Genomic DNA, 70,762 nt, shown 5'->3' on the forward strand with positions numbered 1-70,762 from the left:
TTCATCATCATCACAGTGCTGTCAGCACTCGCAGCCTGCTATGCTGCTTCTGTTGTCCCGAGCGAGGAGGAGATGGTTATCGTCGTGTACGATGAAAACTTCCCCAATGGAACTATTGTAACTAAAGCAGAGCTTGATTCCAGATTCAATTCTGGAATTGTAATAGCTTCGTAAGTATATGAGTATTTTTGTGTAACAAATTTTGTATTTTTTATGGTATAAGCCGGTAAACGAGGAGACGGATCACCTGATGGTAAGCAATTGCCGTCGCTCATGGAAAGAACAAATACGTTACAAGTGCGTTGCTGGCCTTTTGGGGGTTACGAATTTAGGGGTTATTGAGGAGGGGGGTAATTAGGCCTTCGATATCTCATTCACACAGCGAAACACAACGCTTTGTTTGACGTCAGTTTTCTGTAAAGCGGTGGTGTAACTCCGGTCGAGCCGGCCCTTTCATGCCGAAGCATGGCTCTTCCACACTTAAACTGGTGGTGGTGGTGGTATCACTCCGGTTAAGTCAACTTATTCGTGCTAAAGCATGACTCTTGGGGTGCGGTGCCAGAAGACCTCCCCGTGGTGCACCCTGGGTACAGGTAATAGTCCCCCTAACGGGGGTGATAGGGTTGGAGAGGCTATTGCCTGTAGCGAACTTTTGGACGAGGCGGAAGAACCCGAGATGGGTCCTGGGGGCGGCAGGTTTTGTGCTGACACATGGCCTGCGCCTCCGAGGGGGCGTCACTCCGCACGTCTCTCTGAACCTAGCAGAGAGCGTGGCGGAGAGGCAAGGACGGTGCTCGTTGTGCACTCACCCTGCCAACGAGCAGCATCGGGGCACAAGTTGTCCTCGATTGCAACCGTTGACATCGTAATCCGGGAAGAGGTCATAGTCATGTTTTATGACTCTGAACGGGACGAGGGTCTTGGCTTGATCGCCCGGACCGCGAGGAAGTTAACCTCTATAAAAAATTCCTCCAATACCAAGTTCTGGTGCGCGGCGAGGGTATGCGTGGCTGAGGAGTAGTGTCAGTCTCGAGCGCACCCCCAGCTAGGGGACCGGTGGACCCTCTAGTTGGGTTACAAATATACACTTACCCAGGTACAGGGGGCACTGCCTGGGTGGACTGAATATTTCCCCCACACTCGTGGGAACTATATGCAATCAGAAAATAATTTAACCAAAAAACCACCAGAGGAGGAGAAGGTAGGCGAGTTTAGCTCGTCTGCAGTTGTTTTAGCGGAGGGCCCGAGTGGCTCTGGTGCCCGTGGGGAGGCGCTGGACTCGTCCGGCAAGTCCCACACACGGGTCCCAAGTCGGAAGGGATCGGACTCGGAGTCCGACTCCTCATCCGTGTCTGGCGTGAGCGTGATTTTAAAGCGCCAGACGAGGTCAACGTTTAAACGCCCCAGGATGGAAGAAGGTCTGGGTCTGTCCTCGTCCTCCAACGCGCTGGAGGGCCCGGCCCCCCCTAAAATCCCTACGGCTGTGCGGGGTGGAGGCAGGGGAAGGCCAAGAGGCGGGCAGCCACTGCCCGGTCCAAGCCGGCTGAGTGTCCGGCTGCGGCGGATAGCACCCTGAAAAGTGCAGCTCAGTCAGACTCCTCCGTGATGGAGGTTTTGGACGTGGAGGGGTCAAAAGGTGCGCGCCTTTCTGAGACGCTTCGCCAAGCCGTCAGGGAGGGGCTCCGGCTGGTAGCGGGGAAGAAAACCCAGTCCGCGAGAGCCGCTCAGTTAAAGTTGGTGGAGGCCGAAATTATGGCGGCGGCCTTCGATGTATGCAGAATTCCCTCAGCGGGAAAAGTCCATCAGGAGTTGGCCGAAATGCGGCGAGAGCTGGCTCGCCTGTCGGTCTCGAATGCCGCTCTGGAGGCCGAGCTTCGGTCCACCAAGGCTGAGCTTGCCGCTTGCCGTAGAAGCCAACTCCAACCTCCAGCGCAACCTCAGGCGGAGCCCGATGTGCTCGGGCTGTTGCGCAGGGAGATGACTGCTTTCCAGCAGCGCTATGACGTGCTGGAAAGCAGGCTCCTCCGTCCCCCTCTAGCGGCCTCGAGTACGTACGCGGCGGTTGCAGCTAGGCCTTCGTCCTCTTCAGGGCAGACTGGCCGCGGCGCTCAACCGCCGGCTAGAACAAGAGCGGCTCTTCCAGCGAGGGCCCCAGCGCCCCCTCCGACGCAGGGCACAGCTGTACAGACGACGGATGCATCAGCGGGACGCAAAAAAGGAGAAGGGCGCAGCGGCTCAGCAGATAGCCCCAGCCACAGGCGTGCCTACCCCAACAGCAAGGGGTAGTGAGTGGCAAGTAGTAGGCGAGGCGAGGAGGGTCGCCAAAGAAGCAAGGAAGCGCCGCAAGAAAGAGCAGCGGCAGCGGCGGCAGCAGCAGCGCAGAGAAAAGCGCGCTGCGGCCTTGCTTCTCGCCCCTAAGACCGCGGCTGTAGTTATAACGCTACAGCCCGATGCGGTCCAGAGAGGCGTGACGTATGGCGACGTCCTCGCCAAATTAAAGGGGGCGGTGACTCCCGCGGAGTTCGGGGCCCCTGACGGGTTCGCGATGAAGGTGACGGCAACAGGAGCCCGTCTACTTGAGGTCCCCGGCGCGACCAGCGGTCCAACCGCTGACGCTCTAGCCGAAAGGATTAGGGCGTGTCTCGGTGCGGACGAGGCTCGCGTGTCCAGGCCCACCAAGTGCCTAGACCTGCGAATATTGGGCCTGGACGACTCCGTGACGGAGCATGAAGTGGTGGCCGCTGTCGCCAGGACGGGAGGGTGCCCTGTTGACCAAGTCAAAACAGGCACCATCCGTCCGGACAACTCGGGGCTGCGCACGGTGGTGGTAAGCTGCCCCGTGACAGCGGCCAAAAAGATTAAGGAGGGCAGAAGGCTCCTGGTGGGGTGGGTCTCGGCGCAGGTCAAGCTGCTCGAGGTCCGGCCTCTGAGGTGCTACCGCTGCCACGTGGGCCACCACGTGAGCGTTAAATGCACCTCGGAGGTTGACCGCAGCGACCGCTGCTTCCGCTGCGGTCAGCCCGGTCACAAGGCCGGTACGTGCACCGCCCCGCTGCACTGCGACGCATGTGCAGCGGCCGGCAAGCCGGCCAATCACCGGGTCGGGAGCAAGGCCTGCTCCCCCAGGGGTAAAGGTAGGCCCTCCGCCGCCCCCGTCGTTTCCGCCACCGCCGCCGCCGCAGTCGCCACTGCTACCGCCGCCGCGGCCACCGTCGGCCGTAATGCCGCCAGGGAGGAGGTTGTGATGGATTGTCAGTAATGACTCCATTCCGCCTCCTCCAGGCGAATATCAACCACTGCGCCGCCGCTCAGGACCTTCTACTCCAGAGCATGGCGCAGTGGTCAATAAATGTCGCTGTGGTCTCCGAGCCGTATTTCGTCCCGCCCAGGGATCACTGGGTTGCGGACTTGGACGGCTCGGTGACCATCATCTCGTCGGCCGCCGCCGGTACCCCGACTCTCGAGAGCGCTCAGAGAGGCCGGGGTTGTGTCGCAGCACGGTTCGGAGAGATCGCTGTGGTGGGCGTGTATTTCTCTCCGAACCGAACTCTCGCCGAGTTCCACAACTCCCTGAGGGAGTTGGTCGCCGTCGTCGTCGGGTTCCGTTCCCTCCCCGTACTTGTCCTCGGGGACTTCAATGCCAAAAACTTGGCTTGGGGTTCCCGGCTCACTGACGTTCGGGGTAGGATGGTGGAAGACTGGGCCCTGGAGACAGGCCTAGTCGTCCTGAACCGGGGTTCTGTCCCCACGTGCGTGCGGATGCAGGGCGAATCGGTGGTGGACATATCGTTCGCCAGCCCCGCTCTGTCACCTCGTGTCGTTGACTGGCGCGTTATGGAGGAGGTGGAGACGTTCTCGGACCACCGGTACATCCGGTTTGACGTCTCCGCCGAGTCCGCGGACCCGCCAGTCAGACAGGCCCCATGTGGCCCGCGTTGGGCGCTGAGACAGCTGGACCGGGAGCTTTTCCTGGAAGCCGCAATCGTGCAGGCCTGGGTGATACCACCGGACAGGCCTGCCGACATCGACGAGGAAGCAAGATGGCTCCAGGACGCCATGTCCAGAATATGTGACGTGGCGATGCCCCGGGTCCGTCCAGGTCAGCGCAAGCGCCAGGTGTACTGGTGGTCGCAGGAGTTGGCTGCTATGCGCAGTGCTTGCGTTGCTGCGCGACGCCGGTACACCAGGCACCGCAGGCTCCGTATCCGTCCTTCAGATGCGGAGGTCAGAGAGGCGGAGTTGTACGAGGGGTACAAGGCGGCAAAGGCCGCCCTTAAAGCGGAAATTTGGCGGGCTAAGGAGGAAGCCCGCCGAGAGATGCTGGAGACTCTGAACAGAGATCCATGGGGGCGCCCCTACCGGATGGTGCGCGATAAGCTCCGCACCTGGGCTCCCCCGCTCACTCAGAGTCTCCGGCCAGAAGTTGTGGAGGAGGTAATTGGCGCCTTGTTCCCCCGACTTCGGAGGGGTTTCACCCCTCCATTCATGACTCCGCCCCCTGCGGTGCCCAATGCGGGCCACAGCGACGATGACGACGACACCGTTCCGGAGGTGACCGAGGCAGAACTGAGAGCGGCGGTGCGCCGGATGGGCGCCAAGAACACCGCCCCAGGACCCGATGGCCTACATGGCAAGGCGTGGGTCCTGGCCTCGGAGGCTCTCGGGCCTCGATTAATAGGTCTCTACAGCGCATGCTTGGAGAGGGGCCAGTTCCCGCTTCAGTGGAAGACGGGAAAACTGGTCCTCGTGAAGAAGCCGGGGCGCCCTGCGGACTCCCCGTCCGCGTACCGGCCCATTGTGCTGCTCGACGAGGTGGGAAAAGTCTTCGAAAGGATAATTTCGAACCGCCTCGTCGCGCACCTGTCTGGATTTGGGCCGGACCTCGCGGATGGCCAGTTCGGCTTCCGTAGAGGGCGCTCCACGGTGGACGCCATCATGCGCGTAAGAGACCTCACGACGGGGAATGCAGTTTCCAGGGGTAAGGTCGTTGTGGCGGTGTCTCTGGACATCGCCAACGCTTTCAACTCACTACCTTGGAGCTGCATACTGGAGGCACTCCGGTACCACCGGGTGCCTACCTATCTCCGTCGTGTTATCGAGGCCTACCTGATGGATAGGTTTGTCACCTACCCCGGTCACCAAGGTGAGTGGAACCGGCGAGAGATGTCGCGCGGTGTTCCACAGGGTTCGGTTTTGGGGCCGCTCCTGTGGAACATTGGTTACGACTGGGTGCTGCGCACCGACCTCCCGAACGGCGTCAGCGTAGTCTGTTACGCCGACGACACGCTGGTGCTAGCGCACGGGAGGTCGCACCAGGCGGCGGCCAATTTAATGGCGAGAGCGGTTGCGACAGTTGTTGCAAGGATCCGGCAATTGGGACTCGAGGTGGCGCTCCACAAGTCCGAGGCCATGTGTTTTCATGGCCGCGGGAACGCGCCACCTCCGGATGGGTCCCAAATAACGGCAGGAGGGGTTACCATCGGCGTCGAGACGACGATGAAGTACCTAGGACTCGTCCTCGACAGTCGATGGAACTTCGTGGAGCATTTTCGACGTTTGGCTCCTAAGTTGGAACGGACGGGGGCTGCACTTAAGCGGCTCCTGCCCAACCTCGGGGGGCTAAATGCCTCCTGCCGGAGGTTGTACGCGGGGATCGTGCGGTCCATGGCCCTCTACGGAGCCCCTGTGTGGGCGCCGAACCTGATGCGGCGGCCAGCTCGGGCGCTGCTCACGTCCCAGAGGGTCATGGCCATTCGAGTGATCCGCGGATATCGCACGATCTCCGGAGAGGCGGCTAACCTCCTTGCCGGACTCCCGCCGTGGGATTTGGAGGCGAAGGTGCTCGCGCGCGTCTTTAGTTTGCGCGCCGACGCGCGTCGCCGGGGCGAAACTCCACTGCCGCGCCAGATTAGTGCGTGGCGGGACGAGCTCCGGCGCGATCTCATGGCGGAATGGCAACAGCGACTGTCGCAACCGAGGGCTGGGCTCGCTGTCATTGCAGCGGTAAGTCCCCTCTTTGAGGAGTGGCTAGAGAGGCGCCACGGCGTCCTCACCTACCGCCTGACGCAGGTGCTTACCGGACATGGAAGCTTCGGTAGGTTCCTGTTTCTGATTGGGCGGGAGGAAACGCCCGGGTGTCATCACTGCGAAGACCGCCCGGAGGACACGGTGGAACATACGCTTGCGGTCTGCCCTGCGTGGGCTGAGCACCGCCGTGTCCTCAGGGATGTGGTCGGCGACGGCGCCCTCTCGCGTCCGGCACTGATACAAGCCATGGTGCGGAGCGAGGGGGACTGGGATGCCGTCTCCTCCTTCTGCGAAGCAGTCATGCTAGCTAAGGAGGAGGCGGGGCGCGTGAGAGAAAGAACCTCTTCACGCCCCAGCCGTCGCGAGAGACACTCCGGGCGTCGGGGATCGCGCGACGATCTCCGGCCACCGTAAGTGCGGGTCTGCGGACGACGAGCAAGGGTAGCTCGCCGCCCGACCAGAACCAGACCCGTGCGTGCGGCGCGTCGCGTTCTGCGCGCGCCTCAAAGAGCCATCAGACCACCACAGATGGGGCCCAGTAGGGCTGATGCCTAATCCGGAGCTGCGGACAACCTAGCGGGTTTACCGGGGCTCCGGCTCGACGGGCAGGAGTAGGAACGGGGTGGTTTTTAGTCAGTAAGAGTCTGACACTCCCTCTCGCCTCGCCCAAGGCGGGAGAAGTCATTGGATGATTTTCCACCCTAAAAAAAAAAAAAAAAAAAAAAAAAAGCATGACTCTTTCATATGAATTGGTTAATTAATATAGTAATATTATGTTTAGATGGATGGCTAATGCACCAGCGATCGCAAGACAGTCACAAGTTACTACTCTGCAATATTTTGGCGATGAAGTGGTAAGAAGGATCGTTTATTATAATTGGGGAAATCCTTCGATGACCTATACTCCACTGCTTTCAAATAACATGCAAATAACAATTACAACACGTATTGGTGTAGAGCTTCGCTCAACAGTTGAGCTACAATTATAATATAAAGGTATTTGTGTGAGCTTTATATATTTATTCAAAATTCTCTAAAACTACATTTTTAAATACTACTTATAAAATAATATTTAAAAATATAAAAATAGGAGCCGACCAGTAGCGAGAGCATGGTCCAAGCTACCGGTGGTTAGAGCTTTCATTATTATAAATAAAAATTGCAAAGATTGGCGAAAAGATATACAATAACTATCTTCGATTTCCTTAACAGCCAGTATTTATAATAGTGAATAAATATATATCACATCAACAGCCTATATATGGCCATTGGTGACGCTTTATTTTTCCTGTTTTTTATAAAAGAATAATTTATGAATAATGTTTTAATTTTCGATTTGTTTTTTGGTGCATCGTGCCTGGTGCAAAATAAATATTTTTTCTTTCTTCTTTCTTTCTTGACCAAAGGCCTCTTCTCATACGGAGAAGGTTTGAACCGTAATCACAACGCTTGCTCAATGCGAGTTGGCGATTTTAGATTTATAATTAGAAATTATAAGCTCAGGTTTCTTCATGATGTTTTCCTTCACCGTTTGTTAGTGGTGTCTAAATAATCTTAGAAAGTACATGTAACTCGGTAAAAGTCAAAATAAATGTATTAGCTGTTCATAATCTTTATATTTTACCTGCATTATACTCAATATTGTTATAGAGAGATAACACCAAATAAATTATATTTATAAAAATCTATCTTTTGTTTCATTCTTTATGTTTTAAGACTGTACCTGTGTTATGAGCCCTATGGCTAATTTATTCTCGACTCTATATAATTCTCCATAATATAGAAACCTCAATTCCTTATCTCCCCCATCGCCCTGGTCCACTCACGGCACATAAATTATAATGTGCCCATAACACATTAATTTTTAAGAATCGCACCTCTTATCTGAAATATACTGTATTCTCACCTATATTAACGAAACCCTCTGTAAATGAGACAGATATTTATTTATCCCTGATTATCTGAGACACTGGGTTAGTGAAATATCTCTATAAGTGGTACCAAATTGCAGGTCCCTTGATGTCTCGTTTAACAATGTTTCGCTCTATAAACTAAATTAAAGGCATTTTTTTATTAAAATAAATAAGTTTATTTAATTAATTATTATGTTATCGGCTTACTCACGTAACTGTTTGACGAGGAACTCGACTAGTTTCAAGCCATGCTAGAGGCTCGTATTCATGAGCAGCATTCCGCGACAAACGACGCGGCGATTGTCACGCTGCTACTATGTTTATTTAATGTTATTTGCTAATAACAATATTATACTAAGGGGGATACAAATTGCGGAGGTGGAAGGCTAAGCTTATGAACAAGTTTCTATCTATCACGCTCTCCGGAGTATCGTAACAGTTGCGTTAACTTGCTGGCCAGCATGGGATCTGATCATCACATTCATCACATTGGTTGATAGGGGACTACGGTCTACTGCTGCGGGAGTCTCCGTGTATGTTACCGTCAGTCTGTTTATCGTAACATTGGCTGCGCCCTCATACATCACGCCAACACGCTGTACCTGCCCTGCGACTGCTGGTGCGGACAATTGCCATCTAAAAATAATATTTATTCTTATTATGCTTAGTTCTATTTCTTTTCAACTGTTTCCCAATTAAAAGTGTGGGAGAGCCATGCTTCGGCACGAATGGGCCGGCTCGACCGGAGTGATACTATGGCCTCACAGAAAACTGATGTGAAACAACGCTTGCGTTGTGTAAGTGAGGTTACCGGAGGCCCAATTCCCCCCTTCCCAATCTTCCCAATACCCGATTCCCCAACAACCCTTAAATTCCTAACCCCAAAAGTAACGGCAACGCACTTGTAACGCCTCTGGTGTTTCAAGTGTCCATGGGTGGCGGCGATTGCTTACCATCAGGTGATACGTCTACTCGTTTACTGGCGTGTACCATAAAATAAATTATGATCTGGTCCAATCTCCCTTGTTGCTCACCAGATTTAGAGGACGTAATTGACTTACACCGTGGCCCTATTAGGTGGCACTTAACAACAGTTTGAATTTCACCAACTTATAAGTGGCACTTAATATTTTAAGTGAGGAGTTGGTTTAGGAACTTCCTCACGCTAAGTAACCCTGAATGAAGAAATGGATTAGCAGTGGCTGGTGAAACCGGCCATAAGAGTCTGACACTCTGAATGCGAGTAAGAGTCAAATAGTCAATTGATGATGTTCCAAGGAAGGCCAATGTTTGTGACCATCCACTAGTTACCGCGCTGTCGTTCTTAATTGACCACCCGGGACATTCTTATGTCCGAATACTCAAACGCTACTCAATTTTAAGACGCTCTCAAAACTAGTTCTGTCCTTATCAATTCTTTATAAAATGACAGAGATAGCACGATATTTAAGTACAAGTTAAAATTGAGTAGCATTTCAGTATTCGGGCTTTAGTTGGTTGAAATATTACCCTTTGATAGTTTGATCCTCAACATTAATTTCCTTTTCTATCCCTTTAACTAAATATTAGTGTTACATTGTTCTGACACACTTGAAGCAATCGAATCAATGTAACCAAGAATGGTATTGTGAATCTAATTGAAAAAGAGTAACCTATAGAGCTTTTTGCTCGTTCTTCTCCATAGGGATCTACACTTTGAAACGAGCAAGTAGCTTCACTAAAGGACTGACCGACAGACAGACATTGTTAATATTATTATATTTGATTTGACGTTCAAAAGTGCCTTTCTGGTCTATTTGAAATTTATAATTTTGACTTTGTGGTTTGGCTCAAAGTCGAAAGCTTTTACGAAGTCATAAACGTATTGGTTTAAATACTCACTCAGATATAACTACCCAAGTTGTGTTTCTGGAATCCACGTCCGCACTGGACAGGAGCCTTCCATTCATTGATGTATCCTCCTCATCATATACTAAGGACATTTCCTCCAAACTTTCGGTTATAGCATCGCCATAGCAGGCTACCAAAGCAGTGAGAACCGCAATGATGATGATGAAGTTCCTCATCTAAAACAACCACGTGGCATAATCTCATACTGTTCTTATAAACACACACACACACACAACGTCACGCCATTTATCCCCGAAGGGGTAGGCAGAGGTGCAAATTACGGCACGTAATGCCGTTATACAATGTACACCCACTTTTCACCATTTGTGTTATAAGTCCCATGTAACAGAGGGTGAGCCTATTGCCATATACTGGACGCAATTCCAGACTCCGTGCTACTACCGAGAAATTTTTGAAAATCCGAAAAAAGCCCAGTAATACTTTGCCCGACCCGGGAATCGAATCCGAGACCCCTTGTTCGGCAGTCGCACTTGCGACCACTCGATCAACGAGGCAGTCTTTTAAACTATGTTCTTATAAACTAAGGTCTAAATTTGACTGCACGGTTGTTGCGGTGGCTGGTCAACTGGCTGCCGTGCAACGTGTAGCGAATAGTTTCCCGCATGGATCAACTCTTTGTGTGATTCACAAATTGTTGTTTCGAGTCTGGGTGTCATGTGCATGTGAACTAGGGTTCCGTAGCCAAATGGCAAAAAACGGAACCCTTATAGATTCGTCATGTCTGTCTGTCCGTCCGTCCGTCCGTATGTCACAGCCGTTTATTTCCGATACTGTTGGGCCTACCTAGTTGAAACTTTGTAGGATGGTGTACATATTTCGATAACCGCTATTTGAATTTTGAATAAAAATGAATAAAATTAAAAATTTAAGGGGGGCACTCCATACATGGAATTGATTCAAAAAAATTTTTTTCAGCTAACATATCCGTGATGGGTGTCTATGGATAGGTCTTTAAGGTTCCTAAAACCACTTTTCGTCAAAATCAATCGTTTGAAAGTTAGACGCTTCCAAAGTGGAAAAATTAGAGTGGGCCCCCCCCTAACTTTTAAAATAAGAAAGTGAGAAAACTGAAAAAAATATATGCTGTAAATTTCAATAGAAACTAACATCGAAAATTGGTTTGAACGAGATATCATTATTAGTTTTTAAGAAATAAAACATTTTCAAAAACCGCAAATATAACTTTGTCGTTCATACAAACACTATGTAAAACCAAGTTATTTTACAACTTTTATATTATGTCATCTACTTGCTGCTACGGAACCCTTCATGGGCGAGTCCGACTCGCACTTGGCCGGTTTTTTAAACAAAGGGTGCTTATCCTCCACATATGTGCTATGCTACGTTGCTGTGGATGCGTATGGTTTCCACCAAACTCAGTTGAGCTATGTTTTTTATATGGAAAGATCCGTGCTATGGATGGTTTCCCTACTATCGATGCATCGCATACTCGAGCTGCGCATCTTCCTCGCACAGCTACATAGTTTAGTATCAGTGGAAACGGTCACATAGTTTCACAGCTTGAGATGTGCTATGCTACGTTGCTGTGGATGCGTTTGGCTTTCACCAATCATATTCATTGGTACACATGGCTTAGCACTGGTGGAAACGGGTTCAAAAAAGATATGATTTTTATATAGAAAGATGCATACTATGGATGTGCACTATAGTTTTTATATAGATTCAGAAAAGGCCCAAAAACTTATGGCCCAAAAATTATTCTCCTTTGAACATATAATATTTCTAGTGTATTTAAAGTGGAAACTTTAAATTGACTCACTTTGATAACTCTCGTACGTTCTTCCAAAACTTGAAGCTCGTTCTCACTTGAGTTTAACTAGAGCAAGACAATAATAATCGCTTTAAGAATGTACTGCTTATATATGTCTTAAAAATGAAACGATAAGATTGCAGAGTTGGTATGTTAATATCTACACCACGATTGATAGGAAGCTTAATTTTTTGGCATTTATCAAAATCAGAATAAATCCAATTGCGGATGTAGGAAAACTAGATAATGCAAGATTATAAGATGATAAACCAGCAGTAGTTAATAATAATAAACTTTGGCTGAGGCTGGCCGGCCAACAAGTCGAAGCTGCGGTGGTGAGGAAAAGCCTAGATTAGGACGCGTGGGGCCGCCAGAGACCCCCAGCGCCGGAGCCATGAGAGAAACCCTGCTTGCTACATGCTGCATGTTTGCTGCTCGTTTTATTACATTGTTCAAAGCTTCGAAGATATTGTATAAAATTGCATGTTATATATAATGGCTTTTTTTAGGGTGGAAAATCATCCAATGACTTCTCCCGCCTTGGGCGAGGCAAGAGGGAGTGTCAGACTCTTACTGACTAAAAACCACCCCGATCCTACTCCTGCCCGTCGAGCCGGAGCCCCGGTAAACCCGCTAGGTTGTCCGCAGCTCCGGATTAGGCATCAGCCCTACTGGGCCCCATCTGTGGTGGTCTGATGGCTCTTTGAGGCGCGCGCAGAACGCGACGCGCCGCACGCACGGGTCTGGTTCTGGTCGGGCGGCGAGCTACCCTTGCTCGTCGTCCGCAGACCCGCACTTACGGTGGCCGGAGATCGTCGCGCGATCCCCGACGCCCGGAGTGTCTCTCGCGACGGCTGGGGCGTGAAGAGGTTCGTTCTCTCACGCGCCCCGCCTCCTCCTTAGCTAGCATGACTGCTTCGCAGAAGGAGAAGACGGCATCCCAGTCCCCCTTGCTGCGCACCATGGCTTGTACCAGTGCCGGACGCGAGAGGGCGCCGTCGCCGACCACATCCCTGAGGAAACCCTGCGGCGCTGCTCAGCCCACGCAGGGCAGACCGCAACCGTATGTTCCACCGTGTCCTCCGGGCGGTCTTCGCAGTGATGACACCCGGGCGTTTCCTCCCGCCCAATCAGAAACAGGAACCTACCGAAACTTCCATGTCCGGTAAGCACCCACGTCAGGCGGTAGGTGAGGACGCCGTGGCGTCTCTCAAGCCACTCCTCAAAGAGGGGACTTATCGCTGCAATGACAGCGAGCCCAGCCCTCGGTTGCGACAGTCGTTGCTGCCATTCCGCCATGAGATCGCGCCGGAAATATATAATGGCTAGACAGTATATATAATACAGAGACTTATTACTTTGCTGTAACATATAAATAGCTTAGGGTTGGTGGAAATTGGCTCAGCTAAGCTATATTTTTTATATTGAAAGATACGTGTTATGGATACGTGCCATGATGCTATGGATGGCTTCCCTACTATCGATACATCGCATACTCGAGCTGCACATCTTACTCGCACAGCTTCATAGCTTAGTATCGGTGGAGACGGTCACATAATTTCACAGCTATTTAGCTATTATATCTTCGTAACATAGCTACATATCACATCTCTGGTGGAAAAACATCTTAAAAGCTTTTTTGCTTTTAGATATTGTATCATCTCAGTAAGTACTTTGTGGAAAGTTGAATACAAAAATTGCTGTCTATCTATATTATCACATATGAAACTGCGCAAACAACATAATCTTATCTTTCCCAATTATAATATGTCTGTGTTTATTATCATTTCATTTGGACTTAGTTTTAGGATAACAGCGGGCGTCGATTGGTTCCAAATTTTGGATTATGTAAAATAGTATAATATTTAACCACAGTGTTGTGTTTCAACTACACTCAACATAGTATCATGGTAAGTACCGCAACATTTTTTAAGACTACACCGTCATTGTCCATAGTTTATTCTTTGTTTCATGTCTAAAAGATAAATCTGTAATTTACTAACGAACGAGCATGGGACAAGCCCGCCACAACCTCCCATACCGCTGCAACTCCTGTAAGCCAGGATCTACAGTAGATACAAACATGAAAACACCGGAACACTGAAGTCCGACGCGTCCCAGGGAAATGAATGACTGTCTTGGATCCCGCAACGAAACAAATCAGAAGATGTTATTAGAGGAGAAGAAAAAGAAAACGATAGTTTCCACTTCCCTCGGTGAATTTAATGCAGAAGACAGAATGACTTAAGCCTAAAGGCACAAAAGAGACTGTACAACTGGGAGAATCCCAGTCGCCAAACATAGTTTCGTGATTTCCCAATTTGCTTAAAAAACTGATAATAGATTAGTCGACGTCGATCGATAGTTTATACCTACACCAATCGATCGATAATCGATGCCATCGATTGATGGTAGAATAGATTATTCGATGTCGAGATCGATAGTTTCCGGTCGGAATATAATCAATCTACGTCGACCGATGCCATCGACCGGCAATCGATCGACTGGTTAGTCGACCGGTATCCGTCGATCAATTAAAGCTGCCACAAATCGATTAATGTCGACCGATGTCGATCGATACCGATAGGTGTGGTAACACCCTTAGTCAGGAAAGTAAAGTAAGTAAATCAAACAGCGTGAGAATACTCGAATAACCCGTGGTTGTTGCAGATGAGGAGCTTCATCATCATCACAGTGCTGTCAGCACTCGCAGCCTGCTGTAGTGCTGCTGTTCTTGAGGACGAGGAGAAGATGATTCATATTGTATACGATGAACAGTTTCCTAATGGAACGATTGTGTCCGACGCAGAGTTTGATGCCAGATTTAAAAGTGTAACACCATTAGCCGAGTGAGTATCCCCTAATTTTTAGATTATAAAGATAATTTTATTTTGTCATAATTATAAGATAACAATACTTAGATAAAACGAATCAAAGTTTAGGAGTGGGAGCTAACTACGTCACTTTTCAGTATAAAACGTAGTTTAAAGTGACGTCACGCGATATTTGAAAACGATATATCTTCGAAAGTGCCTCGTTGGTCGAGTGGTCGCAATTGTGACTGCCGAACAAGAGGTCTCGGGTTCGATTCCCGGGTCGGGCAAAGTATTACTGGGGTGTTTTCGGTTTTTCGAAAATTTCTCAGTAGTAACACGGAGTATGGAACTGTGTCCAGTATATGGCAATAGGCTCACCCCCTATTACATGGGACTTTTAACACGAATTGTGAAAAGTGGGTGTAGAGCGGCATTATGTGTCGTAATGAGCACCTCTGCCTACCCCTTCGGGGATAAAAGGCGTGACGTTGCTTTTTTATATCTTCGAAAGTATTTGTTTCCATAAGAAAATAAAAAATACGTATCTAATAATTTAGTATGTTAAACGAGGATGTGGACAAGGTTTAAGTCATACTAGACGCTTATATTCATGAGCAGCATTCTGCGACACATGACGCGGCGACTGTCGCGCTGATACTGGTACAGTGAATGCTGCGGAATGCTGCTTATGAATTCCTATTCATAATTGTTAATAATTTATTGTAATTTTATGTTCAGATGGCGAGCTCTATCGCCGGCAATCTCTCGACAAGAGCAGACAATGGGTTTGACGTACACCGGTGATCCCGGAGATTTAATATCAAGAATTACTTTTACTCAATACGGAAAACCTCGAGTTCATTATACTCAATTAATGAGAAGTACCATTTCAATTGTAATTACATCTCGATCTGGTGTAGGACTTAACTCACTAGTGCAGATATTTACATGATCTTTGTGCTCCGTATTTGGCACAAATATTGTTAAAATTAACACTAAATAAATGATAATACATTATGAAAAAATAGGTTTTAATTATTCTATCTAGCTTTTAAACTATAGGTACACCAAGACTGGAGAACCCCTGACTAACTAAAATCTTTCTAAACATAATTTTGCGCGCGCGTGCTTTCACATGATCAGCTGTTAGCAGCGAGGCGCCCGCGCCCGCGTTATTGGAAGACTAGTAGGTATAATTTTTCAAAACTGACATGGTCACTAACACTAACATTAGACCTTAAAACGGAATATTTACCATGTTTATTTATGTCTATGACTAGTAGGTATTTTGGAACTTTACACGCGCGTGCTAGAGAAATTTGGTTGTTTTGTTATCGTGATAAAAATAAAACTAATGAGTATACAAAAAGTTTCTTTGGAAAAGTTGTTTGTAATCATGAGTACAATCACGTGTTTAAATATCTCTATGCATGCTCTAATATAGTTTAATATGTATCATAAATGCAAAAGTGATTTCGTTTTTTGCCATTTGGCTATGGAACCCTAAAAATGGTGCCTTATCTAATCTTTTTTAATAAAAGTAACATTGATTCCATTTGCGCATGGTCAATTAATGGTCATATTTGACTGAGTATAGGTGTCACAAATTAAACGAATAAAAGAATATAAATAAAACAGTGTTTAAAAAACCGATTTTAAAAATCTTAATCTGAAAACAAACCAAAGGTAATATAATAAAACGAAATAACTATTATACGTGCATGTGAACATATTACATATTATTTTGTTTTCCCACCGCTTTCAACATAGCACGGTAAGTACGGATATATTTTTTAAGATATTAAGATCACAGATCACATTTTTTGCACTGCCAACTCAAACTCAAAATCTTTATTTGCATGTAAAGGTATTATACAGGTCTTAATTTAATAAAGAATTACTCTGAACAGACTTGTAATAATTCTATATATTTTTCTGCGTAATATTACATAGAAAATATTACTAATAGTATATAATTATAGTATAATGTGGGGGACCCATACTTCGGCACGAATGGGCCAGCTCGACCGGAGTGATACTACGGCCTCACAGAAAAGCGACGTGAAACAACGATCCCTTGTTTTTCGATATGTAGTGATATCTTCCCAATCCGCGATTCCCCAACAACGCTTAAATTCCCAAAAGGCCGGCAACCCATTTGCATAACTGGAGTAAGTTCTCATACCTCATCTCATGTGCCTCCTATCTTGTCTTTATCATTAATCTTATCTTTTATCTTTCATATATAAAGAATATCGAATCATTGAGATCAAGTATAACAAGTGATAAAGTTTGAGAAAGGACAGTCTTTAATATTTGGTTTAATATTAAAGTATCAGTGTTCGTGAATTCGTTTATATTTTGTTTTTAAATCATCTGTAATATACCAGAGTAAGTACTTATACATTTCGGAGTTGTGGACTATCTAAATCGAAAGGAACGGGGTGCTTTTTCGTCAATAAGAGTCTGACTATCCCTCTCGCCTCGCCCAAGACGGGAGAAGATATTAGATGATTTTGCCCACTCAAAAAAAAAGTTCTTTTCCATTTTCTTGTATCCGAGATAGGATTAAGAATTCATCTCCCTTCTTCCTCTTAATATGATTTTATATACGCAGATGAGGAGCTTCATCATCATCACAGTGCTGTTAGCGCTCGTAGCCTGCTGTAGTGCTACTGCCCTCTCGAGACAAGAAGACGGTTACATCACAACTACCGAGTACGAGAATGGAACGATTGTCAACGGTGCAGACTTGGAATTTTCAAACGTGATAACTTTATTATCCGAGTAAGTATCCATAAGAGTAATGACTCATTTTTGTGTGACACCTATTGGCAAACTCAAGTAGCAGTGGACGAGGCACATGGCATGTAGGTCATCGTCATCATCATCAGCCGAGAGACGTCAACTGCTGAACAAAGGCCTCTCCTTAGTCCTCCATTTATGTAGCAGGTAGCTCAGAGAGAAAGATTCTCAAATGGTAGATGAAACTTTGTCAATTTTAAACCGATCGGGCTGAGACTTTGTATGTGTTACGCTCAAAGATCGAAAACGCTCAGTAAGCGAAAAAATAGCGTACGACGCGTTGTGGTCATAGTAAAACACCCACATCGCGAAATTCGTGTTATGGCTCTAATGAAACCGCACACGACGCGTTGTGGCAATCACAGAAAGACCAAATAGCGAAAAATACGTGTTGTGGCTGACATGCCATTTGATCTCAACGCGCTCAATTTTTTCGCTCACTGAGAGTTTCCGATCTTTGAGCGTAACATATGCATAAAGCTACTATAACCTAGGCATCCCCTAAGGATTTTGATAAATTACATTAATAATAATAATACTTCTTAACGCGAGCGAAGCCGCGGTCAAAAGCTAGAATATTAATATCGCGATATTATTTCTAGGTGGCGTTGTGAAGCTCCGTCAATAGCTGGCCAGTCGCAGACCATTACATTGAAATATGTAGGTGATACCAGCGAAAGAATAGTGAGAAGAGTCACATCTATCTTCGGCGACCCTCACGTACAGCAGACTCCACTGGGAAGTAATATCTATGAAATGACTCTCACTTCGCGTCCCGGTGTGAGAATATCTGCTAGTTTCCATATATACGGGTAAATAGGTCTTGGAGTTTGTTCGCAAACTTCACTGTACCCATATACTGCTATGCCTGTATATTGTTATCTTAAGCCAACACTTATACTATGTAAATAAATTTTATAACTAACTTTAGAAGTTAAGACGGGATATTTACCATGTTTTCCAGTTCATCCGTGATCATGGCGCTTGCAACAGTGCCGAAATATCGGAAACTCGTAGACATAAATAAACATGGTAAATATCCCGTCTTAAGTTCTAATGTTAGTGTTAGTGACCATGTAAGTTTAAAATCTTATAAATAATAATATAGGTAACAAAAAAATGGTTTTATTTTATTTTATTTATACGACAGACTGTGGTAGTATAGGACGGTAAACGACCAGATGTATCACCTGTGATGGTAAGCAATTTTCGCTGGTCGTGTACACCTGCAACACTAAAGGAGTTGCAAGTACGTTAATCTTTAAGAGGGCATGCATTTGATAACGGGATGGGAAGGATTGGTTCTCCGGCAACCTCATTCACACGGTAATATACAACGCGTGGTAATAAAGCGCCGTTTCACGACAATTTTAAAGAGGGACGCAATCTTTAGCAGTAGCCGTCTTGTGGCTGTTATGATGATAGACATAATTTAATAAATCCATTCTATATAAATAGTAGATAAAAAATACCTACAACAATCAGAAAGTTCGTATCGTATCAGAACGGCTTTTATACCACTGTACAATGTACACCTACTTTTAAACCATTTACTTATGTTATAACTGCTACGTATTAGGGGATTAGCCTATTGCCATAAATATCGGGTACATTTCCAGACTTCGTGCTACTACTGATAAATATTCGATAAACCGAAAAAAACCCAGCAATACTTTGCCGGACCCGGGAATGGGACCATTTCAACCAACCAACCTCTTGCCTGGCAGTCGCACTTGCGATCAATTGACCAATGAGGCAATCAGAGAGTTATCGGTTCGGATTGTCGCTTGACCATGAAACGTTGACGTCATCACACTGCTGCGCAAATACTCAGTGATAGATACACGCTTATCTTTGATTAGGGCCCCTCTATAATCTTATAAAAAAATATGTTTATATGGAATCAAAAAACAGATACGTATTCATGAAGAAAATTTAATTTCATTAAGAAAATTATATAGGAGTCAGATTCCCGCACGGAACAATACTTTGTGTGATCCTCAAGTTGTTTTTAGGGACATTTTTTTGATGGGGTAAAATCATCCAATGACTTCTCTCGCCAGGGTAAGACGAGAGGGAGTGTCAGACTCTTACTGACTGAAAACCACCCCGTTCCTACTCCTGCTTGTCGAGCCGGAGCCCCGGTAAGCCCGCTGGGTAGTCCGCAGCTCCGGAGTTGTTAGGGTCTGAGAGTCATATCGTGCATGTGAACTTGTAAACGCACTCACGATACAGAAGAAAAACCTAGTGTATGAACGTTTAAAAAAAAAGTATCCCAGCAAGTTCACGACACTGCACATTGTTATAACATTGCACTTAACACATAGAGTTCATTGACCGACCTTATAGGTACATAGGTAGCAATTAAAAACGACCTTGATATTTTCTGTAAAGATATATAATCACACAATAACTTTACTTATCTAATTGCCATAAGGTGCAATTTTTCATACACGACAAAAAAACATGTTATCACCTTGTACATCATTATTGATAGCAAATAAAGTAATCGGAATGAAGTAAAACAGGAAAGTTTTGAAACAGTGAATCATATGTAAGATTGTCAAAATAACAGATATCAATGATACATATCACGATTTGCTGATAAGGGTTATTCGCGCAAACGTTCTGTTGAATGAGTCGTCTCGTACCAATGACGAATGGGTACTTTGAAATTCCTTGAATATATCAGCTTAGTAATAAAAGCTTTAAATAAAAAGTTAAGTGTGTGCGAGTCATGCTTCAGCACGAAAGAACCGGCTCGACCGGAGTGATACCACGGCCTCACAGAAAACCGACGTTAATCAACGCTTGCGTTGTGTTTCGTTGTGTGAGTGAGGTTACCGGAGGCCCAATTACCCCACTTCCAAATCCTCGATTTCTCAACAACCCTTAAAGTTCGGCAACGTACTTGTCACGCCTCTGGTGTTTTGGATGGTTATGGTGGGGGCTTAATATCAGGTGATCCATCTGCTCGTTTACCGGCTTATATCATAAAAACCATAATTTTCGAGGAAAGCTATGAATTAGCGAGCCATCCTACGACACGAATCTGTCGGCTCGATCGAAGTGATACCACGACTTCATAGACTGGCGTGAAACAACGCTTACGTTGTGTTTCGTCGTATGAGAGAGACCCAATCATTAATATTGGTAATTTTATTTTATTAAGACTTTTAAGTAATAGTTAGTACCTATATGATGCATACATGTACTAGGTGTTTTAGTTTATTTTCCTTGAAAAAAAAACTATCTAATCTAGAACTAATGTCATATTGAGTTTCAACAAATTAAATGCAGTGAGTCATTCATAGAAACAAGCGATGTTTTTATTAAATACGCACATTTTTCCTTATTGTTATCATTGTTATCGAAAAACATCATCTTCAGCTTCTTTATCTAGCTTCCTTATCTAAAAACTAATGAAATTATCGAATAAAATACTTCCATTATATAAAGGTAATGAGTAACAAAAAGGTTTTTCATGGAACGAGCAGACGTGGACACTTGAAAGACCGGAGGCGTTACTAACAGGTTTGGGAAATCGGGGATTGGAAAAATTGGGAAGGGGGGAATTGGGCCTCCGGTAATCTCGCTCACACAACAAAACACAACGCAAGCGTTGTTTCACGTCGGTTTTCGGTGAAGGCGTGGTATCACTCCGGTTAAGTCGGGCCCATTCGTGCCGAAGCATGACTCTCCTACACTCAAATGTTTAGTGTACTTTTTTCTATAATTCTCCTAGACCTAGAGCTGCGTCCATGGAGCTGCGGACTTCCTAGCGGGTTTACTGAGGCTACCGGTTTGAAAAGCACGAGTAGGAACGGGATGGTTTTTAGTCCGTAAGAGTGTGACACTTCTCTGGCCTCACCCAAGGCAGGAGAAGTCATTGGATGATTCCTCCCTGCCCTCAAAAGGTACAAATTAATAACATTAACTAAAGATCGCACAGTAGGCTGCGCGACGTCGTCGCATCTGCGTACGCTGCTCATGATGAAGAGTCCCTCTGTGACTCGAAACTAGTATAGCTTTTCTCCATTTATTTACGTAAGTAAACCGTGATTTTTAGTTACTTTAGTATATCTCACGATAGTTATTATAATAATTAATACCAGAATTCATCTGCTAACAGTACAGTTATAAAATGTCAATATCAATGTTCAAAATAAAATATCGAGTTACAAAATTAATATCATTTATTTCCACATTTCAGTTTTCGGATTACAATATATGTATAAATAACTCTCAGGTACAGTGGATTTACTATTTTAAAATAAGTACGATAGAGTTCAGAGTCGCAGGGAGCCAATGGATGGCGAGAGGTCCTTTGACGGGCTTAAGAGGAGGCTATTGTCCAACTGACGTCATATTTAAAAAGTGACGCCTAAAGGTGAACTATTTTTTAATATTTTTTCTTTATTTAAATTTATTTTATGGAATAGGTGGCAAACCAGCAAACGAGTCACCTGATGGTAAGCGATAAGCGTCGCCCATGTACACCCGCAACACCAGAGGAGTCACAGGTGCGTTGCCAGCCTTTTAAAAAGGAGTATGCTCTTTTCTAAAGGAGTTTTAAGTTATAGTAAGTTTTACATATTTATTTATTACGTATATATAAGTTTTAAAAATAATTACGCCAATTGACTATAGCCAAAATACATTAGGACTACTATCAGTAGGTGAAAAGCTGGTTCTCCGAACGCTCTTCCTGCTCCGCTGCGCTGGTACATCTGAACTGTTGACGAGATGCCTTGGCTGAGATTTGAAGTGAATCTGACTTCCATGTTGCTCTGGTCTAATGCAGTGTGGACGACAGAAGCAGGGGTTATATGATTAGTGATGACCAATCTGTTTATCTTCACGTTGTTTGGGCCTCGATACGACACAACAGAGTTCTTCACCCTGCCAATAGCAGTTGGTGCACCCGCTACCACCCTAAAATAAAACTTCAGTTATTTGCAACGTCACGCCTTTTATCCTCAAAGGGGTAGAGGTGCATATTACGGCTAATGCCGCTATACAATGTCCAATTATCCATCCCACCTTTCACCATTTGTGTTATAAGTCCCATGTAATAGGTGGTGACCCTATTGCCATATACTACAATACCTGGGCATAATACCACACACCGTGCTACTACTGAGAAATTTTCGAACACAATTTAAGAACTGACTTTACTGCCATCTAGTGTATACCCTGGGAAAGTGTGAAGTATGAATGTATGTGACTCACTGCCGTACTCAGAGTCATTTAATGGCTACTTAACCCAGTCCGTAGCTATTGTTTTCGATACAAAATCGTCTCTGAATACGGCAGTTAGTCTAGGTATTCCTTGGCTGAGTAACAATCTCCTAGAAATAAATCATACGATACTTTTTGTATTCCATATTAAAGGATACTCACTCATATACTATTTTATAATTTTGGTTTCTTGCATTAATTTCTGTGTTGGACAGTTCAAGTCCATCGGCAGTGTCATCGTAAACTAAACTGTAACCTCCGGGCAACTCTCCAGAAGCCTCGTAGCAAGCTACCAGTGCTGACAGCACAGTGATGATGGTTAAAGTTTTCATCTGCAAAAACCATTAAATTAAGGGGGGTTTCCACCAGAAATGTGCTATGTAGCTAAGCTGTGAAACTATACATAGCTTAGTATCGGTAGAAACGTGATCGTTTCTACTGATACTAAGCTATGTAGCTGTGCGAGGACGATGCGCAGCTCGAGTATGCAATGTATCGATAGTAGGGAAGTCATCTATAGCATGTCTCTACATAGACAAAACATAAAAGAGTATGATTGGTCCGACATATTTTTGATAAAAGCCCCAAAAAAAATTAAGATAAAAAAAATAAACATAGCTTAACTGAGACCATTTCCACCATTGCTATGCTGTGTACCAAAACTACCAATGAATATGATTGGTGGAGGCATCCACAGCAACATATCATAGCACATCTCTGATGGAAAAGGCCCTGTTTCGTAATGTCTTAATAGCCGCTATGGACCAGATTTGGAATTAAGAACGTAATTTATATGAACTATCTATGTATTTGTCACATAAGTTTATCAGAGTCTGTTTTGAAGGTTGCAGAAAACAGGCGCTTAGCCTTCAATATGTGTCTAAAAAGACTACACTAGATATAGCGAGACAGCGGGCAAACGTCGACCCAACAAATATAAAAAAAAAAAACTAGATATGGAGAGAGCTTTTCCAATATGAAACCTTATCAAAATCAATATTGAGAGGTGACGTTCGCGTTCGTGAACATATGAGACTTGAAAATATTATCGACAGTTACAAAGTTCCTTTTGTAAAATACTAATCATAGATTAATAGATTTAATACAAACTAGCAACCCGCCCCATCTTCGCATGGATGCAAAAGCGATGTATTATTCACGTATTATACATATAAACCTTCCTATTGAATCACTCTATCTATTTAAAAAACCGCATTAAAATCCGTTGCGTAGTTTTAAAGATTTAAGCATACAAAGGGACATAGGGACAGAGAAAGCGACTTTGTTTTATACTATTTAGTGACAAGTAAGGGTTGAATGATAACGAAGAAATTATGTAATATAAAATATAAAATAAAAAGTACTTACTCTGGTATATGCTTTAATTTTATGTTTCCAAAAACTAGATGGCCGTCCACACAATCAAGTTACTAATAGACACTAAACATGAAGCATTGGTAACTACTTATATATCTATAACAGCCAAAATGATAAGATTAGGATATTGGTGGGTTTTTAATCGATACATAATTATCAGAATATGAATATCTAAATCGTATTTAGAATATAAAAATAAAATATGAATAATGAGGAAAACAGAGCGATTGTCAATAAATGATTGCAGAAAAATTTGACTAGTTTACTGTGGACCTCACAGTTTCAAAGAGATATAAGTTTATCAGATACATTTTTTTTTCTTGGATGGTGGCTGTTAAGAAAAGAAATACTTGGGCTGTATAATAGGTACTGGTATATTTATACAACGGATTATAAAAATATATGAGAAAAATATGAGGAAAAGAAAACAAAAGAATAATTTTTATGCGCGCGACGCGCATGTGATTTGTACAGCTGCTCGGGCGAAAGTGGCGAGTCGCGATCTTCCCTTTGATGCCGTCACTTTTCCCGTCGCCAGCCAGCAAACAAAAAGTATTTATACGTAAGGTTTTATGTTCGTTCGGACGTTTCCGAACAGTGGCCTTGGGTGAGTCGGGAGGGAGTGTCAGACTCTTACTGACTAAAAACCACCCCGTTCCTACTCCTGCTTTGAACCGGAGCCCCGGTAACCTGTTACGTTGTCCACGCTTATCAGATACATCTACTGCCGTGTTCAATCTACAATCCCTAGGGGATACCCACGGGAAGAGCAGAGGTGGTGACAAATTTATTTCGCATCAGTGATAATTAAAAATCTGTTAAGTCCATCAGTTAGGTAATGAAATGTACACACGTATTTTTCCGTTAATGAGAAATACTCATTTGGTCGGAAATGGAAATTTGCGTGGTCGGAATTGGGTCTGGAATGTTTACCCAGAGTTTTGAAAATAGATGATTTTACGAACGCCGCTCGCACCTGGTAAATGATGATTCTTGGGAAAATAATGACTAATAATGGATTATTTTACAATATTTATTTTCTGCCATTTTACGAATAAAACGTTTGTTGAAAATTAAACTAAACTATACTACAATTAATGTTTCGACAACTGCTTTGTATTAAAATCAACAATTTGTAAATAATTTTCGTCGCAAAATATTAATTTTGTCCAACATGTCATCGTCCACCTGTATATTGAATTTGAAATGATAATAATATAATGATAAGATTATTAATTATTATAATACTGTAGTGGCCGGGAGTTTTAAGACGCCCGCTTCTCATGCATGAGAGTGTGAGTTCGAAACCTACCAACGGCAAGTACCAATGTGACTTTTTCCAAATTATATGTATGTACTTTGTAAGATTATTTAGACACCACCGATAAACGGAGAAGGAAAACATCGTGAGGAAACATGGACTTATAATTTCTAATTATAAGTTTATAACCAACCTGCATTGAGCAAGCGTGGAGATTAATGCTCGAACCTCGGAAGAGGCCTTTGGTCAACAGTGACCGATTTATAAGTTTGGTAATTGTTTGACGAGATACTCGACTAGTTTCAAGCCGTTACTGCCTCGTTGACCGATTGGTTGCAAGTGCGACTGCCGGGCAAGGGGTCTCGGGTTCGATTCCCGGGTCGGGCGAAGTATTACTGGGCTTTTATTCGGTTTTTCGAAAAATTCTCATTGGTCAGCACGGAGTCTGGAAATGTGCCCGGTATATGGCAATAGGCTCACCACCGATTACATGGGACTTACAACATAAATCGTGAAATGTGGATGTACATTTAGCATTATGTGCCATAATGTGCACCTCTGCCTATCCCTTCGGGGATTAAAGGAGTGACGTTACAGTTACAGTTACAGTTTCAAACCGTTCTAGAGGCATATTCATGAACAACATTCCGCAACACAAAGTGGCGACTGTCGCGCTGCTACTTTGTTACGTATGTAAGCCGAAAATGATAAAAAAATGCAGTATGTCTCACGAAAATTATAATACAATATGATAAGATTATAGCTTGTCTTATTCGATTGGACAAATAAAGCGTTATCCAGTAATTAAACTGTCATTAAGTGATCCATGATACGGTATCATTTTTTGAAAATGGGAACAGGATTTATGAAAAATTAATCTGTATTTTTTTCCAATGATATGTAAAAAATAGCTTGCAATCAACAACGATATCTAATCTAATCACATAAATGTAAATATATAAGTAATGTTGAATAAATTACGAGTAGATTGTATTTGTCAGTGGTCAGGTTGCAGCGGCGACGAGATCGAAATCTTAGAACATTTAAAAAAATCTATCAAAGTAAGTGAACAAAATTGGCAATAATAGGGTTAATTATTATATGTTATCGGCTTACTCACGTAACGGTTTGACGAGGAACTCGACTAGTTTCAAGCCATGCTAGAGGCTCATATTCATGAGCAGCATTCCGCGACACACGCCGATAACATATAATAATTAATTTAGTATGTCTCACGAAAGTTACAATAAAATAATAGGGTTCGTTAATTTTTGTACATCGTTAATTATTTCTTCATTGTATTTGCATAACATACGCTTGGGAGAGCACTAAGTAAAATCCAAAGCAAACAGCTTGCCGGCTCCGTATGTATTTTATACGTTTCAGTTGATTTTGTGATTATCTTAAAAACGAGGCTCTTTAAAACATTTTCTGGTTAGAATATTTCAGTTATTTAACTGTTTCAAATAAACCGGGAAAACACTTTTGAAAGTCAAAGCACAGTCTGTCGGTTAGTCCTCTAATGAAGCTATTTGCTTGTTCCAAAGTATAGATTCCTATGGAGAAGAACGAGCAAGTAACTCCATAGGTTACTCTTTCTTAATCAGGTTCACAATACCATTACAATATATTCCACCCACTGAAAAGAGAAGAAGAGAATTCCACCTATTCATGTATCATTTTATTAATTTTATTTCTTTAAAAATATCTCGAATTTTTTAACGTAGTTCCATATTGGAAGTCACATCATTTCCTCTATCCAGTACCCATTTCAGTGTAATATGATGTTATTGCAGATGAGGAGCTTCATCATCATCACAGTGCTGTCAGCACTCGCTGCCTGCTATGGTGCTGCTGTCCTCCCAAGCGAGCCTGAAGGTTACATTACCATGGTCTTTGATGAAGAGTCACCCAATGGAAGGGTTGAGTCTGATTCAGAACTTAATAAATGGGCGACTGATGAATGGATCTTATTAACTGAGTGAGTATCCACTGAACTAGTTTTAACCAGTTCTACGCTTATGTTGCATTTGTGTTAGATACATATGTATATAGGGTGACTGGTAATTAGTGAACGATATTTAAACACGTGATTGCACTCATGATTACAAACAACTTTCCCAAACAAACTTTTTTGTATACTCATTAGTTTTACTTTTATCACAGTAACAAAACAACCAAATTTCATTATCACAATACGTGCGCGTAAATTTCCAAAATACCTACTAGTCTTCCGTAGGCTCGGGCGCCTCGCTGCTAACCGCTGATCATGTGAAAGCACGTGCACGCGAAATTTGTTGTTTTGAGTATACAAAAAAAAACTATATATTTTTTGTTTCTTCTTTCTTTCTCGTAACAAATATCAGATCGATCTGTCATCAGGATGGGAGTAAATCAATTACTAAAGACCAAACCGTTTAATTTACAGATGGAAATGTGAAGCACCCTCAATCGACGGCGAGGAGCAATATTTCAGCGTAAGGTATGAAGATGATCCCAGTGTTAGGATAAGTAAATTTTCTATAAGTTATTTCCCACCTAGGCCTTTCATAAAAGACAGTGGGCTTGGAAAACATTTTATGGATGTGAATGTAACAACAGGTATAGGTAGAGAGATCCGCTCCACTATAAAAATGTACAGAAGAATGTTAGAAACTAATATTATGTACTTGGAAACTGATACATAACAGGGTAGACGACTAAGTTTTATTTTAATGTCTGTCCAGGAGATTATTTTAAAACATTTCACACGTATTATAATATTAATAGGATTAATTTTTCTATAACACTGGATTGTAAATAAATTGTGTGAATAAAAACCTGTTTTTTTATTTGAATGCATTTATAGTACTTCTATGTGTGAGAGAGCCATGCCTCGGCACGAATGGGCCGGCTGGACCGGAGTGATACCACAGCCTCACAGAAAACTCACGAGAAACAACGATTGCATTGTATTTCGTTGTATAACCGGAGGACGAATGCTCGAACCTTCCGGAGAAGAGGCCTTTGGTCAGCAGTAACCTATTTAGGGTAGTTCTTCGAAATTCGATTCTTCGACTGATTCATATGGCCAAAATTTAATTCCACTTTAAGATCTGTAACACGTGTTCATATGAAAATAGGTATACCAAATAACGTATATTCGAATGAGGGACTCGTTTTTAAAAAATAGTTTTCGAGATATCGACGTTCGAATATTTTCTGCCCAGATGAATCAGAAATTGTTACAGATGAATCTGTTGAACAATTGAAAATTGTATGTAAATGAGCTCTGTATTTATTTTAATTTCACGTTCTTTTAATTTCTTTTTAGCATACCATTTTCGAGTACTTTCGCACAGAGAAATGCTCGTCATTCATCATCACGCTTGCTCAGGGCGGATTAGCAATTTCAGACTCATATTAATTACATTCCTCAAAAAAAAAAGTTTTTAAATTATAGCTATAACCTTTATAGCTAAGTTAATTTAAAAATAAGACTAGTAAAAAAATGTACAGAAGAATCAATAATTTATTTTATGATTTATATGCGGTTTTGACCATACGAATCAGGCACAGATGAATCAGGATTTTGCTTACAATCATGCATAACTCATCGTATATACAGACTTCATTCTTGTCATTTTTCTACACGAATGTATAACCAAAAAGCTTTACACGAAACATAGATTAAAGTTTTAAAACTGTACAGTAAATTTTATAAAATAGGCATTGTAATCAGGATGCTATGTAACCAAATAACCAAACACAGATGAATCAGATATTTACCTTAGTAACACCTGGATCTAAGCCAACCAGCCGCACGTCCGCCTCCTAGCTTGTCCGTTGCACGCCTGGTTTCCCTCCGCACAGGAAGCCAGACTCTCATTATTAATACCCGACCAAGTATGGTCATTCGTAGCTTACGCCATATTAATCAGTAGTATACGCCGGACACTTCTTATTTATTTATTTATAATCATACTAACATATGATTTTATTGTAACTTTCGTGAGACATACTAAATTAATTATTATGTTATCGGCTTACTCACGTAATGTTTTGACGAGGAACTCGACTAGTTTCAAGCCATGCTAGAGGCTCATATTCATGAGCAGCATTACGCGACACACGACGCGGCGATTGTCGCACTGCTACTGGCGATTCGAGCTACGCGCCCATCGCGCCCTCTGCCTGGAATCGCGCGTACTATCCGGCGCGCGCGACGATGTTGGCTCGTTAGACTCGCTCGCCGGCGGCTGCGCAGGTGTTGGGTTCGATTCTCGGGTCGACGCAAAAACGGTGTTACATACCGCGCTCACTGTGTCACACTCCAGACCCGCAACATTGTAGGCTGACGCAGATTGCAGACTTGGCTTCCAGGCAGGAGGTAATGCCCAGCCACCGTCTCTGTTGAAGTTGGGACGACGACTTATTTCGATGGCCTCACGTACTTTCCGTGGTACGAAGTATTTCTACCTCGCTAGTACGGAGACCTTGTCGAAACGGAGGAAGTGAGTCGTGCCCGCGCTACAAGCATGCTCGGCTACTGCCGATGTATGAGTGTCCATGTTCTTCACACTGCGTATGTGTTCCTTGAGTCTGGTTGTGATGTTGCGGCGAGTTTCCCCGATGTAACTCGAGCCACAGTCGCACGGTATCATGTATACCCCGGGAACTGCCAGTGGATCCTTATCCTTAGGCGAGCGTAATAAGTTCCGTAATTGACCGGGTGGGCGGAAGATCGTCCTGATGCTGTATCTTCGGCGTAACAGGTGTCCGATGGTGTCGGTTACTCCTTTCACATAGGGTAAGAATGCTGCTCATGAATATGAGCCTCTAGCATGGCTTGAAACTAGTCGAGTTCCTCGTCAAAACAGTACGTGAGTAAGCCGATAACATAACATACTAACATAGTTATAACATCCGGGTGATCCGCGGATATCGCACGATCTCCGGAGAGGCGGCGAACCTCCTTGCCGGATTACCGCCGTGGGATTTGGAGGCGAAAGTGCTTGCGCGCGTCTTCTGTTTACGCGCCGACGCGCGTCGCCGGGGCGAAACTCCACTGCCGCGCCAGATTAGTGCGTGGCGGGACGAGCACCGGCGCGATCTCATGGCGGAATGGCAGCAACGACTGTCGCAACCGAGGGCTGGGCTCGCTGTCATTGCAGCGATAAGTCCCTCTTTGAGGAGTGGCTTGAGAGACGCCACGGCGTCCTCACCTACCGCCTGACGCAGGTGCTTACCGGGCATGGAAGTTTCGGTAGGTTCCTGTTTCTGATTGGGCGGGAGGAAACGCCCGGGTGTCATCACTGCGAGGACCGTCCTGAGGACACAGTGGAACATACGGTGGCGCTGTGCCCTGCATGGGCTGAGCACCGCCGTGTCCTCAGGGATGTAGTCGGCGACGGCGACCTCTCGCGTCCGGCATTGGTACAAGCCATGGTGCGGAGCGAGGGGGACTGGGATGCCGTCTCCTCCTTCTGCGAAGCAGTCATGCTAGCTAAGGAGGAGGCGGGGCGCGTGAGAGAACGAACCTCCTCACGCCCCAGCCGTCGCGAGAGACACTCCGGGCGTCGGGGATCGCGCGACGATCTCCGGCCACCGTAAGTGCGGGCCTGCGGACGGCGAGCAAGGGTAGCTCGCCGCCCGACCAGAACCAGACCCGTGCGTGCGGCGCGTCGCGTTCCGCGCGCGCCTCAAAGAGCCATCAGACCACCACAGATGGGGCCCAGTAGGGCTGATGCCTAATCCGGAGCTGCGGACAACCTAGCGGGTTTACCGGGGCTCCGGCTCGAAAGGCAGGAGAAGGAACGGGGTGGTTTTTAGTCAGTAAGAGTCTGACACTCCCTCTCGCCTCGCCCAAGGCGAGAAAAGTCATTGGATGATTTTCCCTCCTCAAAAAAAAAAAAAAAAAAAAAAAAAAAACATAGTTATAACGATTGCATTTTTTTTTTTTTGAAATGGACAACTCATCTCCTTTCGATGTAATTATAATTTATATTGAAGTATCAAAGGGAAAAAGCGAAATCAACTACTTTGTTCCGGAAAATGGCAAACGGACACGCCATATGAATCAGAAGAACAAGCTTTAAAAAAATTTTTTTTGTACCTAGACTGCAATTATTTAAAAAATATTATTTGTCCTAGTTACTGATATAGCTAAACTATACTAAAAAAAATATTACATGCCGTTTTGTTAGTTGGTTTCAAAAATATTCCCATAGACATCGAAAATTTTGTCTCTGAAGAAATACCCTTTATAGGTTTGGTAACTGTTTGACGAGATACTCGACTAGTTTCAAGCCATTCTAGAGGCTATTCATGAACAACATTCCGCAACACGAGGTGGCGACTGTCGCGATGCTACTTTGTTACGTTTGTAAGCGGAAAATCATAAAAAAAATATTCAGTGTGTCTCACAAAAGTTTAATTCAATTAGAAAACAGATAATGCGTTATCTAGTAGAGATCAGAATACATAATTATATTAAAACTGTCAATACATGATATCATGTTTTGAAAATCGGAACAGGATTAATGAAAAACTAGCTTTTGCCCGCGACTTCGTCAGCGTGGGCTAATGAGTTTTGGGCAGAAAAGTATATATACTTATACTATAACCTGGCCAAGAGTATGAAAAATAATTCTACCAAGTTTCGTTAAAATCCGTCGAGTAGTTTTTGTTTGTATGAAGAACATACAGACAGACAATAATTTTGCTGATTGCATTTTTGGCGTCAGTATCGATCACTAATCACCCGGTGATAGTTACCTAAAAAGAGGAATAAAAACTAACTTAAAACTAAAATAAAGAAAAAACAAAAAAAATAAAAGTAAAAATTCTCGTTAGGCGTCGAAGTACTCGTCCGCATCGCTGTCATTGGGGAACGTTCCCAGAAGACTGGCCGCATTGCCACGTTGAATGGCAATGCTTATCTTCTGACCGAAGAAATAGCCAGCCTTCTGGTCACGCGTAGAATCGAATAGCTTATGTGCAATCTCTTTAAATAAAGAATATACACGGTGTAACAAAAAGGGGGTATACATATCAAGTGCACGGTTTGTAAACAACATAACAAACGATACGGGAAGGGTTTTTTAAACTCATGTTTTCATGGAACGAAGTTATGAATATTTCCAATACAAAAAATTCCAGAAACTGAACATCAAAATTAGGTAGATACTGGTACTAGGCGATCAGATTTACAGAAGAAATGTTTCATAATTAGCGAGTGACCCCTGTAGTGTTGTGATACGTCTGTATGATGATTTAAAATTAAGAACCATACGACACCAAGTACCTATTTGGTACCATTTTTTTAAACGTATTTTAAGCTGAAACTTCGTGTAGAAATTCTATTCAACCTTTATTCTTCAGTGCTTCTTACTTCTTCCATACATCAGTATATGGGTATTTTGTTAAACGCCGTATATAGATTAATTACATTTTTTCTAATGATGTCAATTATAATCTGACTCGCAATTAGCAATGATATCTAATCTAATCACATAAATGTAAATATATAAGTAATGTTGGATAAATAATGAGTAGATAGTATTTGTCAGTGGTTAGTGTTGAAGCGGTGACGACCTTTGAATATTTATAAAAAATATATCAAAGTAAGTGAACAAAATTGTTTATAATCCCGTTCGCTAATATTTATACATCGTCAATAGGATAGATGACTAATTTTAATGTCTATCTTGATTTGAATTATCGCGTGACGTCACTTCAAGCTACGTTTTATATGTAGATAATATATGGCGCATTTGCTTCAACTCCTAGACTTTGATTCGTTTTATCTAAGTATCGTTATCTTATACGACAAAATAAAAAAATGCGTGTGTAATATTTTTTCATTATCTAACTGACGGACTAAATAGATTTTTAATTTTCATACGACGTCATCGTCCCTATTATTTCTTTTTTGTCTTTGCGTACGCTTAGCATACGCTTGGGATCACATACAGCCAAGGTCCAAAAAATAGTCCGTCTATTGGCAAGTCCTCCTGTGCTGGTTCCAAAGTGTAGATTCCTATGGAGAAGAACGAGCAAGAAACTCCATAGGTTACTCTTTTTCAATCAGGTTCTCAACACAATTACAATATATTCCGCCTATTCACGTATCATTTTAATTATATTTATCTTTTGAAACATCTCACACACACGTGTAGGTAAAATATTTTAACGTGACATTGATGGTCACTTTAAAATATTTTTAAACAAAGTATCATGTTGTATAATATTTTGTTCTTCATATTAGAAGTACTATCTCATCATCTCGTCTAACCAGGGGCCTTAGTCTGCTATTACAATTGTATCAGAATGGTCGATCACTGAGCAGTGCGAGAGGGACGGAGCTATGTAGGTTGTATAGCTCCGTCCCTCTCGCCCTGCTCAGTGATCGACCATTCTGACACAATTGTAATAGCAGACTAAGGCCCCAGTACCCGTGTCAGTGTAATATGATGTTATTGCAGATGAGGAGCTTCATCATCATCACAGTGCTGTCAGCACTCGCAGCCTGCTATGGTGCTGCTGTCCTCCCAAGCGAGAAGCCTGAAGGTTACATTACCATGGTCTTTGATGAAGAGTCACCCAATGGAAGGGTGGTATCTGAAGCTGAACTTAATAACTGGATGGCACCTAACGGATGGTACTACGAAGTATCTACGTGAGTATCCACTGAGCTAGCTATAGTAGCATAATGTTGCGTTTGTGTTAGATACATATCTATGACTGCACGGTTGGTGCGGTGCCTGGGCAACTGGCTGTCGCGCAACGGGTAGCGGGTTCGATTCCCGCACGGAGCAACTATTTGTGTGATCCACAAATTGTTGTTTCGCGTCTGGGTGTCATGTGTATGTGAACTTGTATGTTTGTAAACGCACCCACGACACAGGAGAAAATCCTAATGTGGGGCAACGTTTTTATTAAAAAAAAAAATAATAAAAAAATGGACGGACTAAGGGTATAAGCGACATTTTGGTCAAAAATGAGTTTATTATGCTATCCTACGTAAAATTTTCCGCTCTTTCGAATGCGCTTACTCTCATGGCTCTACGATGACATTTTTGGCGTTTATACCCTAGCAAAAAAAACATTTTCCTAGTATTCTTTCGACGACCGACGAGTTTAAACGGCTCTCCTGAACATTAATTTTTTTGTCGCTTATACCCTATTTCCTTTTAACCCAATCAAGGTCTTACGTTTGATCCACCAATCAAGGTCTTACGTTTGATACGCATAATGAAGATAAATGTGGAAAAAATGATAATATTAAATGTTCATCAAGATAAGAGTGTGTACCAAATATCAGTAGGGCTACTCCGGTTTTCGAATGCGAAGTTTCGTTTAATCTTCGGGCGTGATTTTTTTTATTTTCTAATAAAATTACTTAAAATAACGTTTTATCTTTTATTTTAAATAAAAACCTATTTTATTCGTTTATTTTTGTTCACGATAGTTCGCAATTTCGATGTTTCGGAAGAAACTTAGTTTTTCGTTGAATTAGAGTAGGCCTCCAAATCAATCTATCAGAATGGGGGTAAAATTTCAATGACTAAATACCCAAACAAACGGGGCAAGAACTTATGACGGCATATTTACATTTACCATGTAAAATTGTTGCGGAAGTTTATCCGTAATACCAGATACCATGACATGGTAAATATCTCGTCATAAGTTCTAATAGTAGTTTAGGAAACAGCGAGTAAAGTTCCCTAAGAAAAGGAGGATCCTCCGACCAGGCAAGGTGATCAGCCTGGCGGGCTTTCTGCCCTACTGTTGTTCGTTAGGATTTTCTATCCGTCTTAATTCGCATGTAAACTTCATATGTGCGATGCAGGATATTTGTGACGTCATCCGTTGATTTGCTCGTCGATAGTCTATGTGCGACTTCTGTCATCTGTCACTTGTCACTTGTCAGAGTGTCGCCACAGTAGTGTTAGTGACCATGTCAGTTTAAAAACTTATAAACGGGGCAAGCTAAATAAAACCGTTTAATTTACAGATGGAAATGTGAAGCACCCCCAATCTACGGCGAGGTACAGCATTTCAGCGTAAAGTACGAGGGAGATCCCGATGTTTTGATTAAAAGCTATTCTATAAGTTATTACCCACCTGCTCCTGTGATACACTACAGTCCGATTGGAACAAATTTCATGGAAGTGAATATAACAACATTGGTAGGTAGAGAGATACACACCACTGTTATACTGTACAGTAGTTGAATATACTAATCTACTAGCAAACTAACTAACTAACTAACTACTAATAAACTTCAATAATTTTTGCGTGAAAGAGTAACAAACATCTATACTCACAAAGTTTCGTTTGTATTAATTGTGATATTAATAGTATTATTTATTCAACTAAAAGACATTGTGACTTTTAAACTTAAACTATCACTGAATTATAAATAAATTGTATAAATGAACCTTGTATTTTATTTAAATGCCTCTACAATACTTATGTGTGGGAAAGCCATGCTTCGGCACGAATGGCCTCACAGAAAACCGGCGTGAAACAACGCTTGCGTTATGTGTATAAGGTTACCGGAGGACCAATTACCCTCCTTCCCCATTTTCCCAATCCTCGATTTCTAACAACCCTTAAATTCCTAACCCCCAAAAGGCTGGCAACGCACTTGTAACGCCACTGGTGTTTCGGGCGTCGGGGCGACGGCGATTGCTTACCATTAGGTAATATAATCAGTCGGCTCGTTTACCGGGTTATGCCATAAAAAATACTATCGCTCTAAAACAATAGTTGAACTGGTTACGTTGACACTTGTATTTAGCCTTACATATTTCACTCCGAGATTTACTAGGTAATAATTTACCTACTACATTTGCATTCCACAAAAATAGTAACCTCAAATCGTACACTATAGATTCCTGTGCTAGAATTCGCGGCCTTTAAATTGTAAAGACGATTGACTGATAGTTTTCCGTCTTACTGAAATACATAAGTAAAGTTGGATACAATGCGAGTGCCATTTTCCAGTGGTCAGGTTTAAACGGAGACGAGCAAAAAAAATTTGAAAAGTTAAGAAATCTGCCAAAGTAAGTGAACACAATTGTTAATTTAGAAAGTCGTCAAGTTTATTGAGAAAACTATAAAATCTGATTCAAAGATTTATATAGAATTTTAATTCTAATTAGTTTTTTTCCACATTTATATTTATTAAAAATCTTCTAAAATTATATTTTAAAATACCTACCACTTATAAATTAAAATAATAATTAAAAATATAAACATAGGATCCGACAGTAGCAGGAGCATGGTACAAGCTACCGCTGTGGTGGTTAGGGTACCAGAGACAAAAACCACCCTACAACGTGTGCTGTTTCCAGAAGATCTGTGTTCTGTATCAGGCCCTTGATCCATCCGCTTAACGCCAACCTCCTAAGATGGGAGTCAAGATTTTTTGTAATCAACTCATTCGCCGACACGGCACAATCTCAGCTTTCACGAGGTTTTTGTCGTGGGGGATGGTGACATCAATTATTATCATCGTGTAGGGCGCTTATCGCTCTATTATTATTATATCAGGTTTATTGGCTACAATAGTCCTCTCAGTGATAATTTATTACTATTCCTATTCTTTGGAAGTACTCTCTCGTTCCGTCTAACCAGTATATCAGTGTAATACGATGTTACTGCAGATGAGGAGCTTCATCATCATCACTGTGCTGTCAGCACTCGCAGCCAGCTATTGTACTGCCGACGTCTGGAGCGAGAAAGAGATGCAAGAACGCTACAACATTATGTACAACGAAGAATCAACCAATGGAAAAATGGTGTCTGACGCAGCGCTTAATGAAATAATATCTAAGAATTTGACAATAATAGCTCAGTAAGCATCTAAACTAATTAATATTAAATCTAAACACTTATCAATCCACAAGTGTGGGAGCCATGCTTCGGCACGAATGGGCCGGCTCGACCGGAGTGATACCACGGCCTCACAGGAAATCGACGTGAAACAACGCTTGCGTTGTGTTTCGTTGAGTGAGGGAAGTTACCGGAGGCACAATTCCCTCCTTCCCAATCTCCAATTCCCCAACGTTGTTTCACGTCGGTATTCGGTGAGGCCGTGGTATCACACCAGTTGATTCGGCCCATTCGTGCCGAAGCATGGCTCTCCCAAACTTAATATTATGATATCTATACTAATATTAGAAAGCTGAAGAGTTTGTTTGTTTATTTGTTTGAACGCGCTAATCTCCGGAACTACTGGTCCGATTTAAATAATGAAATAATCTTTTTGTGTTGAATAGTGCATTTATCGAGGAAGGCTATAGGCTATAAAACATCACGCTATGACCAATAAGAGCTAAGCAGAGCGGGTGAAACCGCGCGGAAGTGGCTAGTTAATAATATTGCGATATTAATTACAGATGGAACTGTCAAACTCCTGCGCAACCCAATAAGGTACAGCGTGTCGGTGTAGTATATGACGGCCCTCCTGATAATAAAATTATCCTTTTCATTGTAACTGCTCACAAGCCTTTACCAAAGATAGATTATCACTACTCGTCATTGCATGCTATTTCCATTAATATAACGGCTCCTATTGGTCTAAGAATCAACTCTACGGTATATGTGTGCGGCGTTGTAGAACAAAACTAAGACTGGTTTAAAAATTGTGACGTCTGGCATTAAAAAGTATATTTGCTGTCTCAGTACCCATAGGTATGTTCTGTGTTTCTATCTATAGAATAATATTGTTGTCGAAAACAGACACTAAAGTGGAAATAAATTGTATGAATAAAAAAAAGCCTAGTGTTTTTTTTTTTAATTTATTGGTCAGCAGTGGCCACTTATAGGCTGTTGATGATGACGATGTATGATGTTTTATTTTAAAACCTCGACAACGGTTCATACAACAACAGATCAAAATAGGCTCTTTCAGATGGAGAGATAAAGAACGGATAAAATCACAAAGTTTAGGTGTTCCTCAAGGTCGTATTTTTGGTCCTACTCTATTTTTAATTTATATTAAAGATTTTCATAACCACACAAAGACAATGACAAAATAATAAATGAAACATTAAAGTTTTTAACAATATCATTTATTTGTATAACAGTTTTAACAATAGTGGAGAGCAAATACAGTTCGTATTGTGGGTTCTTACTTGACACACATACACACGATACAGGACGCAATCCTGTTTTGGGGCTATGATATCACAAATTTAAAAAATATCCCAGTGGTTATCACTACATAATTGGGCAGATCTCACTCATGGTGAGAGCGAGTAGTAGCATAATACAACCTACTGGGAGCTGGTATCGATAATTTTATTACAAGTGTTGCTAAAGAAAGAAAATTTTTGATCAGTCAAAATTTTTCCTAGCTTCTTCGAGTGTGAACTGTCGAATAGTGAAAATCAAAGTAAAAGTATTTATTTGTGAAACACAGGGTTCATTAAAGATTGTAGGATATGTCGTTCTTGTAATGTCTGTTTATATTTAATTGTATTTTAATAGTAAATTTTAATTTTATAATTGAAAATTTTAATTGTCCTTTATAAACTAGTTGTGAAAGGTGTGGTAAGATTAAAATGATAATTTCAGCACCAGTTTTGATGGTTTCCTCTCCATGTGTGTTATAATCAATTTGAACATTAATATTACAATACTAGCTGACCTGGCAAACTTCGTACCGCCTGAACCATTTTTAAACCTTCCCTGGACTTCCACAAATAATTCATGACCTAAATTTGCCGAATCGGTCTAGCTGTTCTTGACTTTTTTAGCAAAACTAACGAACAGCAATTGATTTATATATACATATATAGATTATACTTAACTTACATCTTAAATCTAACTTAACTTTTCCAACCGTGGTCGAATGCGATAACAAATAAAATTATATCAAAAAATATTCCTGACACAATTTGGTTTGTGTTCAAAAACTAAATTATGCTAAAAATTACGAGCAAAATAATTATGTAAAACTAGAAATACCAAAGTATATTAGAACAAAGATCATTAGATGGAAAGCGGGTTCACCAAACGCTTTCCCTGCCCCGTTGCGTTGGTACATTCTAACAGTTGCTTCAATAGGCTGGCTGATATTTGACATCAACCTTACTTCCATGTAATTAGTTCCTAGTGCAGTATGGAATACATTTGCAGGATGAATGTCTGGTGTAATAGTAACTCTGCCTACTACAGTGGTCGTTGGACCCTGGTACGTCACGAAGGAATTCTTTATCCTGCCAAACGCTGCTGGCGCGGTACACACCACCCTAAAAATAAGATTAGTTTACTGTATTAGTTTTTTATGGTATAAGCTGGTAGACGAGCAGACGAATCACCTGATGGTAAGCAATCGTCGAGCCCATGACTACCTGACACACAAAGGCAATACAAGTGCGTTGTCGGCTTTTTGGGAGATAAGAATTTAAAGGTTGTTGGGGAATCAGAAATTGAGAAGGGGTGAAGATTGTTGGGGAATCCACGATTTTCTCAAGATTGGGAAGAAGAATTGGGCCTTCAATAACCTCACTCGCACAACGAAACACAACGCAAGCGTTGTTTCACGCCGGTTTTCTGTGAGGTCGTGGTTTCACTCCGGTCGAGACGATCCATTCGTGCCGAAGCAAGGCTCTCCCACACTTACATTTTTAATAAATTTTAAATAAGTTGTTAATTCAAAATACAATCTTCACTATTAAGGTTTGACTCAACAACTTCTTGTTGCCCTTTTAGAGGCAACTTGAATTGAGTTTCATATCCTACGTGTTTCCCTTATATATTATGCCATATTTTTTCATTTTTCGAAATTATGTACTTTTCATTCATAATTTCGAGTTTGAAATTTAGTGTATTCTAAAAAGACGTAAGTGCCAAATTACGGTAGAATGGCGATAATACCTTTGCCTCACTTAGATCCGTATAAAAACCTAGTAGATGTCAAATGTAATGTCACTGACAGCTTGTCCAGTGTTGCCAACTTAGTGGAATTTCCACTAGATCTGGTGGTTTAGATATGTGTTTGAGCGGGAAAATATTGGTTTTAGTGGCTAGTGGATATTTTAGTGGACTAGATTGTTTCAGTTAGTGGTAAGTTACAAATTAACCGCTAACACTACTCGTAAAATGCTGTATGATTTCTAGTTAAAAATACTTAATTGATACACTTGTTGGCAAGATAATATTGCCTACTCAGAAGGTAAATATTTTTACGCACAATATTAAAGATTTTATAGGTATGAAATGCTATTTGGGGTACCGATTTGAAATTCACTTAACATCTATGAAACAGAAAGTACCACCGCCTGATCAGGAAACTTGAAACTCATGAAAACCAGAGTTCAGTATTTTAATTATTGCCCATCATACTTACAGAACCCAATTTTTGGCTTCTGCGCAGGCAATAAAAAAACAGAATCAAAACTTTTTGAAGCAGTCTGTCTAAAAAGTCAGTTTATATAAAGAATATTTCAAAATATATTATATGTAGATTATATTAAGCACAAAAATCTAATAATACAATTAAAATAAAACCCTTTTAAATAATGTGCGTAGTTATTGAAAGAGTAAAGGGGGCCATGAAAATATTATTCATAATCCCTTTTTTTAGATTCTGTGATGATCTTGAGGAAATCTGGTGGTTTGAGAGGCCGCTAAGATTTAGTGGTTTCTGGTGGTTTTCACGGCCTCATTTGGTGGGCTGGTAAAAATAAAGTTGGCAACACTAAGCTTGTCCAACTCGTTGGTGCGCTTGTGTTTGTGTGATTTCAGATTTTGTTATTTGTGTTGTTATAATTATATGATTCCTAGTTGCCGATTGCAGAAACTTGCCGAAAGTTGACTATTTAATGCTATTGCAATATATGCACGAAAATGAATGCTACAATTTTGCAGAAATACGTATTGGCAGTGTTGTTTTTGCAGGCTGGTACAAAACAATATTTTGGATCCTTCATTGGCGTATATGTTTCATTGAAATCCATTTTATTGACGAAATAATGTCAATCAACAGTTGTGAATAATAACAATAAGCAGTGTGTCGATTCGATAGGAAAATATTGTGTAAAAATTAATTTCGATTTCGAATGTAAATAAAAGTTACAGCTTCAAGTGACATTAAACATTGACATTTGACACTTGATGTTTTCATTTGAAACCATGATTGCTAAGGCAAAGGTAACGACTGCATTCTGCCGTATGTATGACGTCATCACACGTTTTGTGATTTTAATTATTTTTCTCAGAAATAAAAAATAAAAAAAATATGACATAAATATATTTGAACTCAGGATACGAAAATAAAGAAATGGTATTTTTGTTTCCATGTCGTATCAGTTTTGAAATGTTGTCAATTTAGTTAATTCATACAGTTTACTCACTCATATAATAATCTCCATTCATCATTTTTGGCTTCAACGTCAGCATTGGTCATAATCGTTCCATTGACAGATGTATCATCGTATACTAACGTGAAGCCTTCGGTCATCTGTCTACTTGAGATAGAACCGTCATGCACGCTTTTTTTTTTTTTTTTTTTTTTGAGGGGGAAAATCATCCAATGACTTTTCTCGCCTTGGGCGAGGCGAGAGGGGGTGTCAGACTCTTACTGACTAAAAACCACCCCGTTCCTTCTCCTGCCTTTCGAGCCGGAGCCCCGGTAAACCCGCTAGGTTGTCCGCAGCTCCGGATTAGGCATCAGCCCTATTGGGCCCCATCTGTGGTGGTCTGATGGCTCTTTGAGGCGCGCGCGGAACGCGACGCGCCGCACGCACGGGTCTGGTTCTGGTCGGGCGGCGAGCTACCCTTGCTCGCCGTCCGCAGGCCCGCACTTACGGTGGCCGGAGATCGTCACGCGATCCCCGACGCCCGGAGTGTCTCTCGCGACGGCTGGGGCGTGAGGAGGTTCGTTCTCTCACGCGCCCCGCCTCCTCCTTAGCTAGCATGACTGCTTCGCAGAAGGAGGAGACGGCATCCCAGTCCCCCTCGCTCCGCACCATGGCTTGTACCAATGCCGGACGCGAGAGGTCGCCGTCGCCGACTACATCCCTGAGGACACGGCGGTGCTCAGCCCATGCAGGGCACAGCGCCACCGTATGTTCCACTGTGTCCTCAGGACGGTCCTCGCAGTGATGACACCCGGGCGTTTCCTCCCGCCCAATCAGAAACAGGAACCTACCGAAACTTCCATGTCCGGTAAGCACCTGCGTCAGGCGGTAGGTGAGGACGCCGTGGCGTCTCTCTAGCCACTCCTCAAAGAGGGGACTTATCGCTGCAATGACAGCGAGCCCAGCCCTCGGTTGCGACAGTCGTTGCTGCCATTCCGCCATGAGATCGCGCCGGAGCTCGTCCCGCCACGCACTAATCTGGCGCGGCAGTGGAGTTTCGCCCCGGCGACGCGCGTCGGCGCGCAAACAGAAGACGCGCGCAAGCACTTTCGCCTCCAAATCCCACGGCGGTAATCCGGCAAGGAGGTTCGCCGCCTCTCCGGAGATCGTGCGATATCCGCGGATCACCCGGATGGCCATGACCCTCTGGGACGTGAGCAGCGCCCGAGCTGGCCGCCGCATCAGGTTCGGCGCCCACACAGGGGCGCCGTAGAGGGCCATGGACCGCACGATCCCCGCGTACAACCTCCGGCAGGAGGCATTTGGCCCCCGAGGTTGGGCAGGAGCCGCTTAAGCGCAGCCCCCGTCCGTTCCAACTTAGGAGCCAAACGTCGGAAGTGCTCCACGAAGTTCCATCGACTGTCGAGGACGAGTCCTAGGTACTTCATCGTCGTCTCGACGCCGATGGTAACCCCTCCTGCCGTTATTTGGGACCCATCCGGAGGTGGCGCGTTCCCGCGGCCATGAAAGCACATGGCCTCGGATTTGTGGAGCGCCACCTCGAGTCCCAATTGCCGGATCCTTGCAACGACTGTCGCAACCGCTCTCGCCATTAAATTGGCCGCCGCCTGGTGCGACCTCCCGTGCGCCAGCACCAGTGTGTCGTCGGCGTAACAGACTACACTGACGCCGTTTGGGAGGTCGGTGCGCAGCACCCAGTCGTAACCGATGTTCCACAGGAGCGGCCCTAAAACCGAACCCTGTGGAACACCGCGCGACATCTCTCGCCGATTCCATTCACCTTGGTGACCGGGGTACCTGACGAACCTATCCGTCAGGTAGGCCTCGATAACACGACGGAGATAGGTAGGCACCCGGTGGTACCGGAGTGCCTCCAGAATGCAGCTCCAGGGTAGGGAATTGAATGCGTTGGCGATGTCCAGAGACACCGCCACTACGGCCTTACCCCTGGACACTGCAGTCCCCGTCGTGAGGTCTCTTACGCGCATGATGGCGTCCACCGTGGAGCGCCCTCTACGGAAGCCGAACTGGCCGTCCGCGAGGTCCGGCCCAAATCCAGACAAGTGCGCGACGAGGCGGTTCGAAATTATCCTTTCGAAGACTTTTCCCACCTCGTCGAGCAGCACAATGGGCCGGTACGCGGACGGAGAGTCCGCAGGGCGCCCCGGCTTCTTCACGAGGACCAGATTTCCCGTCTTCCACTGAAGCGGGAACTGGCCCCTCTCCAAGCATGCGCTGTAGAGACCTATTAATCGAGGCCCGAGAGCCTCCGAGGCCAGGACCCACGCCTTGCCATGCAGGCCATCGGGTCCTGGGGCGGTGTTCTTGGCGCCCATCCGGCGCACCGCCGCTCTCATTTCTGCCTCGGTCACCTCCGGAACGATGTCGTCGTCGTCGTCACTGTAGCCCGCATTAGGCACCGCAGGGGGCGGAGTCATGGATGGAGGGGTGAAGCCCCTCCATAGTCGAGGGAACAAGGCGCCGACCACCTCTTCCACGATCTCGGGCCGGAGACTCTGAGTCAGCGGGGGAGCCCAGGTGCGGAGCTTATCGCGCACCATCCGATAGGGGCGCCCCCATGGATCTCTGTTCAGAGTCTCCAGCATCTCCCGGCGAGCTTCCTCTTTAGCCCGCCAGATCTCCGCTTTAAGGGCGGCCTTTGCCGCCTTGTACCCCTCGTACAACTCCGCCTCTCTTACCTCCGCGTCTGGAGCGCGGATACGGAGCCTGCGGTGCCTCGTGTACCGGCGGCGCGCAGCTACGCACGCATTGCGCAGAGCAGCCAGCTCTTGCGACCACCAGTACACCTGGCGCTTGCGCTGACCTGGCCGGACCCGGGGCATCGCCACGTCACATATTCTGGACATGGCGTCCTGGAGCCATCTTGCCTCCTCGTCGATGTCGGCAGGCCTGTCCGGTGGTATCACCCAGGCCTGCACGATTGCGGCTTCCAGGAAAAGCTCCCGGTCCAACTGTCTCAGCGCCCAACGCGGGCCACATGGGGCCTGTCTGACTGGCGGGTCCGCGGACTCGGCGGAGACGTCAAACCGGATGTACCGGTGGTCTGAGAACGTCTCCACCTCCTCCATAACGCGCCAGTCAACGACACGCGGTGACAGAGCAGGGCTGGCGAATGAGATGTCCACCACCGATTCACCCTGCATCCGCACGCACGTGGGGACAGAACCCCGGTTCAGGACGACTAGGCCTGTCTCCAGAGCCCAGTCTTCCACCATCCTACCCCGAATGTCGGTAAACCGGGAACCCCAAGCCAAGTTCTTGGCATTGAAGTCCCCGAGGACAAGTACGGGGAGGGAACGGAACCCGACGACGACGGCGACCAACTCCCTCAGGGAGTTGTGGAACTCGACGAGAGTTCGGTTCGGAGAGAAATACACGCCCACCACAGCGATCTCTCCGAACCGTGCTGCGACACAACCCCGGCCTCTTCGAGCGCTCTCGAGAGTCGGGGTACCGGCGGCGGCCGACGAGATGATAGTCACCGAGCCGTCTAGGTCCGCCACCCAGTGATCCCTGGGCGGGACGAAATACGGCTCGGAGACTACAGCGACGTTGATCGACCACTGCGCCATGCTCTGAAGCAGCAGGTCCTGAGCTGCGGCGCAATGGTTAATGTTCGCCTGGAGGAGGCGGAATGGATTCATTATTGGAAATCCATCACGACCTCCTCCCTGGCGGCACTACGGCCGGCGGTGGCCACGGCGGCGGCAGCAGTGGCGACTGCTGCGGTGGTGGCGGCGGAAGCGACGGGGGCGGCAGAGGGCCTACCCTTGCCCCTGGGTTTGGTAGGTGGGGAGCAGGCCTTGCTCCCGGCCCGGTGATTGGCCGGCTTGCCAGCCGCCGCACATGCGTCGCAGTGCAGCGGGGCGGTGCACGAGCCGGCCCTATGACCGGGCTGACCGCAGCGGAAGCAGCGGTCGCTGCGGTCAACCTCCGACCGTCATGCACGCTGCCAGACATCAGCCGGTTTGGAAGCACAAAGGCGTCATAGGAGGCTATAAGTGCTGACAGCACTGCGATGATGAAAAAACCCTTCATCTGCAAATACCATGGGATTTTGTTACATACTATTTGTGTCTAAATTTTAGAACCAAGACTAGACTGGATAAGAAAGATTTTCTTCAATAAAACTTTATCATTTTGTGATTAAAAGCAATATTTCCAAATGGTATTCTGAAATAATAGGTACGGTAATATGTAGCATTTAATGCATAACTTCACTGAAACATAATTCAAGACACAGACAGACACACACACACACACCATCACGCACTCCACAAAATGTTTAATTGTAAAGAACATCGGGCATTTTTGTATGGGACACTTACCTACGGCGAACAAAAATAAAATTAGGTACGGTGGATAGGCAATTAAATCTAGTTCACAATGGTATAGTTCCCATATCTGTGGGTCGTGGCAATAAGGAGAAATTGGACATTTAAAAAATATTTATAAATGTTTTTGGGCAATAATTGAAGAGGAAAAGGGGAATCAAAAATAATTAAAACAACATATTTTTCTCTTAACTTTTGGCGAAGGACTGCGATGATGATGACGAAGGACTGCGATGTAGTAAAATAAGCTAGCTACCTGCGCGAGCGCAACATATGTATACCAGTTTTAGGACTATGGGCGAGAGTGAGAACGAAACATGCACATCAACTTGACGGATTTAGTCTGATTGGGTTTACAAAAATACCACGGAGTGATATTTTAACTTACTGAGCGGTCGTTTAGTAATTAGGAAAAATAGTCAACTTATTCACTCATTTTACTTATTATTTCAATTTTCCCATTATTGTGAATCAAAATAACTACACAATATTAAATATGATTGCAAACACTATCATGTAAAAATGTTTTGGTTTATGTTCGCGACTTTTAAAAAATCGGGTAAAAAACGCCCGATGTCCTTTAGTCCTAAGTATTTTGTTACATAACCTTATCTTTAGTTTTTCTGACATAATACTGTGTAACTATGAAAACTGGCGAAGACACTGGTCCCTATGATACAGTTAATACTAGTTTATGGACCAGGGGATTCATATTTATGTAAAACTTTTATGTCAATAAACTTTATTATTATTTATTACTAGCTACTTCCGCGCGGTTTCACCCGCTCTGCTTAGCTCCTATTGGTCATAGCGTGATGTTTAATAGCCTATAGCCTTCCTCGATAAATGCATTACTAAACACAAAAAGAATTATTGAAATCAGACCAGTAGTTCCGGAGATTAGCGCGTTCAAACAAACAAACAAACAAACAATCAAACAAACTCTTCAGCTTTATAATATTAGTATAGATTATTATGTTGTACTTGACACACAATTTGGATGAAATAGTTACTAGAATAACGCCCAGAACAATTCTCATTAAAATCTGCACAGAAAAATTAGGAACTAAATACACTAAACAGCACATTACTTTTAATCCATATCATAATTATATGGATTTCACCAATAGACACTAAACTAATATGGAAAATTGTAATGTAAAAATACTTTCACTCACACTGATATTTTTTTTTATTTTATCCAAAACTTGTTCACTCTCGAATATGACAAATACTCGTATGAGATGTATCCAAGCTTATCATAGTCAAAATGATAAGATACAATGAGATACAGATAGTATGGTTTATCTACATATCAAAGCAGATAGGAATCAATATTTCTATAATCCAGTGCAAAAATCGGATACAGGAAAATGAAAAATTCTTTAAACAAATAACTTTCTTACATTCTTTAAGATCCTCTAAAGTCTGATAATGATTAACCGTCGTATCCGCAATCATTTAATGATTACTTAACCCAGTCCTTAGCAATTGTTTTCCGAACAAAATCGTTACTGAGGAATAGTTTAAGTAATCAATAAATGTGTCTGAATGCAGCAGTAAGTGTTTTGTTTTTAATCAGGTGGCAATTTTTTATGAGTTAAGGCTGGAAATGACCCTTTTGTCATCTGATCTTTTCGCTCTTGGACATTTGCACCAGACGAGTAACAAACGCGTTGCCAACCTTTTGGGGTAGCAAGAGTTTGACCACTGTTAACCTCACTCAGAATGCAAAGGTTTTGTTCTACTCAAGCTGAACCAGCTCTTTCGTGTCAAAACATGCATTTCTTACGAGAGAACCTTCATAATATAATTGTGACGTCAGACTTAACGTAAGTCCGAAATAACATGTTTTACCTATTTTAGGGGGGAAAATTATCCAATGACTTTTCCCACCTTGGGTGAGGCGAGAGGATGTGTCACTCTTACTGACTAAAAACCACCCCGATTCTACCCTTGCTTTTCAAGCCGGAGCTCCAGTATTTCACATTTACTTTCGATTGAAATATAAAAGGTTCACTATCATAATATGTAATCTAATCATTGTTATCAGTTATCATGCATATCTGACACCGGAAAGCCAGATCGATATCAATGACAAAAACGGTAGTCGAGTTAACAAAAATGTCAATGTACAAGATTGACATAATTCATCGACTGTCAATGTCAAACTTGACACTTCTATTAAACTAGTGTTTTGGTTTGTAACTTGATTTATATTTTCCCATAAAAGTCCAGTAGGTAATAATTTGAAACCATAGTCCATCCAGTCCATACAATCAAAGCATTTAAAAATACTAAATGAACAACACTAGCGACATCTAGAGAACTTATAACGGTAATAAATCGCTCAAAATATAAGTCACTGGTCATGTTTTATATCCGATGATAAACAACTTATTCCGTTATAGTTATCAGTATTAAACGTGAACTTTGGAATTTCCGATAGCTGTGAAGATGCATAGGGAAATAACAATTTAATTGATACATTAAAGAATTTAATTTAATCCCTTAATCAGTTATATAGATAATAATATTTGTCACTGTTTCCACATGACTCACAGAACAAAAGTCGCTGACATTTTTTTTTGAGGGAGGAAAATCATCCAATGACTTCTCCCGCCTTGGGCGAGGCGAGAGGGAGTGTCAGACTCTTACTGACTAAAAACCACCCCGTTCCTTCTCCTACTTTTTGAGCCGGAGCCCTAGTAAACCCACTAGGTAGTCCGTAGCTCCGGATTAAGTCCGCAGCTCCGGATCAGACATAGCCCAGCGGATAAGCAAGCTGAAGTGGCAGTGGGTAGGGCATATAGCGTGGAGAACCGACGGCCGCTAGGGCAAAAAGGTTCTCGAGTGGAGACCGCGTACTGGCAAGTGCAGCTTAAAACGTCCACCCACAAGGTGGACAGACGACCTGATTAAGGTCGCAGGGAGCCGCTGGATGCAGGTCGCTTCCAACCGACTTATCTGAAAGTCATTGGGGGAGTGTGAAGTGAGCTCAAAAATTTACAATAACAGTTTCGAAAGGACTCCGGAATTACGTGTGACATCCTACCCAATATACGACATTGGATCAACCTGTAGATTGCGAAACTTAACTAACTTAAAAAAAATGATATGCACCTCTGCAGCTGCACATGTCACATGAGTTCATTGTCCAACGAGGCAAATGTAATTTATAACATTATTAATTTAAAGCAGCGCCATCTAGTTTTCAGAATAATCAACCACAGACGCGATAGACTAGCGCCACCTAGGGAACTTCAATTGAGAATGAAAACTCACTTGTCATCTTGAAAATCCGTTTATGAACATTCTTTACCGTAAATACAGGTGTTTGTATAGAGATAATAATAATATATTATTATGATAATATTTGAACACAGAATTTTCTGATATCAATGAAGATTTAATAGGGAAAAAGCTATATCTATTTGTTGATTAAATAGCAGCCTTTATTAAATCCTTTTATCAATCGTTTAGATTATGTGCATATTTATTTTTATACATTAGCAACGTCACGTTTATCCCCGTAGGGGATTCCCCACTTTGACCCACTTTTCATCATTTTTTCAACAAATTACATCAGTTTGTCGCATAATGGCCCTTACATGCTCAAATTCGATAATTTTCTAGATGTTCAACAACCTTATCACAAGAATGCTGAAATTAATAAACGAATTATCATTTATCGACAAATCAGTTTATTTTTCAGTGTCTGTGTTGAAACTCGTGATAACTGAAGGTAATATTGTGAATTTGTATTTTTCGGTTTTAAAATATTTACAAAACTATTGCGTGTGTTTTATGCTTTCTTAAATATTCTCTAAATTTTGAGTGATACATGTAGTTGTTCTGGAATTTGGAAGTTGCGATGATATGTGTTGAAAAATCTACGTGTTATTTTATGTGATAAGATGGTGAACGAGTAGACGGATCACCTGATGGTAAGCGATCAGTGGAGATGAACAACATCAGACATTACAAATATCAGGGGAAGTGCAAGTGAGTTGGCGAAATTCAAGGCAAACATCGTTTCAGACGTTTTACTTCAAGGAAAATCATGAGCTAAAATTCAGATTGAGTAATGTGGCAAATAAACCTCTAGAAATGTGAATCAAAATCATTAGAACATTGCCCATCTCATCGTCTCATGTCATCAGGGGCCTTAGTCTGCTATTACATTGAGCAGTGCAAGAGGGAAGGAGCTATACAACCTACATAGCTCCGTCCCTCTTGCACTGCTCAATGATCGACCATTCTGACACAATTATAATAGCAGACTAAGGCCCCAGGCCTCTTGTTTAGTCACAAAATGACCAAGTAAGTTATTATTGCAGATGAGGAGCTTCATCATCATCACAGTGCTGTCAGCACTCGCTGCCTGCTATGGTGCCGCTGTACTCCCGAGTGGGGATGAAAATTATACAGAAGATCAAGTGATACAGAAGTACAATAGGGATGATGATGTTCAAAACAGAATCACCATGCTTGGTGAACAAAAGAGATATGTTGAGAGCGACGACGATCTAGTCTTCTTACACGAGTAAGTTTGTGTTCTTGATAATTAAGCATTTATGTACACCGGTTGTGTTATATGAATAGTTAAATATTTTACTGGTAGCCCAATTCCTCCCTTCCTAATCCCCGATTCCCCAACAACCCTTAAATTCCCAACCCCCAAAAGGCTGGCAACGCACTTGTAACGCCTCTGGTGTTTCATGTATCCATGGGCGGCGGCGATTGCTTACCATCAGGTGATACGTTTGCTCGTTTACCATAAAAAAACGTCTTGTTCCATGAAAAAACCCACTTTTCACCATTTCTGTTATAAGTCCCATGTAATAGGGGGTGAGCCTATTGCCATACACTGGCTGGGCACACGTGCCGCGCGAAGTTGTCTTTTAATTAAGTATTTAGTAAAGAAGGTTTTAATCTTAAGAATACAATTATTCAAGTTAAAGATGCCATTTTGATATCTACTAATAGAGAAAGTTGAGAAAAGGAAAATATTTCGGTCTCAAGGGCTTTTTAATGATATGCAAAAATTAATTCCAGAACGTTTCCATGTTCTTTATATACGAATAATCTTTTTTTTTTTTATTTTCAGACGACGACGGTTTCTAAAGAACGCGGTTCCCGATGCGATTGAAAATGTGGATATTTTATACTATGCCCAGCCCAACACAGTGATAAAAACAATCCTTGTGACATCATCACCACCCCCATCCTCGGTGTTCCCTGTTTGGCACCTCGATAATTACATCTCTGTTAGAATATCGTCACAGAGAGGTTGTGCACTTAATGGGACAGTTCGATTCTATGGGACATTGTAAGATAATCTATATACTAATACTTACTATATTTAATAAATAAAGCTGAAGAAATTGTTTGTTTGTTTGTTTGTTTGACCGCGCTAATCTCCGGAATTACTGGTCGTCTTATATTGTCTATTGTCAATACAATGTACACCCACATTTCACAATATATGTTGAAAGTCCCTTGTAAATCGGGTAAAGGTTGTAAATAGGTAAATGGTAATTGGTAATGTAAAGGTCGACTGGTAGAGATTGCCAAATTGGCATTAAGTTCACCTTTGTATAATGTACATAAAGTGTAAAATAAATAAATAAATCGAAATGTGTGTCCGGTGTATGGCAACAGACTCACATTGTAAGGTCAGAGCGAAATCCTGAGTGGAGTACCTAAGTGATAATAGGTATATGACTTATTTTCTATTTCAATAGCCTCTTAAAGATTATTTTAATATATTAGACACGTATTAAATTTTATTAATACTTTCGAAGACATATTATTTTGAAATATCGCTTGACGTCACTTCTAGGTACGTTTTATACGTAGAAATGACGTATTTGCTTCCACTCCTAAACTTTGATTCGTTTTATTTAAGTATTGTTATCTTATATGACAGAATAAAGAAATACATGTGCAATAACATATTTTCATTACTTAACTGATAGACTTAGTAGTTACATTTTTAATTTTCATAACCCGTCATCACCCTTAGTATCATAATTGTTTTTTTTTTAGCCTTTTGTTTGTGTGTCTATTCTATTTATTTAAATATCTGTGTGTCCTATTGAAATAAATAAAAATAGATTAAAATACCTACACGTCTTTTACTACTCAATTTAAGATAATTTCGTTTTTATTTTTTGTTTTAAGGAAATAACAATTTAATTGATACATTCAAGAATTTAATTTAATCCCTTAATCAGTTATATAGATAATAATATTTGTCACTGTTTACACATGACTCACAGAACAAAACTCGCCGACACTTTTTTTTTTTGAGGAGGGAAAATCATCCAATGGCTTCTCCCGCCTTGGGCGAGGCGAGAGGGAGTGTCAGACTCATATTGACTAAAAACCACCCCGTTCCTTCTCCTGCTTTTTGAGCCGGAGCCCCAGTAAGCTCACTAGGTAGTCCGCAGCTCCGGATCAGACATAGCCCAGCGGATAAGCAAGCTGAAGTGGCAGTGGGCAGGGCATATAGCACGGAGAACCGACGGCTGCTGGGGCAAAAATGTTTCTCGAGTGGAGCCAACGTACTAGCAAGTGCAGCGTAGGACTTCCACCCACAAGTTGGACAAACGACCTGATTAAGGTCTCAGGGAGTCGCTGGATTCAGGTCCGTTCCAACAGGCTTATCTGAAAGTCATTGGGGGAGTGTGAAATGAGCTCAAAAATTGTCAATAACAGTTTCGAAAGGACTCCGGAATTACGTGTGACATCCTACCCAATGTACGACATTGGGTTTACCACTACTGTATGAAATTAAACTAACTTTTAAAAAGTATAATAATTACTACGTGCACCTCTGAAGCTGAAAATATCACACGAGTTCATCGTCCAACGAGGCAAATGTAAAGTATAACATTATTACATAAGACAGCGCCATCTAGTTTTCAGAATAATCAACCACAGACGCGATAGACTAGCGCCACCTAGGGAACTTCAATTGAGAATGAAAACTCACTTGTCATCTTCAAAATCCGTTTATGAACATTGTTTACCGTAAATACAGGTGTTTATATAGAGATAATAATTATATATTATTATGATAATATTTGAACACAGAATTTTCTGATATCAATAAAGATTTAATAGGGAAAAAGCTATATCTATTTGTTGATTAAATAGCAGCCTTTATTAAATCCTTTTATCAATCGTTTAGATTATGTGCATATTTATTTTTATACATTAGCAACGTCACGTTTATCCCCGTAGGGGATTCCCCACTTTGACCCACTTTTCATCATTTTTTCAACAAATTACATCAGTTTGTCGCATAATGGCCCTTACATGCTCAAATTCGATAATTTTCTAGATGTTCAACAACCTTATCACAAGAATGCTGAAATTAATAAACGAATTATCATTTATCGACAAATCAGTTTATTTTTCAGTGTCTGTGTTGAAACTCGTGATAACTGAAGGTAATATTGTGAATTTGTATTTTTCGGTTTTAAAATATTTACAAAACTATTGCGTGTGTTTTATGCATTCTTAAATATTCTCTAAATTTTGAGTGATACATGTAGTTGTTCTGGAATTTGGACGTTGCGATGATTTGTGATGAAAAATCTACGTGTTATTTTATGTGATAAGATGGTGAACGAGTAGACGGATTACCTGATGGTAAGTCATCAGACATTACAAATATCAGGGGAAGTGCAAGTGAGTTGGCGAAATTCAAGGCAAAAGTCTTTTCAGACATTGAAGTAATCAAGGAAAATCGTAGCAAAAACATATCAACAAACATAAAGTGGCAAATAAACCTCTAGAAATGTGAATCAAAATCATTTGAACATTGTCCATCTCATCGTCTCATGTCATCAGGGGCCTTAGTCTGCTATTACATTGAGCAGTGCAAGAGGGAAGGAGCTATACAACCTACATAGCTCCGTCCCTCTTGCACTGCTCAATGATCGACCATTCTGACGCAATTGTAATATCAGACTAAGGCCCCAGGCCTCAAGTTTAGTCACAAAATGGCCAAGCAAGTTGTTATTACAGATGAGGAGCTTCGTCATCATCACAGTGCTGTCAGCACTCGCAGCCTGCTATGGTGCTGCTGTCCTCCCGAGAGGGAAAGAAAATTATACAGAAGACAAAGTGATACAGAAGTATAATAAGGATGATGATGGTCTAAACAGAATCACCATGCTTGGTGAACAAATGAGATATGTTGAGAGCGACGACGATCTAGTCTTTTTACACGAGTAAGTTTGTGTTCTTGATAATTAAGTATTTATGTACACCGGTTGTGTTATATGAATAGTTAAATATTTTACTGGTAGCCCAATTCCTCCCTTCCCAATCTTCCCAATCCCCGATTCTCTAACAACCCTCAAATTCTCAACTCCCAAAAGGCCGGCAACGCACTTGTAACGCCTCTGGTGTTTCAAGTGTCCAGGAGCGGCGGCGATTGCTTACCATCAGGTGATACGTCTGCTTGTTTACCATAAAAAAACGTCTTGTTCCATGAAAAAACCCACTTTTCACCATTTGTGTTATAAGTCCCATTTAATAGGGGGTGAGCCTATTGCCATACACTAAGCACACGTACTGCAATCGTAACTTGCATCTCTGCCTACCCTTTCGGGGATAAAAGGCGTGACGTTGTATAATAATTAAGTATTTAGTAAAGAAGGTTTTAATCTAAAGAATACAGTTATTCAAGTTAAAGATGCCATTTTGATACCAATAGAGAAAGTTGAGAAGACGAAAGTCCAGGAAGGTATTTCGGTTAGTCACTCAAGGGCTTTTTAATGACACGCAAAATAATATTATAGAACGTTTCCATGTTCTTTATATACGAATAATCTTTTTTTTTTTTATTTTCAGACGACGACGGTTTCTAAAGAACGCGGTCCCCGATGCGATTGAAAATGTGGATATTTTATACTATGCGCCGCCTAGCACGGTGATAAAAACAATCCTTGTGACATCATCACCACCCCCATCCTCGGTGTTCCCTGTTTGGCATCTGGATAATTACATCTCTGTTAGAATATCGTCACAGAGAGGTTGTGCACTTAATGGGACAGTTCGATTCTATGGGACATTGTAAGATAATAATAAATAATAATACATCGTGACGCCTTTAATATCCGAAGGGGTAGGCAGAGAGCTGCACATTATGGCACGTATTGCCACTGTACAATATCCACCCACTTTTCACCATATACATAATGTTGTAAGTCCCATGTAAATGTAAATGTGCCCGGTAGGTATAAGGCAATAGACTCACATTGTAATTCAATGTAGTTAATTTTCATACCCCGTCATTATCCATAATCATCATTATTATCACACTTATGAAATCTTGATTTAAGTTTTATTTTATTATATCCTTTTGTTTCTGTCTCCTTTCAATTTATTTAAATATCTGTGTGTCCTATTGAAATAAATAAAAATAGATTAAAATACCTACACGTCTTTTACTACTCAATTTAAGATAATTTCGTTTTTATTTTAGTTTCTGTTTAATTGCGCGTCAATTTTCTGTTGTTCAATTTTATCTTTAATTCTGAAATCTTATCGTATGTTTGTTAACCTTGTACAGATACTACCTACTTATTTAATAAATTAGTATTAATCTTGATTGATTAAAAAATTCATCAATCAGTTTCACCTTATGAAAAGCTAATAGCGCATCCACACATGCGGCATTTCGACAAGAAATGCCGAAACAAACTCAGAGGTCTCAGTCACTTTCAAAGTGCAAACATGGTTACAAAGTACATGAAAGATAATTCACGGTTACAATATCAAACTAACAGGTATACAGTTGAAACACGCGACGGTTCAATATTCGACCGCACTGGTCGGCTGCTGCACGAGAAGTGATCAACACGCCGCTCAGCCGATGAATCCTTGACTCTGTCGAGCGCCGAGGGGAGGCGCTAGTGTTCCAATTCTACCCTCGATCCCGACATACATATTGGGAATCAGCTAATTTGTCTCCATCGAATAATGAATCGCTTGGATCAATTAGCCCTTTAACCGTCGATATGTAGGTGCTTTTTTTGAAGGGGTGAAAATCATCCAATGACTTTTCTCGCCCTGGGCGAGGCGAGAGGGAGTGTCAGACTCTTACTGACTAAAAACCACCCCGTTCCTACTCCTGCTTTTCGAACCGGAGCCCCGGTAAACCCGCTAAGTAGTCCGCAGCTCCGGATCAGGCATCAGCCCTACTGGGCCCCATCTGTGGTGGTGTGATGGCTCTTTGAGGCGCGCGCGGAACGCGACGCGCCGCACGCACGGATAGAGGATAAGATAACTAGAAGGCGGGTCTCCTACGTACAAATCTAATCAAAATAATGACGATAAACAGATTACACACGACTTTTTATCATTTAATTTATCACTTCGGACTTTTGCACCCTTTTTATAACAAGCTGAACTAGGTCATTGAACCGTATACCTGATTAAAATATACCGACCTACCGAAACGCTGTTGCGTCATGTATACACCTCTATTAAAATTTGATCATTTTAATGTGCAGCGTAAAGCATTATATACTATATTACTTGCCTATTAAATTGCATTATTGATTGCTATTAATTTAGTGACTATGCGATCAATTGGCTGACAGGTAACTTATCAGACCATTGATTGGGTTTCTAAATATTTTATGCATCACACATCAACAGCCTATTAAGTAGCCACTGCTGACCAAAGGCCTCTTCTCACACGGAAAAGATCTGAGCAATAATCACCACGCTTGCTCAATACGGGTTGGCGATTTCAAACTTATAGTTAGAAATGATAACCCCAGGTTTCCTCGCAATGTTTTCCTTTATCGGTTGTCAGTGTCTATATCTATCTATACATACAGGGTGTCCCTGAAGTCGACGTCCAACAGGCACCAGATGATCGGCAAGGTTCTAAATGTTATCAGAAAAATATAAAAAAAATTCTAAGTCCTACAGTTTTTAAATTACAGTGACATATGTGTTATCCACGAAAAAGTACACCCTGTGCCAGTCTTTTGACTCTTATGGCTACAAATCTTTATTTTTTCGTCTGTAGTCTTCCTTACATTATCCTGAATAGTGGTCCAGTAATATGGAATCATAAATTCTTAGCCAACTGCTTTAGATTTTAAAACATTATTAGTTTTAGAGGAACCAAATACTCTGAATAAAATTTTGCCTTACTTTAAGTGACTGTACTGAATAAATTATGTATGGCGCTAGTAGTGGCAAATTTCACCAAAGTTGGCGCATTTAATAAGGATTATAAAATGGTATAGCACTTTGCACATTATTTCTTAAATTCGACACAAAAAAGATTTTTCAACGAAACTCCGTTTCGATGAATTTATTTGAACTTACTAATATTTCTTCTAGTGTACTCAAATCATACGTTACAACCTCGTATGCACTAGACAACACTTTGCACGCGATTTGTTATCGTCATGTTGAAAATCAGCGAGGATCTCTTGTCAAACAACATTGTCTGTCTACTCATGATTTCGCTTGCAGCTTTCGTCGGCAATATTATCGCTAGACGAACTGGTGTTGTGCATCTCGAGCCATCGTACCCGGGCTTCGGCATTTTAGCTGAGTACTGGCTTTTTTGCGCCGTGTTAATTATTTATTTTTTAAATTATTTTTTGCTTTACCTGCAATTCCTTGTAACGGTGCAAATAACTCTTTCTCGACAAACTAAAGAATATTTGATGCTTCATCCCGCATTTGATCACAAGGCATGAACACGTAACTTAATCGGAGGATTCACCCATTTCTTTTTTTTTTTTGATGGGGAAATGACGAGTAATTGTACGTAAGGGCTCATGTACACCATACCACTACCGCGTCGATATGCTGTGTACATGAATCTGCCGCGTCCGTTCCTTTTGATTTTACTACACATTTGATAATGTGTTTGATGCACTATGAACATCGTATTGCAATCATTCAATATTATTTAGTGAAACATGATACACAACATCAGTTCCTCTAGTAAGTCTAGTAATATTGCCGACGAAAGCTGCAAGCGAAATCATGAGTAGACAGACAATGTTGTTTGACAAGAGATCCTCGCTGATTTTCATCATGACGATAACAAATCGCGTGCAAAGTGTTGTCTAGTGCATACGAGGTTGTAACGTATGATTTGAGTACACTAAAAGAAATTTTAGTAAGCTCAAATAAATTCATCGAAACGGAGTTTCGTTGAAAAATCTTTTTTTGTGTCGAATTTAAGAAATATTGTGCAAAGTGCTATACCATTTTATAATCCTTATTAAATGCGCCAACTTTGGTGAAATTTGCCACTACTAGCGCCATACATAATTTATTCAGTACAGTCACTTAAAGTAAGGTGAAAATTTTATTCAGAGTATTTGGTTCCTCTAAAACTAACAATGTTTTAAAATCTAAAGCAGTTGGCTAAGAATTTATGATTCCATATTACTGGAGCACTATTCAGCATAATGTAAGGAAGACTGCAGACGAAAAAATAAAGATTTGTAGCCACAAGAGTCAAAAGACTGGCACAGGGTGTACTTTTTCGTGGATAACACATAAGTCACTGTAATTTAAAAACTGTAGGACTTAGAATTTTTTTTATATTTTTCTGATAACAGTTGGAACCTTGCTGATCATCTAGTGCCCGTTGGACGTCGATTTCAGGGACACCCTGTATATCCACTATATCTATCTGATATAGTAGTTTAGCCTAGTTTGCCTTAGGAATAATAAGGCTCTGCATGGACCACTTTTGATCCCGACAACGATCGAAAGATCCCAATAAGTTGTTATGTAATACAAATAATAATATTAATTATAACAAGATGAAGATTAAGATTCTATAATATCTATAAATTATATTATTTTGTTAAGTTTCGGATATCTCATTATGTTGTATAAATGTTAACATTAACTAAGTTTTATAACGCATGCTGTGCTTACCTGTAAGAGATTGTTACACAAATATTTGTCTTATATTGAATGTATTTATATTTCTATCGTGTAAACAATTGTTGGTGAGCCAAATAAATAAAATAAAGAATAGAGGTCACAGATCCAAAATCATCTAGCTAAAGGACATAATATGTGCAATCTAACTCTAAAAACAATAATTCTAGGTCCTAGATCTATTTATAGGTATAAGCTATAAATAAACCTAAGCTATAAATAAACCTTGATTACGACTATTTTATTTTATTCTTGAACTTTTGTGTCAGCCAAAATGGCTGATGTCCATTGATCCGAACTTATTTAGAAATTGCCCTTGCTAAAAGACTTTTAAGTGTAGGAAAGCCATGTTACAACACGAATGGGCCGGCTCGACCGGAGTGATACCACGGCCTCACAGAAAACCGACGTGAAACAACGTTTGTGTTGTGTTTCGTTGTGTGAGTGAGGTTACCGGAGGCCCAATTTTCCCCTTCCCAATCTTTCCAATCTCCGATTCCCCAACAACCTTTTGCATGCATTTATATCTACATTTTTAGATGCATGCATTAACAAATCAGCTGTTTTTCTTGGAGAGTGTCATTTAAGTTGCGCGGAGTGTGATTATACTGACAAATTATTTAGAAACTGGGTGTTACTATCTCAGAGATTCCCGTTTACTGATGAGTTGACCATACACACTCAAGTTCCACATTCACATGACAGCCAGAATTTCGAAATTGTGTTTGTAAAAGCACTCAACAGGTCTTTAATAATGTTGTTCAAATTTTTTCATACAATATAAAAATCAAGAGGTTTAAATGTACATAATTATGTCAATGTTTCGAATTTTTTACGATATGATTCACTAGTTATTTCATACCATATACCTACATACATATTACTGATAAAAATCTTACTTCTTCGGTGAATAAATACGTCACGATACATTCTCATTACGTAGAAAATACGTAGTGAACAATATCCTTTTCTTATCTATTTGATAAAGAAATGGGCGTGAAATTATCACTTTATCAATGACTAATTTCATTCTGTTATTATCAGATATTTCATTGTGATTGGTTGTGTTGCAAAGCATTGTGCAAACTTAATAATGTGTTTGGTTAGACATAACGTGTAGCGACATCTATCGCACATGATGAGAAGACAAACTCGTCGAGTTTGAGCAATTTGCAGTTTGAGCAATGGACCGAGAGATGGCGCGCTTTACAACTCTCTAAATTACTTATTTATGTTTTGTAAAATCTACAGTATAACGAAGGATTTTTAGGTATTAATTTACTAGCATGTGTTTTAAAAAGCTTTTAGGCAATAACTCGTCAATGAGTGTTCCTTTGTTTTTGCAAATTATGGAACGCAACACCCTGTTTCATATAGTAAGTGCCAAAACGAATTATGGAAAAAGGATTCTGTGTCTTTAAGGTTCGAGTACAGAATATACATACGTGTACATGTTTACCAACCTGCAAAAAAAGAACGAAGAATAGGGTACATGACTAATTTTTAATTTAATATCAGTCTTGTAGCTTATTTTAAAACATTACACACGTATTTTATAATTTGTTTACGGAAACAAACACTTTCGAAGATATTATATCAATTTGAAATATTGCGAGACGTCACTTTTAGGTACATTTTTATACATAGAAATGACATATTTGCTCCTACTCCTAAACTTTGATTCATTTTTTCTAAGTATTGTTACTTTACACGACAAAATTAAAAAATAAACGTGACCAATATTTTTTATTACCTAACTGACGGACTAAATAGATATTTAATTATAATACCCCGTCATCATCCCTATTATGTCTATATTGAAAATTGGTTAGTTATTGTATTGTGCAAGGTTTACACAACCGTCGGTTTTTACACTATGAATATCAATTATTTAATTTAGTTTGTCGTTAACAAACAAAGCAATAAACGGTTTGATTGATATTAAAACATATCTATGTTCGTGTAAATGCGTAAAATATAAACAGAATGACTGCCTCATTGGTCGAATGGTCGCAATTGCAACTGCCGAACAAGGGGTCTCGGGTTCGATACCCGGGATTTTTTTTTGTGGGGGGAAAGTCATCCAATGGCTTCTCTCACCTTGGGCGAGGCAAGAGGGAGTGTCAGACTCTTACTGACTAAAAACCACCCCTACTCCTGCTTTTCGAACCGGAGCCCCGGTAAACCCGCTAAGTAGTCCGCAGCTCCGGATCAGGTTCAAGACATGCTAGAGACTCATATTCTGAATGCTGCCCATGAATATGAGCCTCTAGCATGGCTTGAAACAGTTAAAAGAGTAAGCCGATAACATAATAATTAACAGCAAAGTATGTATTTATATCCTTATTGAAAAATTGTATAATCCTTTACATATTTTCGTAATAAACATTGCAAAATCTAACAGTACCTCTACTGCATATTTATTTACGGAAACTGGACTTGTATGGACTATACCGTACGTGTATGTAAAAAAATTACATATAAAGAACTTAATTACCATTATAAAGAACTTGCCAAACCAGAAATATTTTTTTAAGTCACCAACACCACACCGATTCTATAATATTGTGAGATCATGACATCAAAAACATTCATTTGCTAATTTCAAATTCCCTGACACAGACATGAGGCAATTATTATTTTTAATATTAATCCTAACATTTGCAGTAATAGTGACAAATGTACCAGTGAATAAAAATGTACTGTTAAATAAACTTAAACCAGTGAATACAGAAACTATAACAGCTTATGTGACAAGTGAAAATGTAAACGAAAATGAACCTTCTCATAATGTGAATAAACGTGATAATTTCGTCGGTGGTTGTATTTCTAATACGAGCAGGCTTAACAATTTCTGTGCTCTTTCGTTGGGATGACATTATTAGAGAACTGGTGAACTATATTTTAAGCTAGTACTGATCAAGTGACAGTTGATAGTGTCTTAAGAAGAATAATCAAGATTGAATCATAGTGTACCAATAATATTTGGCAATGGAAATGAGGATGAAACGGTATTTTCATCAGCAGCAGCTAATGGTGATGATGACGACAATTTGTATCATATTTTGAACATATAAAAACACGAATATCTAGTAAATATTATAATAATCATTGCAATATATGAAGATAAAGGCATAAATGTGGAAACCCTGAAAGGTGGACATGGGAAGAAATCTGGGTGTCTTCAAGATCCGAGTGAATAGGCTGCGTAGGCTCCATCGAAGGTTGTATCTACATTCACCAGGCGAGATAACGACCCATTGTGAATTCAAGAAAAAACACATTACCTGGCCTGAAAAATAACCAGACAACGCAACTGCGTGTGATGATACAAATAAGACAAATACTTATCTATAGTATAAAAATAAGTCGAGTTTTCCTCCCTGACGCTGTAACTCCAGAACGCACGAGCCGATTTCCACGGTTTTGTATTCGTTGGAAAGGTCTCGGGAAGAAAATTCAGGAAAAAATTCAAAAGAAAAGCGGGAAAACAGGGAAAATCATTGGTGGCGAAACGGAGTTCACCGGGTTTGCTAGTTTATATCTGGTTATCTGAGACACTGGGTCAGTGGAATATCTCTATAATTGATACATTGTGTGTGTATATTCTGTATATAACTACGTATAACTGGTTTCACTGCATTTGCTTACAGTATTCGAGATAGGATTTTGCCATTTATTTGTATTTGTATTTTTTGTTTGTTCCTTATTATCAACTGAGAAAATTTTGTATAAAAAAAAAACTAATTAAATCTAGTTTTAATATTGTCTGCTGATACTGGTTTTGTTAAACCTGACGTTTGTTTCTATAATATATATATGTTACAGTCATAGTGATTAAATAGCAATTGTACATAATGCGCTGCGAGGCTGCTAGCGAGCCACCGTGGTTGAGGCTGGCAAAACCGGCCAACAAGTCGAAGCTGCGGTGGTGAGCGAAAGCCGTCTGCGACGATTAGCACGCCTGGGGCCGCCGGAGGCCCACAGCGCCGGAGCCATGACAGAAACCCTGCTGCATGTTTGTTTGCATGCTGTTCGTTTTATTACATTATCTAATTCTTCGAAGATATTATATAAACTGATTGATTGTGATTAATTGTGTGTCATTTATCACTTTATCTAAATTGAATAGACGTTGCATTATATAATTGCTTGACAGCATATTATATAATATCAAGATTTATTACTTTGGCTGTAACATATATAATATAATGCGGACGTGAAATATTACAATTTATCTCCCGTTTAGAATCATACGAAAGTTTATAAAATTCCTAGTAGGTTGATAAACTTACGGTTCTTGTTATTTTTCGGTGACATATACATAATATTAAACTTGTTTCTAATTTATGTATCGATTTATCAATAAAAATGCATACAATTTCTTGTCCTTTTATTTATGTAAATGCATAAGGATAAATTGATAAATGTCATCGTATAAGGAAACCAAAATGATGCAGATTTTTAAAGTGAGTTTGCCCAAACAGATTAACTGTATGGACCGTGCAATCAATAATGAAGCCTAATAGACATGCAATATTGTTTATAATGCTTAACCCGCCACTGGTGACGTGTATTTGTCTTACATAGTTGGTGACCCTGGTCACCTGCACCGTGATTTTGTGGTTTATGTATTATTTTTTTAATATTATTAGATTTTTTAGATGGATATTTTGAAATAGAAACGATATAAAATAGGACATTGACATTGGAAGGACACAAAATGACATAAATATACAAATAGAAAATAAAAGAGATAAAATTTCATAGAAAGGACGTAAAAATAAAACGCCCGCATTGCTGTTGCGGGGTGGACTAATGGTAGAGGGCGTGTAGTAAGGCAGCTACTCGAAATCGCAACCTAATTCGATAAACAGTTTAAAAATTATTCTTAGTTTTTAAATTACCCGGTCTCATAGACATAGGTCACCAATGGCGGGTTAATGCCACAGCGGCAAAGCCTTGGGGAGAAATCTAATTTAGAAGAAATAAAAGAACTATTTTTATATAGAAAAAAAACAAAAACTTTATTCACGTTTCACACATCTGTTGCCAACTCTAGTTTCATTATTTATTCAGCAACCTTTAAGAACTAGATTTTGAGCTATCAAATAAATAGGTTTTTAATCTCACTGTTTAGTTTTTAGCTTCTATTTTGGCATTCAAATTTCAACCCTATCACCAAGGAGTTGTGGACTATCTAGCGGGATTACCAGGGCTCCGGCTAGAAAAGCAGAAGTAGGAACGGGGTGGTTTTTAGTCAGTAAGGGACTGACACTCCTTTTCACCTCGTCCAAGGCGGGAGAAGTCATTGGATGAATACCTGCTCAAAAAAACAAACACCCTATCTCCAAACATGCTTGTAGGTATGCGTAAGTAAATTAAGTAATGGCATTCACATTACTCAACGCATACCTACAAGCATTCACATTATCATATTGAAGACTTCATCAATCATTATGCATTGCTAAATAATTTAGTAAAATTTTTGCCCGAATCTGATTTAGAATTAAATTATCTACACAGTCATCTATCTAAAACATAATTTAATGAATGTATATTTATTTTATGGAATAGCGGGCAAACGAACAGACAGGTCACCTGATGGTAAGCGATCAGCGCCGCCCACGGACACCCGCAACACCAGAAGAATCGCAGGCGCCTTGCCGGCTTTATGAATATATTTATGATGACTAACTTAAAGCATTTAATACGAGTATACATATGAAATATGATACATAATACAAAATAATTTACATCTAAACTTATAAATCAACACTAAAGTGTTAATAAATATTAAACAACAACCGCTTTTTATTTACTACATGCATATTCATGAATATGCATACGCTACATACATTAATTTTTTTTTTTACAATTTATGTCCGTATGTCTGTCTGCGTTTGTTTGTTCTGGCTAATCTCTGAAATGGGTAGAGGGATTTTGACAGGACTTTTACTGACAAGTAGCTGATGTACCAAAGAGTATCTGAGGCTACTATTAGTATAGGATCCCGGTATACAACGACCTTCACCGAGATGTTTATTTAATGAAACATATTTTATACTAGCTTTTGCCCGCGACTTCGTTCGCGTGGAATAGTGACTTCCGGCAAATTTTTGGTTTTAACCACATAGTTCCCGATCTCGCGGGATCTCTTCAAAAATGAGATGTGGAAGATATTCTAGTATTTTATATTAAAGTTAACAACTCAACAAACATATTGCAAATGGGTTGCCTAACAAAGTTCAGTGCAGACTAAGATTAATTAATTATTGAAAAAATAAATATTTTTGAACATTTCACCGGTGTGATTATTAAATAAATTGTATACCAATCGAAAGTATGAAGCCCATAGAACATGCAAACGTTAGGTTGCTTATTTTTTCCGGTCACAACTATTGGGTTGCCTTGTATTAATAGATAAATCGATACTACAAGCATTTTGCACCGGTCTGTTTATTAAATAAAATTTATATGAAAGTAAACATTATTTGATTACGAACACCAGTAGCGGGAGCGTGGTCCAAGCTACCGGTGGTTAGGGCTCCAGAGACAGAAACCTCCTCACAATACGTGGCGTTTCAAGGAGTACTGCCTTCTGCATCAGGCCCTTGATCCATCCGCCCAACCCTAGCCTCCTAAGGTGGTTGTCGAGGCTGTTGGGTATTAATCCGTTGGCCGATACGACTATCGGCACAACGATAGCCGAATCCACATTGCACATGTCGACAACCTCGTGAGCCAAGTCAAGATATTTTTTTGTTTATCTTTCTCAGTTAATTACTATTATGACATGACCTTGTCGTTTTCCTTATACGAAGAGATCCGCTTGTTGTTTATGCAGAAAAATGTTGAGATATTTTTAGAGTCAACTTTGATAACAAGAAATTAATAAAAAAGAACCTTGGTTTTGTTGCAACATAATATAATTAGTGCCTGCCTCGCTGGCCGAGTGGTTGCAAGTGCGACTGCCGGACAAGGGGTCTCGGGTTCGATTCCCAGTGGCCTTAGTCTGCTATTAATAATAAATAATGTAATGTAATAGTAGACTAAGGCCCCAGATCGTAGTATTAGTGAGTTTTTTTCAGTTTTTTGAAAATTTCTCAGTAGTAGCACGGAGTCTGGAAATGTGCCCGGTATATGGCAATAGGCTCACCCCCTATTACATGGGACTTAAAACACAAATGGTGAAAAGAGGGTGTACATTGTATAGCGGCATTATGCGCTGTAATGTGCACCTCTGCCTACCCCTTCGGGGATAAAAGGCGTCAAGTTGAAGAAGAAGAAGAAACTCTATTTACCTGACCTATTTAGCTATAACCTAAAGTTTACTACAGGATCATTTTATTAAAAAAAAAAAACAACACAGCAATAGAAAATTAATTTATTTCATTTTAAGACAATTCAATCGCTCATAACACACTCTTTAAAGCAACTCTAATTCTTAACACTAACACTATTTTATAAACATAGGCTAGCGTTGTAATTGACATTGTCTACTTGAGAATTAATATTTCAATGTGGCTCAACGCATAGTGTACCTACTCTTACAGTATCCCCTGGACACCCGCTTCCATCAAAGGTTTGATTCAGTGGAAATTCCTCAGTATCACTCTCCTCTGTCCTTGTCTCACTCGGATAAGCATTACAAGTCAACACTAACAGAACACAAATATAAATCACTAACAACTTCATGTTGTGCGCTGTTTGATCCAACCTTTACTGATGTAACAATAATTTTGTACCCTTTTTATATAATGAGCAAAGTTCAATGATCTTTTTTTATGTAATAAGCCGGTAAACGAGTTGATGGATCACCTGATGGTAAGCAATCGACGCCGCCCATTGACACTTGAAACACCATAGGCGTTATAAGTGCGTTACCGGCCTTTTGGAGGTCAGGAAATTAGGTAGGGGAATCGGGGATTGGGAAGATTGGGAAGGGGGGGTAATTGGGCCTCCAGTAACCTCACTCACACAACGCAAGAGTTGTTTCACGTCGGTTTTCTGTAAGGCCGTGGTATCACTCCGGTCGAGCCGGCCCATTCGTGCCGAAGCATGGCTCTCCCACACTTAATTAAATCTTCTATGTATATCCACACTAGTATGGCTTTGTTTCTTTGCTTTTAACACTGAGTCTATTTCACACAACTTTATAATGATAATGAAGATATGTATAACTTATTCTGGTAACACACATTGTGAGTTTAATCTTACTTTTGGCTCAGGACAGTCATTAGCATTGAAACTAGAACCACCAAAACCGATTGTATCAGAATCAGGAAACACTTCAAATACTTCTAATTTTTCTATTTTCACTTCTACGCTTGGACGACCATTGCAAGATAAAGTTAAATAAATACAAATAAGTAACAATTGTAGCCTCATGTTGATCGGTCCAAGATTGCAATCAACAATAATGATTCAATAAAATTGCGGCTTCTTATATGATTGGTGTAGGCACTTATTGCCACAAAGGTACGTCATATTTATGTACATACTTGAATTTATAGTAAAAACTCTATGTATGTTGACCTTCATGCTTGTTTTACTTTGCGTCTAAGCTATGTATTTGGTGTCTTAATAATAGATTAGATGAATAATTTTTATGTTAATGCCCGTCTTGTAGATTATTTTAATGTAATCTTAGATACGTATTTTTTTATATTGCGGAAGTTAATACTTCCGAAGATCGATTTATCGTCTGACATATCGATTTAAAATATCGCGTGGTGTCACTTCGGGGACATTTTATACGTAAAAATGACGTAATTATTTTCTCACACTCCTAATTTTTTATTCGTTTTATCTATGTATTGTTATCTTATAAGACAAAATAAAAAAATACGTTTCTAATATATTTTCGTTACCTAACTGACGGACTAAATAGATTATTAATGTTCATACCCCGTCATCATTTCTATTAAATCTGTATTTTTTATTGTTGATTAAAACAATTTTATTTTGCTCTAAAATGTTTACTTATTGGACTTGGCTTTTCTCTACCTTTGACATGACAGAAGTCAGATTAATGATTTTTCTTGTATTTTTATACATATAGAATAATTTCGTGACTACAATGTTCTTAGAAGCGTGTTTTGTTAAACGAAAAATTTTTAGGCTCTTTAAGTTATGGAGTCTAAAATCACCAAACTATCTCGAATGTGGTGGTTAACACGTTAATTGGCATGGGGCATGCCTACGCCTGCTTTCCTAGCTTTTTTTTTTTGAGGGGGAAAATCATCCAATGACTTCTCCCGCCTTGGGTGAGGCGGGAGGGAGTGTCAGACTCTTACTGACTAAAAACCACCCCGTTCCTTCTCCTGCTTTGAGCCGGAGCCCCGATAACCTTTTACGTTGTCCGCAGCTCCGGATCAGGCGTCAGCCCTACTGGGCCCCATCTGTGGTGGTCTGGCTTTTTGAGGCGCGCGCGGAACGCGACGCGCCGTACGCACGGGTCTGGTTCTGGTCGGGCGGCGAGCTACCCTTGCTCGCCGTCCGCAGATCCGCACCTGCTTTCCTAGCTGGAGCCCCGATAAACCCGCTAACGGTGCATTCCAATAACCTACCGATCGGTAGATTCGCCTACCAGCGGTAGAATTTTGACATAAGCTCCATACAAAATGTGTCAAAATTCTACCGCTGGTAGGCAAATCTACCGATCGGTAGGTTATTGGAATGCGCCGTAAGTAGTCCACAGCTCTGGACCATGTAGTAGTAGTACATCAGTTTAGTATAGACGAAATAAACACAACAAGTCTGAAACAATTTATTTATTTCACTCGGGCGAAACACACTGCGAACCAAATCGAACACTGTTTCCTGGACACTGACTGGCGTCTAGGGTGAGACCGTCCCAATAAAGATTATTTTCTTCAGTAACACTCTCCTTCTCTGTCCTAGTCTCACTCGGATAAGCATTACAAGTCAACACTAACAGAACAAAAATATAAATCACTGATAACTTCATGTTGTGCGCTGTTTGATCCAACCTTTACTGATGGTTCAACGACTTGTTTCATTCTTATATTATGAGCAAAGTCCGTTGACTAATACTCGTAAATTATAATCTGCCATAATCTCACTGGTATATAATTATGTCTTTGTTCGCTTTTGCCTAAAACACTGTCTAGTTTGGTCAATTTTAAATGTATTGAGAATGAAGATGTTTAAACATAACTTATTAATAAGCGTTACAAGTGCGTTGCCGGCCTTTGAAGTTTATGAATTTAAGGATTGTTGTGGAATCGGGGTTGAAAAATTGGGAAGATTGAATCGGGCCTCCGGTAACCTCAATCACACAACGAAATACAACGCTAGTGTTGTTTCACGTCGGTTTTCTGTGAGGCCGTGGTATCACTCCGGTCGTTATTCGGGTATTGCAAATGCATTTTATTAAATTTTATAACTGAGATTCAAACTCATACTCAAACTCAAATTATTTATTGCATTCATGTGTACATTTAGATATTACAGAATTAAGCACATTTGTCTCAACATGAAACCCGGTTAGGGTACGGCAACATAGCAAACACATTTTGACACAATTAGAATCGAGCAGATATCTTGTTTGTATATCTCTAACAGATGTACACAACATTCACGGTACCGTATGTAAAACAATTAAACGGGTACAAATAAAATAGATTTCAAAACAAAAAGAAATCACACACTTTAGTCACCACTAATTTTTGACGGTCAAATACATCTTGAAATTTATTTATATTTGATTAATCTGGCGAAACACACTGCGATTCTATCCTCACTTTTGGCTCCGGACAATCATTAGCGTTAAATGTAGACATAGGTGCCATATTAGAATCAGGAGGCACTTCAACAATTTCAACTTTTTCTACATTCACAACCACACTTGGGTATCCATTGCAGGATAAAATTAACAAAATACAAGTAAATGATACTAGTAGCTTCATGCTGGTCGGGCTTAGTGGCAACCAACACTAATGACTCACTAATAATATCGCTTCTTCTTATATGATGGACCTACACGTATGCATGCACATAAGTAATAATATAAAAGTGACATAAAGTTTGTCTGTTTCCCAACACTGCCTCGTTGGTCGAGTGGTCGAGTACTGCCAAAATTTTGCCTGTCGGGCAAAGTATTACTGGGCTTTTTTCGGTTTTCCGAAAATTTCTCAGTACGGAGTCTGGAATTGTGTCCAGTATATGGCAATAGGCTCACCCCTATTACATAGGACTTATAACACAAGTGGTGAAAAGTGGGTGTATATTGTATAGCGGCATTACGTGTCGTTTTGAGCATCTCTGCTTACCCCTTTGGGGATAAAAGGCGTGACGTTGCGTTGTTTCACTACATAGTATAAAACAAAGTAGCTTTCTCTGTCCCTATTTCCCTTTGTATGCTTAAATCCTTAAAACTACGCAACGGTTCTTGATGCGGTTTTTTTAATAGAGTTATTCAAGAGGAAGGTTTATATGTATAATACATGCATAATATATCACCATTGCACCCATACGAAGCTGGGGCGGGTCGCTAGTTAACTATAAATAGCACTTAAATATATGGTCCATACATGCTCGAATCTTAATATACATAAAGTAAATTAATTTTTTCTTCTCTCTAGTCCGATTACGATGATATTTAGTATTATTATTTTGGAACGAAGTTCCTTATTGCAAGGTAGTTGGCTAAGGGGAGCGTCAACAAAAATCTTCACGACACTTTTGCTACAGTGCGTTCTAAAATTTGAAAATTCCTAAAGTGACAGTAACGGTCTATTTATTTCCTTTTTTGGAAGGCAGGAAGTTGATCAACGGTGATAATGTGATTTATTGGATCATGTTGTTGTCAAGATTATCATCAAATCGATTTGAGGAAATATTAAAAATTAAATCGATTCTAAATACGTTGAAAACAAAATAGATATTGTTTTAAAGAATTATACAATGAATATTCAATACCTAATCGAACGAATTCAAATTACGAGTTAATTTATACACTCACAATACAAAAATGTCGCATAAAAC

The 70,762-nt window shown here is 41.4% G+C and overlaps 7 protein-coding genes and 2 long non-coding RNA genes across 12 annotated transcripts; 5 read left to right on the forward strand and 4 right to left on the reverse strand.

The window, feature by feature from the left end:
• Positions 1–8,096: 8,096 nt before the first annotated feature.
• Positions 8,097–11,777, reverse strand: LOC118277170 (uncharacterized). Its single transcript, XM_035595884.2, has 3 exons — positions 11,632–11,777; positions 9,822–10,006; positions 8,097–8,576 (listed from the first exon to the last, which is right to left on the reverse strand). The coding sequence occupies exons 2-3, from the start codon at positions 10,004–10,006 to the stop codon at positions 8,354–8,356; spliced, it is 408 nt and encodes a 135-aa protein (XP_035451777.2). The 5' UTR covers positions 11,632–11,777; the 3' UTR covers positions 8,097–8,353.
• Positions 11,778–13,374: 1,597 nt separating this feature from the next.
• Positions 13,375–18,146, forward strand: LOC118277172 (uncharacterized). The gene is made up of 5 exons (XM_050696439.1): positions 13,375–13,532; positions 14,293–14,471; positions 15,177–15,381; positions 17,056–17,225; positions 17,846–18,146. The coding sequence occupies exons 1-5, from the start codon at positions 13,530–13,532 to the stop codon at positions 18,057–18,059; spliced, it is 771 nt and encodes a 256-aa protein (XP_050552396.1). The 5' UTR covers positions 13,375–13,529; the 3' UTR covers positions 18,060–18,146.
• LOC118277164 (uncharacterized) lies at positions 16,421–35,545 on the forward strand. Of its 2 annotated transcripts, none has more exons than XM_050696379.1 (3): positions 16,421–16,829; positions 33,588–33,781; positions 35,120–35,545. In XM_050696379.1, exons 2-3 carry the CDS (start codon positions 33,588–33,590, stop codon positions 35,337–35,339), a joined length of 414 nt encoding a protein of 137 aa, XP_050552336.1. In that variant the 5' UTR covers positions 16,421–16,829; the 3' UTR covers positions 35,340–35,545. The 2 variants fall into 2 exon arrangements, with proteins under 2 accessions (XP_050552336.1, XP_035451771.2); XM_035595878.2 differs by lacking the exon at positions 16,421–16,829 and adding an exon at positions 32,634–32,726.
• LOC118277149 (uncharacterized) lies at positions 21,422–23,991 on the reverse strand. The gene is made up of 3 exons (XM_035595856.2): positions 23,853–23,991; positions 22,647–22,816; positions 21,422–22,178 (listed from the first exon to the last, which is right to left on the reverse strand). Exons 2-3 carry the CDS (start codon positions 22,814–22,816, stop codon positions 21,875–21,877), a joined length of 474 nt encoding a protein of 157 aa, XP_035451749.1. The 5' UTR covers positions 23,853–23,991; the 3' UTR covers positions 21,422–21,874.
• LOC126910609 (uncharacterized) lies at positions 26,073–27,941 on the forward strand. Its single transcript, XM_035595876.2, has 3 exons — positions 26,073–26,183; positions 26,919–27,103; positions 27,551–27,941. Exons 1-3 carry the CDS (start codon positions 26,088–26,090, stop codon positions 27,807–27,809), a joined length of 540 nt encoding a protein of 179 aa, XP_035451769.2. The 5' UTR covers positions 26,073–26,087; the 3' UTR covers positions 27,810–27,941.
• A 543-nt stretch (positions 35,546–36,088) lies between the features above and the next one.
• LOC126911129 (uncharacterized) lies at positions 36,089–37,815 on the forward strand. The gene is made up of 3 exons (XR_007705691.1): positions 36,089–36,173; positions 36,777–36,967; positions 37,512–37,815. It is a non-coding gene; the product is annotated as an uncharacterized LOC126911129 (long non-coding RNA).
• Positions 37,816–38,170: 355 nt separating this feature from the next.
• LOC118277142 (uncharacterized) lies at positions 38,171–41,624 on the reverse strand. The gene is made up of 2 exons (XM_050696380.1): positions 41,475–41,624; positions 38,171–39,368 (listed from the first exon to the last, which is right to left on the reverse strand). Exons 1-2 carry the CDS (start codon positions 41,579–41,581, stop codon positions 39,065–39,067), a joined length of 411 nt encoding a protein of 136 aa, XP_050552337.1. The 5' UTR covers positions 41,582–41,624; the 3' UTR covers positions 38,171–39,064.
• Positions 41,625–49,319: 7,695 nt separating this feature from the next.
• On the forward strand, positions 49,320–55,212 carry LOC118277159 (uncharacterized). Of its 3 annotated transcripts, none has more exons than XM_035595869.2 (3): positions 49,320–49,541; positions 50,137–50,342; positions 50,910–51,926. In XM_035595869.2, exons 2-3 carry the CDS (start codon positions 50,137–50,139, stop codon positions 51,130–51,132), a joined length of 429 nt encoding a protein of 142 aa, XP_035451762.2. In that variant the 5' UTR covers positions 49,320–49,541; the 3' UTR covers positions 51,133–51,926. The 3 variants fall into 3 exon arrangements, with proteins under 3 accessions (XP_035451762.2, XP_050552321.1, XP_050552322.1); XM_050696364.1 differs by lacking the exon at positions 50,910–51,926 and adding an exon at positions 54,671–55,212 and having other exon boundaries at positions 49,342–49,541; XM_050696365.1 differs by lacking the exon at positions 49,320–49,541 and adding an exon at positions 49,552–49,801.
• A 10,909-nt stretch (positions 55,213–66,121) lies between these two features.
• Positions 66,122–70,268, reverse strand: LOC126911131 (uncharacterized). The gene is made up of 2 exons (XR_007705694.1): positions 68,266–70,268; positions 66,122–67,958 (listed from the first exon to the last, which is right to left on the reverse strand). It is a non-coding gene; the product is annotated as an uncharacterized LOC126911131 (long non-coding RNA).
• Positions 70,269–70,762: the final 494 nt, after the last annotated feature.

The sequence above is a fragment of the Spodoptera frugiperda genome, chromosome 10 (genome assembly GCF_023101765.2).
Source record: "Spodoptera frugiperda isolate SF20-4 chromosome 10, AGI-APGP_CSIRO_Sfru_2.0, whole genome shotgun sequence".
NCBI classification, from domain to species: domain Eukaryota; kingdom Metazoa; phylum Arthropoda; class Insecta; order Lepidoptera; family Noctuidae; genus Spodoptera; species Spodoptera frugiperda.

What these genes read in the sequence shown, in the direction of transcription:
- LOC118277170 (XM_035595884.2), bottom strand. Translation starts at nt 10,006, where the DNA reads ATGAGGAACTTCATCATCATCATTGCGGTTCTCACTGCTTTGGTAGCC. An exon ending in ACTTGGGTAGTTATATCTGA is followed by an intron (nt 8,577 to 9,821) that starts GTGAGTATTTAA and finishes TATTATTTTTAG; the next exon opens with ATGGCAATTGTCCGCACCAG.
- LOC118277172 (XM_050696439.1), top strand. An exon ending in TTAACTCACTAGTGCAGATA is followed by an intron (nt 15,382 to 17,055) that starts TTTACATGATCT and finishes TTATATACGCAG; the next exon opens with ATGAGGAGCTTCATCATCAT. An exon ending in GTGATAACTTTATTATCCGA is followed by an intron (nt 17,226 to 17,845) that starts GTAAGTATCCAT and finishes TATTATTTCTAG; the next exon opens with GTGGCGTTGTGAAGCTCCGT.
- LOC118277149 (XM_035595856.2), bottom strand. Translation starts at nt 22,816, where the DNA reads ATGAAAACTTTAACCATCATCACTGTGCTGTCAGCACTGGTAGCTTGC. An exon ending in AATTATAAAATAGTATATGA is followed by an intron (nt 22,179 to 22,646) that starts GTGAGTATCCTT and finishes GTTTTATTTTAG; the next exon opens with GGTGGTAGCGGGTGCACCAA.
- LOC126910609 (XM_035595876.2), top strand. Translation starts at nt 26,088, where the DNA reads ATGTTGAATAAATTACGAGTAGATTGTATTTGTCAGTGGTCAGGTTGC. An exon ending in ATTTAAAAAAATCTATCAAA is followed by an intron (nt 26,184 to 26,918) that starts GTAAGTGAACAA and finishes ATGTTATTGCAG; the next exon opens with ATGAGGAGCTTCATCATCAT. An exon ending in GAATGGATCTTATTAACTGA is followed by an intron (nt 27,104 to 27,550) that starts GTGAGTATCCAC and finishes TTTAATTTACAG; the next exon opens with ATGGAAATGTGAAGCACCCT.
- LOC118277164 (XM_050696379.1), top strand. Translation starts at nt 33,588, where the DNA reads ATGAGGAGCTTCATCATCATCACAGTGCTGTCAGCACTCGCAGCCTGC. An exon ending in TGGTACTACGAAGTATCTAC is followed by an intron (nt 33,782 to 35,119) that starts GTGAGTATCCAC and finishes TTTAATTTACAG; the next exon opens with ATGGAAATGTGAAGCACCCC.
- LOC118277142 (XM_050696380.1), bottom strand. Translation starts at nt 41,581, where the DNA reads ATGACCGAAGGCTTCACGTTAGTATACGATGATACATCTGTCAATGGA. An exon ending in GAATGGAGATTATTATATGA is followed by an intron (nt 39,369 to 41,474) that starts GTGAGTAAACTG and finishes TCTTATTTTTAG; the next exon opens with GGTGGTGTGTACCGCGCCAG.
- LOC118277159 (XM_035595869.2), top strand. Translation starts at nt 50,137, where the DNA reads ATGAGGAGCTTCATCATCATCACAGTGCTGTCAGCACTCGCTGCCTGC. An exon ending in GATCTAGTCTTCTTACACGA is followed by an intron (nt 50,343 to 50,909) that starts GTAAGTTTGTGT and finishes TATTTTCAGACG; the next exon opens with ACGACGGTTTCTAAAGAACG.